This window comes from Myotis davidii, unplaced genomic scaffold (genome assembly GCF_000327345.1).
Source record: "Myotis davidii unplaced genomic scaffold, ASM32734v1 scaffold705, whole genome shotgun sequence".
In the NCBI taxonomy this organism is placed as follows: Eukaryota; Metazoa; Chordata; class Mammalia; order Chiroptera; family Vespertilionidae; genus Myotis; species Myotis davidii.
In genome coordinates this window covers 170,153-232,376 of record NW_006296405.1, presented here as the reverse complement: position 1 = coordinate 232,376, position 62,224 = coordinate 170,153, and the positions used below count along the sequence as shown (strand labels likewise).

Sequence of the window (62,224 nt, the reverse complement as noted above, 5' to 3'; positions counted from 1 at the left end):
CAATTTTGAATATTGATTGTATTCCATAATTTTTAAAATTAACTATAAACTGCCCTGGCTGGTGTGGCTCAGTTGGTTGGAGCATCATCTCATGCACCAAAAAGGTGGCAGGTTCAATTCCTGATCAGCGCACATACCTAGGTTGCCGGTTCAATCCCTGGTTGGGATGTGTATGGGAAGTGACTGATGGATGTTTCTCTTTCTTCTCTCTCTCTCTCTCTCTCTCTCTCACCAATAAAAACGTATCCTCAGGTGTTTATTTAAAAATAAATAAACATGAGACAGATTAACAAGAAAAAAATTTAATTACATGCATATACTAGTATATGGGAACCCCACCTACATGAGAGGTTCAATGACAGAAAGGGAAAATAAGGTATACTAGTATATATATGGTCAGAATAATAAGAATAGATCTTCAGTAAATTTGCCCTGTCCTATAGATAGGTAATAAAATAAAATAAAATGATTTCTGATAATCTTTAATTATGGGTAAGGCCCCTAATTCAAATTCTTCTAGGTAGTTAGTTTAGAAAGGACAGAAGTTTCTCTCGAGCCCACAGAGTCCTGGTTGCCTATAGCTCAGAACAACCTGCATACCACACAGGCACATCTTGGGGTAACTTGTTCTAAACCCCCCTACACTAGCTTATTGGTGACTTTAAGCAGAGTAGTTTACAAAGGGTGGGGAGAGTAGCTGGAGGAGTACAGGGGTGGGGGAGAGGTGAGACTGGTGAGTAGACTACTCTTTAGGGCAGGGGTGGGGAGGGGTGGGGAGCCTTCTTTCTGCCAAGGACCATTTGGATGTTTTTAACACCATTCGAGGACCATGAAAAATTACCAACTTAAACATTAGCCTGCTTTATTTGGTCAAACATTTAATTAACTCACCCCTAATGCTTTGGCAGAGCCAGACCAAATGATTTCGAGGGCCTTATATGGCCTGTGGGCCGGATGTTCCTCACCTCTGCTTTAGAGGAACCTGGATGTGAAGCGAAAGAGATTCTGGAATCAAGGATTCCTTCTTTTCTTAAAACAAAAACACAAAACACCCTCACCAGAGGATATTTTCTCCATTGATTTCCAGAAAGTGGAAGGGAGGGAGGAGAGACACATTGATTGCCTCCCACAGGAGCCCCTACAGGGTTGGAGAACCTGCAACCAAGGGACATGCCTATGACCAGGAATTGAACCCACAACCCCTCGGTCCAAGATTTGATGCTCTAACCACTTAGCAACCTGCCAGGGTTTGCTATTTTTTTCTTTTTGAGATAAGAGTCTGTGGGGAAGGATTAAGAGAGAGAGAGAAGTGAAAGATACAGGAGAGATCGGAAGTGACCAATGTAATACTGTCCAGAGTTGGGGAGAAGAAGGGCAAGGAGGGGACAAGTGGAGGTGGGTAGATTGAGCTTGAACAAGAGGAGGGAGTCTGCAGACATGCTGGGGGCAAAGACAGCTACATCTGTAGGAGGGTGGTGGCAGAAATCTGTGGGAATGAACACTTGTGAGTCATGGTTTTCTTAATGGGAGTCATTAAAAAGCAAAATTCAACCCAGTAAATTTTAAGTTCTTAATTGGCTTTATTAAGTGATTCATGAATCTGGCAGCATCTCATCTAGCCGCTAGAAGGGCACTCTGGGGGTTGTACAAGATGGAAGATATTTTTTCCAATATGTTATTATTGATTTCAGAGAGGAAGGGAGAGGGAGAGAGAAATAGAAACATCAATGATGAGAATCATTGATCCGCTGCCTCCTGCACACACCTAACTGGGAATTGAGCCTGCAACCTGGGCATGTGCCCTGACCGGGAATCGAACCGTGACCTCCTGGTTCATAGGTCTATGTTTAACCACTGAGCCACACTGGCTGGGTGATGGAAGTTTTTTATAGGACGAAAGAGTTAAGGGTGGATTATTTCAGGCAAGGACACCTTCCTTTAAGGCAGTGGTTCTCAACCTTCTGGCCCTTTAAATACAGTTCCTCATGTTGTGACCCAACCATAACATTATTTTCGTTGCTACTTCATAACTGTAATGTTGCTACTGTTATGAATCGTAATGTAAATATCTGATATGCAGGATGGTCTTAGGCGACCCCTGTGAAAGGGTCGTTTGACTGCCAAAGGGGTCGCGACCCACAGGTTGAGAACCGCTGCTTTAAGGGCAGGCGGTTTGGGGGGTGGGGAAGGGGGGCGGTGTCTTACCAGGCAGATTCCCTCACTAGTGTAGATCAGGAAATTCCAAACTGGTTTGTATAAAATGTCACTCGGGGAGAGGCTGAAACTGCAATTAGATCAGGTATTAAATCTAGGTTTGGTATCATGGGCTTTTAGCACAAGTGATGCCATTTTGGGCCTGTGGGTTTCTCTCTCGCGGAGTCTTGGGGAGCAGAGGAGGAGGAGTTTACTCCTCTTACCTAGAATACTTATGGAAAGTACACAAACTACTGCTCTGGTAATATCTCTGATGGTGAAAGTTCTTTTTTTCCAGATTATGATTTTTTTCTTTTTTCTGTTATGATGCGTTTAAAAACGTCATAAAAAATAATCCAATAACCAGCAGTTTTATTTTGTTTCAATTTCATTGATGATTTTGTCAATGAACACACATATATTTATCTAGTTTGTAGATATAAGAACTACCAAACCTGTAGAGAATTTTTACAATCATTTATGTGAGCCCAACAGAGGATACACCTGGAAACAAGATCTCAACAAACCGAGTGCGCTCTCCCTCTCAGTAGCTCGCCTTCGCCTGTCTTCTCCCTCGCCCCTCACCCCCCCTCCTCATTTACCTCTGCTTTTCTCTCTCCTAAGCAATAAGGGCACATCTACCACCTCTGTAATTTTCTAAATGAACTTTCTCTTATAATGACGAAAAAAAACACAACAGACGGAGAAAAATGATTCAGCAAATAACAGTTTGCAGTTTCTTTTATGCATTAAGGGGGGAGATAAGGAAGATTGCATGAAGATGAGGGAAAGCAAGGTGCAATCAGATGAGAGGATAATTAACATTATGGGCTCTCTTGAGGGTGGTCACGCTTTTAGAAGGAGGGGTTTGAAAAGGGCCATTTCAAAATCGAGTTAACCTGGATGCACAGAAATAATGGACATGGCCACCTGAAGGCACTGATAAGCCTTTTATAGGCCTGGGACGTGACTCTCCACCACGACTTGCCCGGTTAGGAATTTATGATCAGATCACGCTGTGAGATTACTTGCCTTATAGCCCCTTTCTGGTCCACAAGCCTTAATCAGCGTCAGGGTTCTGTTTTGTGTCCAGCCTTTTTTTTTTTTAAGGTAACAGTATTGCCTGTGTGATTTTGTTTTTCCACACTAGGTCTCTGTTATTCCATTATAATGCTATAGCCCAGTGACTGGGTCTTTGGACTGTTTCAGCTTTTTGCTAAGCGACGCTACTAGGAACATGTTGGTACAAACTCCTTTTTCTCTTAGAGGTCTTTGGTACGGACTCCCAAGGCAAGGTTTCCAAGTCAAAGGAAATGAACAGCTTTGGAGCTTGTTTCGTGTTTTTTAGGCTGTTCTCTGGAAAATTGATCTGCTTCGAGCGCCCAGACCTTTTTTTTATATTCTTATTGATTTCAGGAGGCTGTTCTCTGGAAAATTGATCTGCTTCGAGCTGCCCAGAACTTTTTTTTATATTCTTATTGATTTCAGAGAGGAAGGGAGACGAGACAGAGAGAGAGAAATATCAATGATGAGAGAGAATCATGGATTGGCTGCCTGCTGTATGCCCCACACTGGGGATGGAGCCTGCAACCTGGGCATGTGCCCTGACTGGGAATTGAACTGTGACCTCCTGGTTCATAGGTCAATGTTCAACCACTGAGCCACGCTGGTCGGGCTGCCCAGACCTTTTCAATCACTTCCATGTGGAATTGTCCTCTCCTTTGGTGGGGGAACCTCCAGGGAGGAGAGCCTTCTGAGTGACAGCAGTAGGGAGGAAGGCATCCTGGCCACTGACAGCTGAGGAATGCATCTTTCTCTGGTTGGCAGCTTGAGTAAAGGCTGGAGTTTGGAATGCCAGCAGAATGGCATCATATGTGCCCAGATTATACAAGGAATCTAGCTTCCCCCCTCCGTAGCTGAGGGATTTACAAGTAAGGCAGACCTTGGAAGACTGAGGTTTAGTATGTTTTTCTTGGTAAGATCACAGATATTGAAGACATTTTTAATGAGCAAATATCAGACAAACATAGGGTTTGCTGTCTGATTTTATTTTTTTTTTGGAACCTGGCCATTAGTGGTCAAGCAAGTTCTGGCTCGATCTGTGCCCAGAGCTGCCCCTGTTATCTTTGATCCTGGCCGCATTCCAGTTTGGACAAGCATTGCCTCTAGGAACTGGTCCCCATTAACTACTTGTTGCTTCCTGCTCCAGAGTGGTATGCAGCTCTGAGTGAGCACCTGCTTCGCTCCACCCAAGAGGTGGCTGGACTCTGTGGGGGGTGAGGCAGTTCCTCGTTCGGAAAGGGCTCTGAGGAGCGCCACTACAATAGGTGTTAGGTCCAGGAGGAGTTGTGACTTGAGTTGTTTCTCAGAAAGGTGTAGGGGGGAAAGCACAGACCTTGGGGACAGGGACCTGGGCTTGAGTTGTAGCGCCAAGTAACCTTGGGTAGGTCACTCATCTTCCCTTGGTTTCTTTTATATTTATTTATTTGTTTGTTTATTTATTGATTTGTGTGTGTGTTAATCCTCACCTGAGGATTTTTTTTTCATTGATTGATTTCAGAAAGAAAGGGAGAGGGATAGAGAGAGATAGAAACATCAATGATGAGAGAGTATCATTGATTGGCTGCCTCCTACATAGCCACCACTAGTGATTGAGCCCACAACCCGGACAAGTGCCCTTGACGGGAATGGAACCCAGGATCCTTCAGTCCACAGACTGACACTCTGTCCACTGAGCCAAACTGGCTAGGGCTCCATGGATTTTTAGAGAGAAAGGAAGGAAGGGGAGGAGGGTGGAGAGAGAGAGAGAGAAAGAAAGAGAAAATCAGTGTGAGAGAGACACATCCAATGGCTGCCTCCCTCTCGAGCTCTGACTGGGGCTGGGGATGGAACCTACAACCCAGGTACATGCTCTTGACTGGGAATCGAACCCGAGACCCTTGGGTGTGTGGGCCAACGCTCTAACCACTGTGAATACTAGCCAGGACCTCCCTTGGTTTCTTCATCTGTAAAATGGATTGTTGAGAGGCTCAAAGGATAAAATATAGATTAAAAGTGTTCACTAATTCTCAGGCACTGTATGAATGTTCCTTGTTAGTTTCCTGGTGAACTACTCTCCTCTGCATACCTCTTCTCCTTAATGTGGCCCAACTTTTAAAATAGGATCCTAATAATTTATTTGTAATCATAGTTATAACAGTAACTAACCTGTATCAAATGTCTACTCTATATACATTATCCCAGCTCCTTCACGTAATCTCTCTGAACCTCAGTTTTCTCATCTGTAAAATGGAAATAATACTAATATCTACTTTGTGACTCAAGTGGTGATTAAATGAACGAATTTAGCATAGTGCCTATCACATTTAGTAAGCACTCAAAAAGTGTTGGAATTATAAACATAATATTATTCCATTTAATTCTCATTGCTCTGTGAAGTAAGTAATACTTTTATCTCCATTTGACGGGTGAAGCATTTTGGATTCAATGAGATAAGTACATGCCTTAGGTCACCCAACTAATGTTTTGCAGAATTAGGATTCCATTTGAAGCAAGAATTGCATTCACTATGGGCTTCTTAGTGGGATTGTGTCATGTAGCTACGCCAAAGGCCTAAGTTAGTGATTCTGGCACCCAGGAAGGTTCAGTTCAAGTCAGAAACCACTTGGTATTTGTTATTTACCAGGTTACATAACTGTTATGAGTGAAGACAAAGACTTTAGTCACAGGAGTTCAGTGTTCATTCGCAATATTAACCATGAGTCCTGTTCTTGGTACAGCCTCCCTGGTCTTCCCCTTTGCCCAGTCCTGTTCTTAGGGACTAGGTGACTTTTTCCATCTCTGCCTCAGCCGTCTCCTTCATCTGACCTCTACTTGCCCTCCCTGGGCCAGGCCTCAGAACCCATCATGACTCAGGTCTTCTGAGTTATGATTGCCCAACTCTTTGTTGGCTAATGCCACTTCCTTCATCATCTGTCGTGTCCGTGGCCACACATTACACAGGTGCACTTCACTCTGCTGGGTGAACCATCACACACAGGTAGTGGGCATGTTATTTTATATCAGAACAAGGCCTGTTCCACCCTTAGCTGAAAATCCCCTGAGGGCAGGGACCAGATTGTTTCGTGTATTTGTAATCCCTCCCCTCTCTCAAGAGAAAAAAAATGTCTACACCTAGCACTTTTCTAAAGAAGGAAGTGGGCGGCCTCCCTACGTTGTAGCAGAGGTGAATTAGGAGAGCAGGCAGGATTCCAAATGGGTGGGTGAGGCCAGAGGCCCTTCAGAACACTAGAGGGAGGCCAAGCAGAGTGCCCATTTACATAACACCGTTTGCTTTTCAAACTAATCTTGTAATTTTTTCGTAAGGGTGACCCCCTACTAAGCTATCCCTGCTCTGAAGGTCCTTGCAGATAGGGGCCTAACTTACCTTTTTAATAATAGTAGAACTTAACTTGGCGGTTACATAGCTGTGAGAGGCCAGTGGGAATAGCATAACCGGACTTATTCTCATTCGCTCTTCAGACCAAGCCAGTGGAGGAAGCATTGACTGGGCCTATGACTCTGGCATCAAGTACTCATTTGCCTTTGAACTGAGAGACACGGGTCGGTACGGCTTCCTGCTGCCCGCCAACCAGATCTTACCCACAGCCGAAGAGACCTGGCTTGGCTTGAAGACAATCATGGAGCACGTGCGAGACCATCCCTATTAGGGCTCTGGGGGAATAAACACCATTAAAAGCTCTCCAGTTTGAAACAAAGTCGGGCGTGATTATTTCTTTTTCGAGTCCTGATTTAGGAGAATTAGTTCTTCAATTTATGCTGTCCTAAAGTAGAGTAAACCACTGAGCTGTACTCCTTCATCTTTAAAAAAATACATATTCTTAGCAAAATGCTCCCAATATCCTTTCAACATTAAAAAATGTGGTAATCGCCGAAACCGGTTTGGCTCGGTGGATGGAGTGTCGGCCTGTGGACTGAAGGGTCCCGGGTTCGATTCCGGTCAAGGGCATGTGCCTGGGTTGCGGGCGCATCCCCAGTGGGAGATGTGCAGGAGGCAGCTGATTGATGTTTCTCTCTCATCGATGTTTCTAACTCTCTATCTCTCTCCCTTCCTCTCTGTAAAAAATCAATAAAATATATATATTTAAAAAAAATGTGGTAACATAGACAAATCATAAAATTTACCATTTTAACCATTTCTAAGTGTACAGTTCAGTGGCGTTGTACAGTGTTGTACAATTATCACCACCATCCATCTCCAGAACTTTTTTTTATCATCCCAAACAGAAACTCTGCACCGGTTGAGCAATAACTCCCTGTCCTTCCTCCCTCCAGCCTCTGGTAACCTCTAGTCCACTTCTGTCTCTATGAATTTGCCTATTCTATGAATTGAACCCAGGACCCTTCAGTATTCTAGGTACCACATATAAATGCAATGACATGGTATTTGTCCTTTTGTGATTGGCGTAGGTCACTTAGCATAATGTTTTCAAGGTTCATGCATACTGTGGTATGTGCCAGCTCCTTCATCATAATAGAGCAGTGTTTTAGAGCTAGAAAGGGACTTTTGAGTTCATGTGTTCAAGAAGTACTAATTAAGCAGCTACATTGTTCCAGGCACTATGGTAGGTACGGTGTCATCTGGTTCCATTATTTGCTTTTCCATTCCTGGGATGCTGCACTATAGGAGCTGGTGGGGACCCAAGCCAACAACACCCCTTTCTGGTTGCCCTATAATTTCCCTTTAGACACTTACTCCCATTAGGGGTTTCGATTTTCTTCATGTGGATGGTTTTCTCTGGAAGAAAAGGGTGGGAAGTGAATTCCAGCTTTCCTGGAATTCTGGGCACTTGATTCTTTAGCTCACATTTCTCACAGGTTCAGGTCTCAGGCTCTCTTTTTGGTAATTTTAAAGCTGAAATTCATCTTGGCGAAGGAGAGTCCCAGTCTTTGTGATGGACCAGGGTGGGAATAGGAGCTCCCTTTCAGTGTGGGAAGGGTAAGAGAGCTCTGATGGGACCCCAGACCCACAGCTCCTGATAAACACCCTCCTTGACCAAACCTTAGATAGACTTCTCTGAGTCCTTTAAAAAATATATATTTTTTAAAAAATTGATTTCAGAGAGGAAGAGAGAGGGGGAGAGAGAGATAGAAACATCAATGATGAGAGAGACACATTGATTGGTTGCCTCCTGCATGTGCCCTGACCAGGGTCAGGGATGCAGCCTGCAACCAAGGTATGTGCCCTTGACCAGAATTGAACCCAGGACCCTTCAGTATGCAGGCTGATACTCTATCCACTGAGCCAAACTGGCTAGGGCTCTGAGTCCTTTTTTTGACTAGGCTTACCCTGGGCCCTAAGTCATTCTTAGCAAAGAAATCTGCTAAGGAAGTCATCCCCCAGTATTTGATATCTGATCAAGTTCCTTATCGTCCACTTGTGACGTCTCAATCCTTGGCCTGCCTTTAGCAAGAATCCTGTTAGGTCGGTTAAGCGAGTATCCCCCCTACCCTTGATGTCTCCTCTTAGCAGTTGTCCATCCACTGACTCCTCACTCTGCTGTCTTTACTGTATTCGGAGTTGAACACAATTACTCTTCTATTTCATGACCCCTACTGCAATAATTTTGAATAAAGTCTTCCTTACAATTTTAACAAACGTGAGAATAATATTTTTTTAATAGTCCTAATCATGACCCTTGGTTGTCTCCACTCCCCTTAGCAAGTGCAGAAAGTGTAGATCATAGGATGGGGGAGGCTTGTGGGATCTGGGGCTCCCAGAACAGACTCAATGGCCTCAGAGCCCAAGAAGAAGTCATGGAGATCACAAGTGTTTTCCGTTTATTCTGCTGTGACGTGGTGGCCAGGACACTAGACTCAGAGTCCAGCAAATGTACGAAAGTTTTATTCTTAATAATACTATTAAGACTTCACTTGAGCTCAGACCCTAAGGAAAACAGATAATTGATTCAGACTAACACATTCTTCCTGTACCCTCTACCTCATATAATTCTACTTTCTTCCTGGAGTCCTAAGGATTATGTGTCAGATTCATAGCAGAGGCCACAAACTGTCATTGTTATGACCTGCTCTGGGGGATTCTCTGACAGGTTGTCAAATCTGTGGTCTTGGAGCTGGCTTGTGATTTCTTTGAAACTCTTCACTTAAAAAAAACAAAACTCTAGAGGTAACTCCGTGCTAGGTTTACAACCTGGCCTCTCCCATGACTCTAAATTTTAGTTGGCACTGTGGGACTTCCTATTTATTAAAAAAACACAATTTAAATACAGCGTTGAGCAATATGGTACCTTGGCACAGAGTTTTCCAGCCCGAGGAGCAGGTTCCTGATTCACGGTGATCGAGGCTCGCCTTTATCACTCAGAAGGAATGGAAGAGTCATGGGTAGGGGCCCACCTGGCTATCATTAGAGTTGAAAGGCTGCTTGGGAATCACACGACATTTTTGAGAACTGAGTTTGCCTCAGACTCCTTATAAATACAGCTTGACTCAGCCCCGGTGTGACAGACACCTTTGGGACATGAAGTGGATACTGTTCTTTGGGGCCCTTATCGGGCCCAGCATCTGTGGTCGAGGGAAGTTTTTTGGGTAAGTTCCCTGTGGACTTATTATTCCTGCTTGGTTAGTTCAGAGATATGGGAGGCAAATGAATTTGGAAATGAATGGCTGATGATACTTCAGGCGGTTTGGCATGGAGAAAAACGCTCTGGGCTCCAGGCCCAGCTCTGCCCTGTGCCATCCTGGCCAAGTTACTTGTCTCTCAGGCTCAATTTTACCTGTGAAATCAGGACTAGGTAGTCTCTGCAGCCCTCCCTAGCTCCCTAGCCTCCTGCCAACTAGTTTTCTTTCTAGTTCTTATTTGTCCAGTCAGTTCCAGGCATCTCCTACTTTCTTACTGCTATGTTATGAATTAACAAGAGTTACCAAAAATTGTTTCTAATTTCTGTCCTGCTTAAGGGAAAGCCTAGGTCTTAGGTGTCTTGGGTTCATCTCTCTGTTAACAGAGAAGGCTTAGTAGAGCTGGTGCTTTCTTGTTAGCAGCTGGGACATGGAGATTTGATAGGTCTTGCCTAGCCACAGCTCTGAAGATTGACACGCCAGGATTCACCTGTACACTGTGTACACGCATGCTCCACTCATAATGCTCTGTGGGTTGCAAAGGAGAGGACATTTGGGAGGTAGGAGAGATGAAAGGATGCCATGGTACCCTGCTGGAAGATTGGATTCTAATAACTCATTACTGCATAAATGCTTTGCCATTTGCAAAAAGCTTTAGCGCGCCTTATCTTTTGGATTACACAACAACTCTGACAGGCAAGGGTGTTATTTTCCTTAATTTAAACATGAAAAAAAACTCAGCTTCAGGAAGATTAAGAAACCCCGCCCAAGGCCACTTAGCTGGTAAGCAGGGGAGCTGGAACTCTGAATGCAAAAACCATACCCTTTGCTGTAACACAAAGTAATCAGATAGAATCCTATATCTCACTGATCTATCTATATCTACCCGCTCACTTTATTATACTATCTGGCTAAAGGGACTTTGGGGTTGTTTGCTGTGGTAATTGCATTAGGCCCCCCCTTATTTGTGAGGGTTGTGTTCTAAGACCCCCCAGTGGATGCCTGAAACCACGGACAGTACAAAATCCTATATATATTCTATGTTTTTTTTTCTTATACATACATACTTACGACACAGTTTAATTTATAAATCAGGCACAATAAGAGATTAACGATAATAACTAACAATAGAATAGAACAATTATAACAATATGCTGTAATAAAAGTTATGAGCCTGTGGTCTCTCCCTCTCAAAAGATTTTATTGTGCTGTACTCACCCTTCATCTTGTGATGATGTGAGATGATGTGAAGAGATGAAGTGAGGTACTCAGAACGGCGTGTAATTGAAAATGTATGAATTGTTTATTTCTGAAGGTTTTCATTTAATCATTTCAGGCGGCATTCTTGGGTAACTGAAACCAGGAAAAGCAAAACCCCGGAAAAAGGGGAACCACTGTACTTACATGAAATTGAGTAATTTTTATAGTGATGACTTCTGCTCACACCTGGTCTGTACTGCCAAATAGCTTCGAGGCGTTAGGCCCAGCAGGTGGCCAGGTAGGGAGACTTTTCCTCAGGCCGTTCCTGTTCCGTGTAATAACTAACTTGCTGTCAAGCGGGCTGACACCTGGAGCTGTTAGGCTCCTGCTGCAGCTATCCAGGTGGCTGAAAAAGCTTTATTTCTCAGGATACAGACTTCTCTTACAATACAGGGCACTGGGTTGAGACAGCTGGGCTGGGCCCTGGAGCCCTCACCACAGGAGTGGGCACAGAGAGTGTGCCTGGGCTCATTGCAGATGGTTTTAATCATTAGTGCCCAGCTCACCCCAAACGTGGTCTCACCCAATAGTACAGAACCCAGCAAAGGTAGTGGAATCCTTCCATAGACATGTCCCAGAAAGGGAACATTTAGATCAAGGATAAAGCTGGCCTCTGAGCATTTATGTGGATAGGAAGCCAGAGCACAGTTTGGCTTAGAGAGGGTACAGTGCTGAGGAGATGAAGATGATGGTCCCCTGCCCCCTTACAGCCTCCACCCTAGGCTCTGTTCTTTCTACTCAATTCCCCGACTTCCCTAGTCTGTCTCTGCTGGCGTCTTTTGTCTTGGTCTTCAGTCATTTTAAGGATGGGAAGGTGGCCAAGATGCCTAGAGATGTGGGGCAGGCAGAGAACAGGAAGTAGTTGTAGAACTAGTTGTAGCATCAACTGTAGCTGGCAGGCATTTAAGAGTTCTGGGCATCCGCCTCTCAGTATTCATGGTAGATGCTAAGCCTGGCTGGGGATGCAGCTAAGAAAGGTACAAAGACCAGGCCACTTGGGGAGGGACAGAAGCTCCACACCAAGGGGACTGTTGACTGTCCAGAACATGGGTCAAGTGTGAAAGAGTGAGAGGGGCTCACCAACCATTGTGTAGGCAACAGTGGGACAGCCCTGGGTATCGGAATGGACCAGAGTTAGCAAGAGCTGCAAGAATACCTGTGTGGAGTAGAGGGGTGAACCTGCATATCCCATCATATCTCCCTTCCCAGGCCAATCTTCCATAGTTAGAATGAGCTGAAGGTCTTCGAATGGATTTCCAGATGGTGGACATAGGTTGTGTCCAGCCACCCACACTGGGAAGGGCATTTTCCCAAGAGAGAGGAGGACAGTGAGGACAAGAAAAAGGCTGCTCTTCACCTGGCGCCCACTTACGCTCCAGATTTTGATGGGATCTTTGTTTTACTATGGTTGCAGATATCAAAAAATTTCTATATGTGACACGGCACCAGAGTTAAGTTAGGGTTTTTCAAAATGCTGACAGGCCGAGCTCAAAAGGTTCGCCATCACTGGTCTAGGCAGAAGGAACAGCATGTGCAAAGGCATAGAAGGGCAAAGTACGTGGTGAATTTAGGATTTAATTGAGGCTGGAGCCAAGAAGGTATAGGACGGAGCAGTGGAGAAGAGATAGATGGGGAAGGACCCTACCAGCCCTTTGTCGATGTAAAAAATGTCCAAACCTGTAGAGAATTTTCATATAAGTTGTTCTGAGTTTATTTGAACCAAACGGATGACATGCCGGGAAGCAAGCTCTCAATTGCTCCAGAAAATGGCAGTTTTTGCAGTTTCTTTTATATATTAGGAATTAAGGAGGAAAGGTAAGGAAGATTACATGAAGTCAGGGATTACAGGATAGTTAACAAGATTATGTGCTCCCTTGAGGGGTCTGAAGCAGAGACATTCAAAGGTGGGTTAACCTGGAGGCAGGAGAACAATGGACAAGGTTTGCTTAAGGTGAAGGTAAACCTGTTAGAGATCCCGACGTGACTATCTTCCAGGACTTGCCCCGTTAGGAATTGCTGATCAGATTACTCTCTGAGGTTCCGTTTGGTTAGATTGCAGAGCCCCCTTTTTTTTGTCCGCGTCTTCCCTGCTGCCTCTCTGAATACTACAGCTGTGTGTCTTTAACCTCTGTAGCTGGGCTGCCTCGGGCGTGATGAAATGGGCTGCGAATTTAATCAGCAGCGCCAGTGAGGTTCGCTGTGACCCGTTGTCATGGACTCCCAGGGTATGGAAGTTCTGTGCTGAAGTAACCACTTTAGAAAAAGTAAAACAAATGCTCTGGGTGAATGCGTAACATGATTTCGATAGTTCTGAGAGCTCTTTATTTTTACGTTCCTCTCTTTCTCTCTTCCTGTACTTTTTCTCTCCCCGTGCTTTGTGATTGCTCTTGTCAGTGCTGTATTTTACAAACGCCTAATTTGCCAGTATCAGCGCACAGGCACTTTCTAGAACACCACTTGTAAGACGTTCTTTTCCTGGAGTGTTGGGGGTGGGTTGTGACAGAGCCTGGGCTGGGCAGATGGGCCCTGGGAATCAGCCAGGAGGAAGGATTTCCCTTCTGTTGTAAACCCTTCCCTTTTGGCGAGGCTGCCTGCCTGTGTCAGGGAAGTGGTGGTTTGACTCCTCATCCTCCCAGGGCTGCAGGCCCATGCCTAGCAAGCCTGTTGGGTTCCCACTGAGACCTGCCCAGCCCATGGCTTCTCCTCTCTGGCCCCAGCAGCACCCAGGGACCCCATTAGCTGCCCACCTCCCAGGACCCTTCGGAGACTGGATGAGTTGGGAGGAAGCGGGCCTTTGGCACTGGCATTTCCTCCAGACCCACCACCTGCAATGGACCATGCCTCCCTGGGCTGGACTAGACCTCCCAGGGATCCTGGAGAACCTCACAGAACAAAGTGACACCCTGAGTCCATCCGGATTGAGCTGGCTTTCTGATGAGGAGATGCCGAGCTGCCACGTGAGGCTGCACGTTTAGCTCCCTGTGACAGAACCATTTTCTCTGTCAACAGGTCCTTCAGCCCACAGCTCTCTCCACCAGCGCTTCCTGCATTCATTCGTGTCAAAGGGATGACGCATGTGACAGCGTTGAGTGCAGATTCATTCGGCCCGTCACCTAGCAACGGCCTAATGGCTCCCCTGGCTACTTGAGCCGGCTGAGAGCACAAAGGCAGCTTTTCAGGCTCGTCCTTCTCCCACCCACACACAGGACTTCGGGGGCCTCTACCCCTGCTGCTGTCGTGGATGCTAAATGGTGTACATGAAACAAGTGCAGGGCAAATGACCGAGGGGGGCTCGGGGCCGGCTGGCTCCCTCTGGGCCCTCTCAGGGCCCCCTTAGGAGGATTGAATCCCAAGTTCAGCCCCAGCACCTTGGCCTTTATCTAATTCAAATTTTTATAGGGTCCTGGAGCTGGACGAGATCAAAAGAGCACCCAGTCTCCCCCCCTTTTGCTAAGAGGAAAGTAGCTAACCCTTCAGGGACGGGAGTTCTGTTCTCTTTTCTGGCTCTTTCCAGCATGGACCTTGGGCCAGAGTTTCTTTCTTAAAAAAAAAAAAAAAGGAATTGAATTAAATTTAATTTTTTTAATTGAATTTATTGGGGAGACATTGGTTCACAAAACCAAACTCAGCAAAACATCCTCTGCACACTGCATCGTGCGTCGGGCCAGTTTCAGTCTTCGCCCCTGACAGTGAAGAACTGCTTCTTTATGTCTTGAGTTAGCTTTGCGTGCAACTCAGGAACATTCCTTTCTGCAAAAATATATATGTTTTTCATTATAAAGTAATATGACCACATTACAGAAAACAGATACAAGGGGGGAAAAAGTCAGTCATCCATAATTCCACGACCCGAACATAAGCACTGTCAGCATTTGCTAGATTTCCGTTGTCTGTTTTTCTTCCAATGCATCTGCTTTTTCCATACTTGTGATCATGGCATACATACAATTCTGTGTCCTGCTCTTTCACTTAATATTTCCCTTAAAGTTATACCATAAGCACTTTTTCATATTAGCCACGTAGTCTTGTTTTTCATGGCTATACATTATAACCAAAGGCTAGACCATTTCCTCTCACTCGGTGCAATTATGTCTGGGATAGGAGGCTGGGGCTTATTTGCCAGCTGAAAGCTCACCATTATCTTTTGCGTCTCTCTCTCTCTCTCTTTTTTTTCTTCAGGGATCAAGTTTTTAGGATTAACGTCAGAAATGGAGACGAGATCAGCAAACTAAACGAGCTAATGAAATCAGACAACTTGAAGGTACCTGATTCTTCCTAATCCTCTTGGGTATCTCCTAATTTTGGTGGGAGAAGACTTGCACCCCGGCATCATTTCTGGCGTTTCCGTCCTGGTCGATGTGCATTTCCAAGATGGCGAGGGTTGAAGGGGGCGAAGTGGTGCACATCATAATGGTGCTCGGAAGTGGGAAGCCTCTGCCGTGGGCTCCATCTTCCCATCTGCCATTGACTTATTATTTCTTGGGCTTTGCCAGGTATTGCCTGCTGGACAGGTCTGACCTGATCCAGTTGTGAAATAGACAAAGTTTGCTTTCTTGGGCAGAACCCAGCTCCTCAGGGATCACCCTGTCTTTTGGCAGTTGTTCTAGAAGAAGGAGCTAACTCATTATGCTGTTTACCCGAACTGTCCTTTAACCTGGTTTCTCTCTGTTACCTTCAGCTCAACCTCTGGAAGTCTTCCTGTTCCTTGGGTCATCCTGTGGATGTCCTGGTCCCGGCTGTCAGTCTGCAACCAGTCGAATTCTTCCTCAAGTCCCAAGGCTTAGATTACTCAGTGACAATTGAAGACCTGCAGGTGGGTAGACCAAGGCTCCTGACTTGTCTTGCATAAGACAAAGCAGCCAGAGTGGACCTGAGGCACATTTCCAAGTTCTGGTCTTATTTTTCTCCATTTTACAGATGAAGACATTGAGGTTTATGGCCGTAAAGTGCACTGACTTGTTAGAGGCGCATGTTGTGGTAGGAGGGGCATGGTAGAGTGGGGAATCAGACAGATCTGGATCCAAATCCTGATTTTGCCAGCTACTATTTTTGTGACTTTGGACAAGTTTTTAACCTCTTGAGCCTATTTCTTCATTGGTAAAATGTTAATAGTGGTAACTACTTCGTAAGATTTATTGAGAAAAGTGATTAAGTGTATGTAAAATGTCGAACAGCGCCTGGTATGTCAGAAATGTCCACAAGTATTAAGTCTCTCTCCCTTTCCTTATTTGAAGCCAGGAGGGAAGAACAGAGTAGGGTGGGTGTTGGAGACCAGTCATAAAAAGCATCCTTTGAGAAGGGGGGACTGTCACCAACAGCCCCCAGCAGAGGGAACACCACCACCCTAGCCAGGCACCCGTCTCACGACCTGTATTTAAACAGCAGGACGGTGTCTGGCTCGTGTTCTCCCCTTCACCGAGGTAGGTTATGGACTAATTGGTGATTTGGCCCGGGAGTTTCCTGATGGCGAGAGCAGCTGTGAGCTTATTAATCATCTTCACATGTCATAGACATCTGCCAGGAGCCTTCAAAGTATGAGTGGTTATAAGAATTTCTTTGTTTCTGAATGGTTTCCCAAGCTGTGTATTTCAGAGGCACTGGATACCAGATGCGGGCTCATGTCTAGAGAATTCATAGTATAGAGTAACAAAATAGCATATATATTGCTCCCAGGGCGTGAGTGAGTTTTGAATGGGGTGATGTACAATGGGCCCAAGGAGTAAGGTTTTATAGATACGTGGAAGATATCCGACCTCCTTTACATCTTGGCTTTGGGGTTGCTTGATCTTTGTGCCAAAGGTGCCGCCATCTTGGCGGGCTCATGGTCCACGACATGGCAGAAACAACGTGCATCTCCATCTCCAACAGACCACTTCACCGTGTTGCCATCTCTGTTTTAGGCCCTTTTAGATAAAGAAGATGAAGAAATGCAATACAACCAAGAGCAAGAACGGAGCAGTAATAACTTCAACTACGGGGCCTATCATTCCCTGGAAGCTGTAAGTGTTTCAGAGGAGGTTAAGATCAAGGTTATCGCTCTCCTGGGTTTTGTGACCCCTTTCCTCACTTCCAGGAGGGACTCATCCTCAGCATGGCATCCCTTCACTGTGGGGCTAAAATGTGTGCACTTGGATTCCTTCCTGATTCTTGGGTTGTTTAACGCTCACCAGCACCTAAGGGCACAGTGAAAAGACAAACCACATTTTCTCCCACATGCATCCTTCTTCTCTTAACAGCCCCTTAAAGAAAGCAACCCCTTAATGAAATAATGGCAATCACTTCCAGTGCTTGTAAATTAATCTTCTTGTACCCCATCATAATCCTTGTATTTTATTCACCTATGTTAAAATGTTACTTATTCTAGGCAAATAGGTAAAGTGATGATTCCAAGGTTAACCAAGTATTTCCACTCATTTATCATGACTACTGAGAATATGTATTTGTTCCATAATGTATTTTGGTGCTGTGTTTATTTAGAAATCGCTTTATATAGATGACTGACTTTCAAGGTAAGCCAACCTTTCAGATGCAAAACTTGGAGCAGAATAATTTAATACGATTAATTGGAACTAGGAATCAAGAAGAACTAATAGAATGGAATTGCATCACATACAATACCGTTCTCTTATGTGCCTCAGTGTCTTCTTCCTTAATCTGGAAACTACTAGCTTCGGATCACACGCCAATTTAAATTGGTATTTGCCTTCCTATACCTCAATGGACGTTGCTCTTTATATCCAAAGATGGTGCCCCTGGCATGCTGGTCATGGGGCGTATACTCTGAGTTGTTTTTCTTCTAGTGAGGGATTATTTCAGGGCTGACCAACTGTTTGCACTTCCTTCCCAGGATTATCAGTAGCTTTGTTTATTGTGTACCCTTCCAACTGCATCGCCCCTTGATCCTTCTTGTGACCAATGACATACATCTGCACAACAGCTGGACTAAGTTAGGAGTTCAGACCAGGGCCACAAGCGAAAGCAGAGCTCAGGTCCAAACAGGGATTAAGCCCATGATGTCAGCTTCAGCAACACGGGGCACTCCCTAGCTGAGCTAACCGGTTGCAAATGTCACCAAGACCCTGGGAACGTCATCGCCCGCTTGCCTGCTGCCGGAGCCTCACTTCCTCATTCGCTGGCTTTTGGGTTTTGTTCCCTGGAGTTAGGTGCCATCGTTACCCGTTTTACAGATGTCTCTTGTTCCCTGAGAGGCCTTTTACTGTGTATTGGTGTACCATCATCTCCTCCTGGCTTGATTAGATTCAGTTTTTTTTTTTTCTTCTAAAAACAGCTTTTAAGAGCTCATCTCCTACAACCACTTAGGTCTTAGGTCTCTAGCGGGGATTTCATGTTTGTTTCTGCCAGGGTTTCTAGTTTCAGGCCATTTGTGTGTGTTGGGGTTGCTGTTATTTTCGTTAGTTTCTCAGGCGAGTTTTCCCCCTCCAGTCTGGACCCATGAGGCGGTTTGACTTTTCCGGGGTGACTCTCTTTCCTCTCGTGGCTCAGGGTAGGCATCCTGCTTTGGCTCCACTTTCTAGGGTCAGTGGATAGAGTTTCCAGGCCCTTTTCATGGCCCAGTTGCCATTTCCCAGCTCTCAGGTTCTAGCTCCTTGCCGCACACCACACGTCCTGTGCCCTCTATTCCCACTCCTGCTTTGCTGTAAACCCTCAGCGGCTGAGGCAGATGTGTGGGCTTCATCCTCTGCCCCCCACTCTGTCAGCTTGTTCCCTCTTCATTCCTGGCACCTGCAGTTTCCCCCTTTTCTGGCGTTTTAACTTGGCTGTGAGTAATTTTCATTGTATTTTATCTGGCTTGCCTATGTATTTGAGGGATGGTTTCTTGCTTCAGTTTGCCACGGTGAATGCAACTCTTGGTAAATCCTTTAAGCTTGATTTTATTCTCTGTGTTGATTGCCCATTTTCCTCCTCTGTAAAGTCCTTCTTCCAGTTTTAAGGTCTAAATATGAATTTGTTTATTTCCTTTTTTTTTGACCCTCAAAAGGTTTGAGCAACTAAGGTGGATGAAGGCTATTTAACTCATTCCTAGCCACGATCAACAACTTGTTCTCTTAAAGCCTTCCGAGGAATCACCTCCAAACTGAGTGCCTGTCCACTGGAAGCAGGAAGAAACGATTACCACTTCTACTTATATCTCTACATATGTATAGTGCATGCTAATATATATATTTCTTAAGTATATTTTTATTGATTTCAGAGAGGAAAGGAGAGGGAGAGAGAGATAGAAACATCAGTGATGAGAGAGAATCATTGATTGGCTGCCTCCTGCACACCCCTTACTGGGGATTGAGCTTGCAAACCGAGCATGTGCCCTTGACTGGAATCGAATCCAGGACCTTTCAGTTCGTGGGCCGACACTCTATTCACTCAGCTAAACCAGCTAGGGCCATGCTAATATTTTTTTTTTTACTAATGGAGAAAGTGATCAAAAAAGTTTGGAGATTTCAAGAACCTGGGCTACCCTGGGCCACGCTGTTGATCCAGTCCAGTATGGTCCAATATTGGAGCAGTGGACTAGTTTAGTGGACTATAATTTTGTGGATGGACACAAATGTACTATTTTCTAGAAAATTGTAGAAAAGGACTCTTTAGGCAGTTCTTTAAGAATAAGCATTCCGTGCCAATTGTATTGTCAACCCCATGGTTAGAAGGCTGGAAGAGATCGTTAAGATCATCAACATAAAGTTCACAGATACCTACCCAGAGCAGAACAAATTTTTTAAATGCCTCTCGGTTCACTTTCTCACGCTTCAGATTTACCAGGAGATGGACAGCATTGCTGGAGACTTTCCTGACTTGGCGAGCAGGGTGAAGATTGGGCATTCGTTTGAAGACCGGCCAATGTATGTACTGAAGGTAAGGCCCATGTTCTTTGAAGGGCCGAGCTAGACACGGGCTCCTGGTTCCTTGTGCCCAGGACCCAACCATCAGGCCTCTGCCAGGGCAGCTTCTTAGGACCTCCATGACTTTAGGGAGGAAGGTGAGGTTAGAAGACATCAATATGGGTTCAAATTTGGTCAGGCAGGCAGTCTCCTACTTGCGCATTCTCATTCCAGGTTTCGGCTAAAAGGCAAGATTAAGGGGATGTCTTGGGGCGGGCGGAGGTTGTGGTGTGGGTGTGGGGCTGGAGGAGGTTAGTATTCTAGAAAGCTCTCACTACACACAGTCTTCTTCCTTCAGTCCCACCTTCTGTAAATAGCAAGACAAATTGGGATAGTTCTACAAATTCCATCCTGCTTCGAGGAGTACTTATTTGAAAAGCAATCTAGGAAGCTAATTTTAGGGCTGATGTAATTTTAAGCCCAGCCTCTGATCCTTGGCTGCACAAAGCCGAATTTCTAGGTATTTCCAACAGATTCAGGTCTATTTTGGCAGAGGAGGTAGATAATTTATGGCAGTAACACAAATTACATAAATAATCCAGCCGAATGAATAAAAAAGAATTTGGAGATGTGAATGACTGAGGATGCTAAGAATGTGTCAACCTCTAGCTACATATCAGCCCCGAAGAACCGAGCTTATAGCAATGGGTAAATTACCAGCAGGAGGAGACCTGCGCTGAGCTGTTTGCTAAAATAACCTTCACAAATTTAGAATCTTTGCCCATCTGATGGAGACCCTGGCTTCATTAGCACCGAGCTCTGTCAGGTAGGGGAGGGGGCATGAAAAGGCAAGACCCAGAATTCATTTAGTGCCATTTACAGAGAGCTAGAGTGAACCCCCTCTTCCTTTTTTTAAAGCTGAATTCATTTATTGCATCAACCAGAACGGGCTGGTTCAGGCACTCTCGTCTCTCTCTGTTGGGATACCATTTGAGGTTTTTCAGGAGACACAATATTATCTCTAATCATACCCGCATTAGTTCACAATAGCAATTGTTTCCCTTCCCCATTTGCTTCCAACCCTGGAGCTGCAGCTGGGCCCGCCAGCCAGCCAGCCAATTAAGTTCCCTAGTCACTGATAAACTGATAAATAAATGGTGACCTCAGGAACATTTGGTCTCTGAATTGTCTTAAATTGATTCAGTGACTAGGAGCAAGCTGGAGAGAGGCGAGGTGGGCTGAGAACGGGGTCAGGAGGGTCATTTTCTGGTCTCTTTTTCCTTCCACAGTTCAGCACTGGAAAAGGCAGTCAGCGGCCGGCCATTTGGCTGAACGCAGGCATTCATTCCCGGGAGTGGATCTCACAGGCCACGGCCATGTGGACTGCGAGGAAGGTCATGTGCCCTGGTATTAGGCGAGAATTCTGGTGGGCCCGGGGTGCCCCTGCAGCCTCCCATGAAGCTGGGCCCAGGGGATAAGGTGGGAAGGCACAGTAGGCCGGGGGGCCATTTCATTTCAGAGAAGCAAAAGGGCAGAGCCCCTTGGTCAAGACTCTGTGGCTAAAGAGTGCATTCGTGGCAGAGGGCAAGCTAATGAGCTGCAGAGGTGGCCCTGAAACACTGACCCATAGTCAGCCCCGCAGAAAGGGAGCAGGGCCTTGCCAGCAGCAGCACTCAGATGAGCTTTGCCTTTAGCCCTTTGCCAGCCCCCCAGGCCCTCAGGGACCTCACGTTGTCTCCATGTCCCACTGGGAAGCCCTCTTTGAGCCAGCACTGAGAGGAGGGGGCGGTGGGTGGGGAGGATCCATCTGCCCTACCCCTAGCATGCGGGCTCAGATTCCTAATAACTGTCATGATGTGTGGCTCTCTGCTCCCCTGTCCCACCCCCTGGAAAGAGAGGATAAACCAGGCAGCCCAGGATCCTGCAGGTGATGGCATCATGCAGCCAGGCTCCCCCAGGCTTTCAAGTGCTCTGAGAGCCGCGTCTTCGATGGTGACAGGGAGGCTGCGGAGGGTGGATGCTGTTTTAGGAGCTGGGCATCTGGGGAAGATACACAGGCTCAGACCTAACAATCCAGCCTTCGAGGGACTCGCTGACACATTTATTATCTCTGCTTAGATTGTCTCTGATTACGGGAAGGATCCAGCCATCACCTCCATCTTGGAGAAAATGGATATTTTCTTGTTGCCTGTGGCCAATCCTGATGGATATGTACACACGCACACTGAAGTGAGTAATACCAAGTGGGCTGTTTGGAGTTAAGACTTGTTTGCTGAATTCCTTGCTTTGCCACTAAATAGTTGTATGGCCTTGGAGAAAACTTCCACCATGTGCATGTTATACGCTCCCTTGGGGTCTCATTTTCTAGTCATTCTCTGAGCTGAGACTCACCAGGGAATATTTTTTTCTTAGAGAGAACAGTCTAATGAACTTCCTACATAGATCTTGGAACAATTATTAACACCTTACCAATCTCTTTTTCATTTCTTTCCCTCCCACACATTTTTTTTTTCCTGATGTATTTTAAAGCAAATCCTAGACATCAGGTTATTTTACCCAAAACTTCTTTAGTACACATCTCTAGCTAATGTAGTTAAAACAAAGAAAGCACACCTGCCACTATCACCTTTAAAAAAGCAATGGAGCCCTAGCTGGTTTGGCTCAGTGGATAGTTCCCAGGTTCGATTCCGGTCAAGGGCTCATACCGCGGTTGCAGACTCCTCCGCGGCCCAGGCTCTTGTCAGGGCTCATGCAGGAGGCAACCGATCAATGTGTTTCTTTCACCTCGATATTTCTCTCTGTCTTTCCCTCTCTCTTCTGCTTTCCCTAAAAATCAATGGAAAAATATCCTTGTGTGAGGATTAACAACAACAACAAAAAAGTAATGGAAATTATTTAAGCCAATTTGTTGCAATTAGGATCTAAATGAGATTTGATCCTGCATTTAAAAAAATATATTTTTTATTGATTTCAAAGAGGAAGGGAGAGGAAAGAGAGATAGAAACATCAATGATGAGAGAGGATCATTGATTGGCTGCCTCCTGCATGCTCCCTACTGGGGCTTGAGCCCACAAACCAGGCATGTGCCCTTGACCGGAAACCGAACCCGGGACCCTTCCGTGCGTAGGCTGACGCTCTATCCACTGAGCCAAACCAGCTAGGGCTGATCTTTCATTGTAAAAAAAGATTTTTAAAATTGATTTTTAGAGAGAGGGAGAGGGAGAAAGAGAGAGAGACATCAAAGTGAACAATATTGATCTGCTGCTTCCTGCCCCTCAACTTCCTGCCCCCTACTGGGGATGGAGCCTGCAGCCCTGCAGGAATCAGGAATTGAACTGGCAACCTTTTGGTGCATGGGATGGTGCCCAACCAACTGAGCCACACTGGCCAAGGGCCTATACCTGCACTTGGTTGTTATGGCTCTGCAGACTTTTTAATTCCATAACAAGTAGCACTACTCCCCACCTTCCCACCCCTGCAACGCACACATACTTATCTTTCAAAAAATATCATTATTTTTTAGAGAAACCAAGTAAATTGTCCGGTAGAATGTTTCACATTCTGAATCTGCCTGATGTCTTCTTGTGTGCCATTTAATTTGTTCTCTTATTTCCGCATTCCCTGTTTTCTGGTAGTCAGAGCTAGAGGCTTGGTTGGATTCAGATTAAGTTTTTTGGCAAGAATGCAATAGTTGTGCACTTCCTATCATACTAGTGATCATTCAGGTGCAGAATGTTCATTTGTCCCAGTTTTACAGCAGCCAAAAGTTATTCAGTGGGTTCAGGTGCTGTCAGCCTGGGTCTTGCGTTATAAAATTCTCACGAGGGCATTTTGGGGGAGTCTTTCTTTCAGAACCAGAAGGGCTCAGCCTCCTCTTTTTGGGGCAAGAGGACAGGAGCCCTGATGATTCTCCAGAGAGAACTGTAAGCAGCTCGCGCCATCCATGGCGCCCGTTTCCATCTTTGGTCCCCAAAGAAAACCTTCACCTTGCTTGTGCTCTGGCTTATCTCTGGATGTTTGTTCCTTCCTTGGTGGATTTTTCAGAACCGACTTTGGAGGAAGACACGGTCCCTACGTCCTGGAAGCCCCTGCATTGGTGTTGATCCAAATAGAAATTGGAACGCCAGCTTTGCCGGTAGGTTGGGGAGCTGGTGTTCAAATCCTGCTCCCCCTGGGTAGCCTGGTCCACAGGGCTCCAAGCTGGCAGAGCGGGAGCCGGGTTCCAGGCTGGCTCCATTGCTGATTCACCGAGAGACGGGCGAATCCCTTCCGCCCTCCCCTCTGTGTCTCATTTTTCGGTTGTGTTTAAAAAGGAATTTTTTGTGTGTGTGATTTTGAAAGGCAATAACTTAGCAATTCCTGTCCTCCTGAGAGAACACTAATATTTAAAAACCATCACAGTCTGAGACATACATATCCATGCCTCTTCCTCGTACCCTGGCTGCCCCAGCTTGTCCTGGGCAAGTTACTGGGTGGGTGGAGGGGTCCTGGAGGCGACTCAAAAGAGAGCAGTTAGCACTTTTATTTTGGGTTTTGCTTTGTTTTTTAATCCTCACCCGAGGATATGTTGTTTTTTAAAAATCAGTATTACTGATTTTAGAGAGACAGAGAAGCATGGATCGGTTGCCTCCCATATGGGTCTGACCATAAACCTGGGATGTGCCCTGACCTGAATTGAACCCGCCACCTTTCAGTGTGTGGGATGATCTCCAACCAGCTGAGCCACACTGACCAGAGCAAGCATGTTTCTGTAACAGACAAGATCTTTTTAAAAAAATATATTTTATTGATTTTTTATAGAGAGGAAGGGAGAGGGATAGAGAGAAACATCAATGAGAGAGAAGCATCGATCAGCTGACTCCTGTACACCCCCCACTGGGGATGTGCCCACAACCAAGGTAATGCCCTTGGCCGGAATCGAACCCGGGACCCTCCAGTCCCCATACCAACACTCTGTCCAGTGAGCCAAACCAGCCAGGGCACAGACAAGATCTTGTGGTCTATCCTTAGATATATACATATGGGATGGAGAGAGAATAAGAATTAGGACACTTGGGTTGTAAGTTCCTACTGTTTAAAACCACTCTCACAATCTTGCCAACTGTGTGCCACGTACTTTCCCCAAGATTATTTTATTTACAATTCTTCCGACCTAGTGAGTGAATTTTCTTATCCGAAATGAGATAGTGGACAATCTTGAGTTTATGGTTGAGTTAGGATCTAAACTCACCGTACAATTCCAAATCCAAATAGTTCTCTTTCACTCTCCCACAGATGTTTTGCTCTTTTAATATAGTTCTTTTACTTGCCTAGAAATACCACACCAACCAGGGGGAGGGGGGAATAATGGCACTGGGAAAGGAGCCGATAAAAAGTTAGGTCAGAGAGTCCACAGCTGGAGGGTTTTACACACCGGATACCTCAGGGAACTATATTGTGAAGTAATATTGAAGACAGTGTTTCCAACACCTGACAAATAATCAAGAGATTTTAGCCACAACAATAGATTATTTTGGCAGTGCGTTGCCATTAAGATCTGAACCAAGAGAACAAGTTGACACCAGAATAAATGGAGTCATTTTCATTATTAATTGGTATTCATATTAATTATCTAGAATACTTATTAATTACATCTCATTGTCAAGTGTGATATTAATTATTCATGACAGTTGTTAATGATACAACACAAGGTCAACTACCCTTTTAAAGGAGCCCTGCCAGTTTTCTCTCTCAGCTGTGGCAGACCTAACACCCCGACATTCCACTCCTGCACACCATGGGCTAGGGGCATCTAACAGTGACCTGTCTATTGCCAGTACCTTCCGTCCATCCTTTGGATTGTGGATCCTTCATTTCTGTCTTTTTGGCCTATGGGGTTAATGTTTCTGCGTGGGCTGCCCCCAACAGGTAAGGGAGCCAGTGCCAATCCTTGCTCCGAAGTGTACCATGGACCCCATGCCAACTCAGAAGTAGAGGTGAAATCGGTGGTAGATTTCATTCAACAGCACGGGGGTTTCAAATGCTTCATCGACCTGCACAGCTACTCGCAGCTGCTGATGTATCCGTATGCGTACACCGCCAACGAGGCCGCGGATGCCGATGAGCTGGTGAGTAACGGGCTGCCTTCCGCCCAGCCCCAGGCCTGCTTTACCTTCAGCTGCTGCCAGGGTGGTTGCTCTACAGCTTTATAGGGAAAGTCTGGGGGCCTGGGCTTATTTCTTTAAGGGCCCAGGCTTCTTTCCCTGCCCATCAGACTTACTGGGGACAGGAAGCAGATGGTGCCCTTATTTCTGTGTTTGCTGTGACTTCCACGAACCACACCTGATCCATGTCTTTCCTTCTCACTTGTTGTTCTGACCAAAACTTATGCAGACCCACTGCTTGCCAAGAGCTGGGGTGGCATTGTGTTGGGCGAAGGGGAGGTGCTCCTCACTCCAGTTAAGGTGGAATTTAAGTAGGGTGTAGGCCACAGCGTAGGGGTGCTCTGTGTCTCATACAGTGACTCACCCTAGGATGTGACCAGGCATGGAGGGTGGACTGATGGAGTTGGGCTGGCATCTGCAGAATGACTGCAGGCCTCTCCCCCTGTGCTGGTCAGCTTCCACATGCCCCTCTGCCCAGGCCATAGCTGGCCCATAACCTCCCAGCAGACACAGGGCTCCTGGCTTGGTGTGGCAGATTCTCGTCTCAAGTAGGCACTCTGCATAGAACACATTGACACTGAGTGACCAGATTATTATGACCACCCCATCAGTACAATGAAGTGAATTAGTTATGCAAATAATAATAATAATAAAACCTTGAGAGTATTTGCTTAGGAAGTTTTCAATATTCAGTATTTTTGGAAGTGTCAATGAAGTACTGATGGGGTGGTCATAATAATCTGGCCACTCAGTGTATATATGGCAGCTCCACCTCTACCTTCAATCTGGAATACCCAACTCTTAGAAGGTTTTCTCTTGAACATACTTGGCCTTACCTCACGTTCATGAACTTGACATTCCCTTCCCTTAGGATAGGTGAAGATGGTGGTGCCTGTACTAGATTCCCAATGGGCTGGTGAGCAGCCCTCCAGGTCTTTGGAGAGCTGGAGGGTATAATACACATGCTTTCAGAATGCATATGCGTCTTATTTCACCTCCTTTACCCGCTCCCCCAACCTAGTAGTAAAGAACTGGGGTGTGATGGGAGATGGAATTCCCCTCATTTTGTAATCAGCCTTATCTTGAGTTGATTGGGAAAGAAGAGGAGACCAGAAGGGGAAATTGGGGGAGCAACTGAGAATCTTCCAGACCATTACCGTGCGGAACAGCTGAGGAACGTCCGACTGCGGGATCCACTCTTTCTCACTCCGCTGACTCCCCTTCCTAGGACGAGGTGGCAAGGCGTGCGGCTACAGCTCTGGCTTCCCTGTCTGGCACTCAGTACCGCGTGGGTCCCAGCGCTACCACTGTCTGTAAGTATTTATTCTTTATTTAGAAAAGGCTTTGAGAGGAAACTTGAGATGGAGCAGGAGAAGAGCAGCAAGTTAGACTTCCTCCACTGAATCTGATTGTCTTTGTTGTTAGTAATAGACTGAAGTTATGTCAAACCTGTGTGGTAATAGCTGTTGCAGGCAGTCATCTCCATCAACATCATCCCTACTGTCTCATGCCATTTATCATGTGCCCATGATGACTTGCCTGCCGGGGTGGCGTGGTCTACATTCCTTATCTTCCATTACAGATCCTGACATGGTTTATCAAAAATTCATCAAGCCCATCATTCCGTTTTCTTTTTTTCCTCCCCATCATTCCATTTTCAGTGGAAACCCACATTTGAATGGGCAGACTCCGGTGGTAGTAGTCGGTGGATGAGACTCCTTCACTTTGCTATCAGAAATGAACACGTGTTGGAGCATGGCAGGGTGGGAACTGGGTTAGGCTGTCCTCCCAACCGTGGTTAGCATCAAGCCAGAAAAAGAGAAAAAAACCACACCAAGACCCCAAATCTGAAGATGGTCTTGAGGCTCCACACCTACAACCTCAACCTCATTTTGAGGAAATACCTTTGTTTTGGTTTCTCACTGGAGTGTTTCATCTGAACAATTCACTCTATTCCTCTATTGCTTCCAGTCCCTATGTTTTGTGAGCCTGATTTCTAAATTAAAAATATTAAAGAAAACGATCATTCTCCAAGACACCAGCTATAAATGGGAAGAAATAAACATACAAATGTGGGGAGCTCAGCTCTGACCCCTTTTAAGTTAGTGTCCTTTTCCCCGCTAATGCCTCCTCTGTAGTTTCCAACAGTTGATCTACCCTCAGAGCCCCTGAAGACTTGTTGAAACTGGATTTGTTTCCTCCTCTGTACTGTAACCCACTCTCCCATTCTACCTGCTTTATTTTCCACTAGCTGTTCCCTTCAGTCTTCCTCTTCCGGGAAGATTCTTTTGATTGATTGATTGATTGATTTGAGAGAGGAAGGAAGAGGGAGAGAGATAGAAACATCAATGATGAGAGAGAATCATTGATTGGCTGCCTCCTGCAAGCCCCTTACTGGGATTGAGCCCGCAACCCAGGCATGTGCCCTTGACTGAATCAAACCCGGGACGCTTCAGTCTGCAGGCTGACGCTCTATCCACTGAGCGAAACCAGCTAGAGTTATGGGAAGATTCTTCATCTCACCTCCAAGGTCCTCTGATCTCAGCCCTCGTCTGTGTTTCATAAGTCACAGTGCTGCATAAGGCAGTTAGCATGATGTTGGTGTTTGTGTTGCTAATTGCAGCAACAATTCATTAATTATTCATGCTTTATTATTATTAGTGTTGTTAAATGGGAACTCCTCGGAGAATAAACACATCAGGGAGTTTCTCCATCCTCTGCTTAATTAGTCAGAATCGAGCCCTGGACCAAAGAGAGCTAAACAAACTGGGCAGGAACTCTCTGAGGAGGACCTCTCAAAAGATGTTTGTGGGTCATTGGGATCCTGACTTCTGGGTCAAATACCAGGTTAAAGAGTGGCCTTGTCCGCTCACATCAAACGCATTCTTCTCCCCAGCTTAGCTGGGCCAAAATCACGAGATACTCATCAGATGCCTCCAACAGAAGAGGAGGAAGGCTCCTTTGAGTGTTGTCCAGGAGACATATTATTTCCTACCTCTTTCAAGAGCCCATTTTCTGTATTCGTTATGGGCTTTGTCTGCCCTCTTTGCTTTCCAAAAATGTAATCAATTTTTGTATAATAACACTTGAACTCCGAGGGTTATGGAATATGCTATGCAAATGGTTGACGTTTGCCCTTTGAGAGCTGGACTTTTTCTTGGGTTTACCATTTTAGATGAAAATCATTCTAAAATCTATGAAAATCATTCTAAAACAGAATTCACATTTTCTTGCCTTTTAAAACAGATCATGTAGAAGAGACTTAAGTTCCTTTCTTTTTCTTTTTTCTTCTTCTTCTTCTTCTTCTTTTTTTTAAATTGATCTCAGAGAGAGGAAGGAAAGGAGAGAAAGATAGAGTAACATGGATTGACTGCTTCCCACATGCACCCCAACCGGAAATTGAAGCCACAACCTGGGTATGCGCTCTAACCCAGAACCAAACCTTTTGGTGTCTAGGACGATGCTAACACCAGCAGAGCCACACCAGCCAGGGCTAAACTCCTTTCTTTATGACTCAGTGGCCTCCTGAATATCAATTGTTATATCCTGAAGGCCTACTGTGCCCTTTTGGACTAGTTAATCCCTGTGTTAAACGGCCCGGCCTGTTTTGCCTCTTTAATTCTGTGTCTGCTTTTTAGAGTTTTCTTCCTCTGTCTCCTTCCTCTGGTCAGACTGTCCTGCTTTCAGGCCAACTGCCTCCAGCAACCCTTTCCTTTCCTCTTACTGATTTTGATCTACTAAGGGCTTGGAAACAAGTTCCCTGGGCTGGTTTGGCTCATTAGATTGTGGGTATTAAGGACGGCCATTACAGCATTGTTTATCGTCACAGAAGACTGGTAACCCACGAAAGACTGCTAAGCATTTACCTGTCCATCAGTTGAGTGCTGGGAAAAAAAAGCACATTTGGTGCATTCATCAGTGAAACAGTCCTGGAGTGAATGAGGTGGGCCTATATGTGCTAATAGGGAATAACCTTCAAATGTTAGTTAAGAAATACAGTGCACGGGACAGTGTAAATAGTATGATCCCATTTGTGTTTAAAGAAAAAAAAAGAGTAGATAGACTTTGAACAGGGACCCAAATAAAGTGAAGTTCATGAACTCGATCGCTTTGCTCAGTAGAGGCCTTCTTGCCCACTTCCTGAATTTTGAATGCTCTGAAATAGTTGAGCTTGCTGTGTATGTAACCTCTAGACACCTCTGGGGCCACGGCCTGTCTTTTTATTCAGCATTTTCTCAGGATGGAGAAAGGCTATGGAAACCGCACAAGGATTTCAGAGGGTGTAGGAGAGCGTGTCCCATCCTCTCAGGGAGCAGGTACTCAGTGGAACCAGCATCTCTAGAACAATCACAAATGGCATCATGAAAAACAACCCTCAGGAACAATGGAAAAACGAAAGCACCCATGTATTTATTTACCTGACATGTAACATACCACATGGACTAGAAGTAGGTTGAAGAAAGCATAGGCTCGATCACTAGATGGACTTGGATTTAAATTCTACCCTTGCCATTTTCCACCTCTATGTCCCTGTCCATTACCCATTCTAAGCCTGGGTTTCCACATCTGAAAAACAAGGACAATAATACCGACTCTCATTGGGGTTTTAAAGGTTGAATGAGATCATAAACATACACTTTCCAGTATAATGACTGGCTCCTGGTGGCTATGCAATAAGTGATCGCTGCTATTGGCATACTTAGTTTATTCAATGCTGTCTACACTTTTGCACTCTTACCCAATTTTTGCTCTGGTGGAGTTTGAGAAGCAGCAGGAAAACGGGTCTCTTGCTTTTGGCAGAGGGATGTTCCAAGGGCCGTGCTTTCTCCCTGGGTTTCAGATATCTCTTGCTATGTAAAAAGTTATCCCAAAACTTAGCAGCTTAGAGCAAGACACACTTATTTTTTTAAACTGTTTCTGTGGGTCAGGAACTCAAGAGTGGAGTAACTAGGTGGGTCTGGCTCGAGGTCTCTCATGGGGTTGTGGTCAAGATGTCTTCCAAGGCTACAGTCATCTAAAGGCTGGAGGGTGCTTCCTCTGTGGCTCCCTCAGGTGCCTGATTATTGGGAGGCCTCAGTTCTTCACCACATGAACCTCTTTTTAGGGCAGCTTGTGTGTCCTTCCTTACAGCATGACAGCTGGCTTTCCTCAGAGCAAGTGGTCCAAGAGCGAGCGAGGTGAAAGCCACAGTAGCTTTTATGGCCTAGCCTCGATGGCCCCACACCTTCATTTCTGTAGTCTTTTGTTAGTTACACAGGTCAGGTAAGCCCTAATCAGTGTAGGGGGCACTATATAAGGCAGTGATGGCAAACCTTTTGAGCTCGGCGTGTCAGCATTTTGAAAAACCCTACCTTAACTCTGGTGCCGTGTCACATATAGAAATTTTTTGATATTTGCAACCATAGTAAAACAAAGACTTATATTTTTGATATTTATTTTATATATTTAAATGCCATTTAACAAAGAAAAATCAACTAAAAACATGAGTTCGCGTGTCACCTCTGACACGTGTGTCATAGGTTCGCCATCACTGATATAAGGATGTGACTATTGGGGGACAAGGATCATTGGGGCTGTCTTGGAGGTTGTCTACTATACTCGGTCTCGGTAGAGATTGGTTTTGCGTGACCTGCAGGAGTCTATGGAATTAGTGACAAGTGGGAGATGAGGATTTAAAATCTCTTCATTTGAGACTAGTGAAGACCCTCATGCTGCAGACAGCCTGAGACATATGGATCAGGCCAGTGTCTGTGTCATAGGCCTAACGGTTTGCAGAAAGAACTCTGGGTCCCTGAAGAACCACAGGTAGGCAGAACTCCCGGCCCCTTCTCACTTAACCCTGAAAGAAACTGCGCTTCAAAGGTGTTTTCTCTTCTGATCTGCAGATCAAGCTAGTGGGAGCAGCGTTGACTGGGCGTATGATAATGGCATCAAGTATGCATTCACTTTTGAGTTAAGAGATACTGGGCACTATGGCTTCCTCCTGCCAGCCGACCAGATCATTCCCACTGCAGAGGAGACCTGGCTGGGGCTGAAGACCATCATGGAGCATGTGCGAGACCACCTCTACTAGATGAGGAGCCCGCTCTGTCTGCACTTATATATCCCCCATGTAGGTGCGCATGCTGAAGCCATATTAAAGGGAGATTATTCCTTCACATGTGCCAGAGCCCTCTGGCTTTGGAGAGGACAGAGGCCAGCCCCTCTCCAGTGCCCCTCCCTGAAGGTCCTACATTACGGTGGCACCTGAGAGAAGGGCTTCTGTCACTTGCCGTATTTTTGTCCTGTTGTTTCTCTGAACCCTTTGTATACCTTTCCTTGGGTCACTCTTAGGATCACCCCTTACTGGTGGCATGTCTCTACCTCATTTTTAGAACAAAAGGGTGTCTGAGATGGCTCTCTAACCTCATTCAATCTAGCCAAACCTGTGACCTTGCTCTGGTGGGGCCCCCAGGCAGGTGCTGTGGGAAACAGTGCGATTGGTCTCAAAGATGATACAGAACGAACTTCCTTTAATTTATCTCACTTCTTGAACGTGTTTTTCTTTGAAAAACAAATCCTGCATGGTCATCAGTATAGGTCATCTTTGCACCCCCCCCCACCCCCCCCCACACACACACTTTTTGTTTTTAAGTTTTTGGTCTGAATATAAAGTAGGTTGTCACTACTCATCACTGGGCCCCAAATTCCCAGATACTACAGTTCTGATAAAATCCTTTTTATTATGCAGTGTCACTGGGATCCCAGAAGGGCATCTGTGTCACTATAGGTACTGCTCACCCAGACACTCTGAATAAAGTGATGATCTAATAGCACTATTGCTAAATTATCCCCATCTGTCCTATGGGCTCACCTCCACTTCGCCTTTGAACTTACTTCAAAGATCTTGCCCTCACCCTACAAGTCCTAAATCACTCCCCTGGCCTGGGTAATCTCCCTTCTTGTGCTCTGGTACCTCGTGTTTCTTTCTTTTTGTGTGTGTGTCTTCTATTTTGCACCGTGGCCCAGGAGCACCACGGTGGAGCCAGGCTTCATCAGTCAGGCTCCACTTGCTCCATGCTGCCTTAGCGTGTTCCATCTGCACCTCCCCCACTTTTTTTTCTTTTTTCAAACATGTCTGTAAATCTTCTCCTTCTGCCTAGGATTTGTGCAGCATCTGGCGTGTGCTCATAAGCCAATAAATATTCAATATGAGTCCTATGATTGTCTCCTATTCTTCACCTTTACCTGAATAGAAGCAAGCCACGGTTTTGAATATGCAGCTCTTTATAACGTCAAAAGTTCATTTTAATCTCTGTTCTTATCACATGACGTGTAGGAAGACCTTCTCCATCAGGTCGAGGGGCCCCCAGGGCAGCGTTGCCTTGGTGATTTCGTTCTGGTGGCGAGTCTAGTTCTTCGTTTTTCAGCTCAGAAGCTTGATATTCTGTGTCCGTGTTGATTAGACTCAGGGATGCTGACTCACGCCTACAGAGCTCAGATGAGGCATGTGATAAAACCGGCATACGAATTTATTAATTTACATTACGGCATCTAACTATTTAGTGAATTGGAGCCTCACGTCAGCCTGAACAGTACATTCTCTCCCTGTAGGCAACATACATGGGAAGCCAAATTATAATCAGAAGGTTGTTTAGTGAGCGGGCCATCAGAGCGAGGAAAGTTAATTACAGTCTATGATTAGAATTTTTAATGGCATCCAGCTCTAATACACAATATATCCAATTCTGTAACCAGAACACACCTGCCAGCCAGCTAGCTGGTGCTTGTGCTGGCTGGTCAGGGCTGCTTGCGACCGGGCAGTGCCTCCTTAGGCATGACAGTACTTGCCTCTGTGACTCACCTGTAACCCGGCTGCATTTGTGCCCACCCACCCCCACCCCAAGAGGGAGATTGTCCTTTAGATTCCTTAAACAAAGTGTAGAAATCCATAAAAAGAATACCTGCAACTATAATAATATTGAGAACATCTGTTTATTAAAAGACACCGTACAGAAAGTTACAAAGTAGGGGAAGATATTCACAATATTCAAAATACACACAACAGATAAAGGCCAGATAAAGGATTCCTACAGATTAATAACATTATAAATAATCCGATAGAAGAATGGCCAAAATATAGGAGCAAGCATGTTACATAAGAGGAAACAGGTATATCTGATAAACATACGAAGAGATGATTATTGATAGAGGACATATAAATCAAGACCATGATGAGATTGCCATTTTATGCTCCTTTAATTTACAAAAGTAAAAAATGTGGGAGAGGGTGTGGATGATAGCGCTCATATATGCATTGTTGGTGAGCATGTGAATTAGTAGAAGCACTATGGAAAACAGTTTGGCATTACTTTCCAGAGTCCATACCTTCTGATCCAGTTATTCTATCCCAGGCACCGCCCCCCCCCCCATTCTTGCACATATATGACAGGAACACATATGGGAATGTTCATAGGAACACTGTTCCTAATAGCAGCAACCCCAAAATGACTCAAAAGTCCACCAGTAGGAGAATGGGTGAATAAAGTATGGTATTTTCACATACTGAAATATTACACAACAGTCAAAATTTAGTGTGATTTTCTTTCTAGAAAGTTCCAAATAACTGAAAAATGTATATCTTTTTAAGGAAGGTATACAAAATTTGATAAAACAGCATAAAGAGGGAAGCAAGGTGTAGGAAAAGTGCCCAGAGCCCCTTTTCCCGGTCAAGTGCACTGATCCCTAGTTGCTATGAGTGTTGGCTGCCAACAGCTCAAGGCTCTTCCCCCCTCTGGAGAATCGCCCTTAGCCAACTGGGGCTGCCTCACCCAGGAGGCTGTGCACCTGCTTTCCCTATATCACCTCCCCAACGGTCAGTCAATGACTGACTGACTTGGAGCTACAAAGAGCTAGTCTTTTGCCTCAAGGTGGGTCAATGCTATAGGGCAACGTGTGCTCCCACGCTCTGAATCCAGTCTCCAGCTGTTGCTACACCCTTGCCTGGCTTTCCCCCTGCACCACCCTGCTTCCCGAACTCCTCTTCTTCTGAGCACTCCTTCAATAAGTCACCTAAGTAAGAATCCCATCATCTCAGGCTCTGCTTCTAGGGAAGTTTCTTAGGACAATAAGAAACAAAGAACATGGGATTCTGAATATGATGACCTCAGATGAGGATAGGCAGGGGGATGAGATGGAGATCAGGGCCCTATGGTTAGATGAAGGACCCTAGATTTTGTTTCAGGTTCTGTTTTTTAAAACCCCTAGTTAAGTAGCAAAATAAGTAACAAAAGAGGGCTATACAGGGATCACCGATGAGCGTGCCATGAACCAAGGATTATGATTAATCTATTTCTGTGGACCTGAAATCCAATTTTAAGAATGTTTGTAAAAATGCAGATTTTCACACAAAAAGGTGTTATTATTCAACATGCCTTTATTGAGTGTTTAGTGTGTGTCAAGAACAATTTTAGATGCTGGCAATGCAATGGTAAAAAAAAAAAAAGACAAAATTTCTTCTTGCATGGAATTTTATTGAAGTTGGAGAGACAGGAAATACTCAAGTAAACAAATTTAAAAATTTAATTTGGGTAATGAGGGCTGCTTTAAATAAAAAGAAAAGTGGCAGCTGAAAGAAGAGTGCTGGGGGGTGGTCGGGCCTCTAGGTTGGGAAACTTATTGAGACGATGGTGTTTGGACTTACATTACAATATTGTTCTGAACTTTCTTCTTTGTATTGTTCTTATACTCCCCCAAACCACACGAGAAAGGTGGGCTAGATGTTATTGTCCACACTTTGTTGGTGGAGCATTTCAAGAGCAATACATTTCTTGCCCAAGACAAAAAATAGGTTCTATTTTCTAAGCAAAAGCCCCACTGAAAAAGAGAAACCCTGAGCCATAAACCTTCATGAGCATGACTTAAATTTCTGAAATACATTTAAGTTCAAGAGGCTTTGTATGAAATCAGCCTCTATGGAATTTCCCACTATTAAGAGCACAGTGAGCACTGATGATTGAAAAGAGCATTTTGAGTTCTTTTTTGTAGTCCTGGGGAGGGGGGGTGCTGAGCCGTCTCCAGCCCTCACACTCAAAAGAAGACCTTTGTGAAGTAGCAGACAGGGGGAAGGAGACGGGCCATGGCTATGGATGGGATTGGGTGTTGTCCATGTGCTGCCACTTAAAAAGGGAGCCATTCATTGAACTGTCAGCCTCCTGGAAGGCAGACCACATCCACTTCTGTCTTCTGGGTTACAGATGGTGAGGAGAGGGAAGCAGCCCAATTCCTTTACTTAGCCATGTGACCTTGGACTATAATGTAACCTTTGGGAGCCCCAGGTTCCATATATATATATATAAATATATATAATATATTTTGTTAATGCTTACCCAAGGATATTTTTTTCCCCATTGATTTTTAGAGAGAGTGAAGGAGAGCGAGAAGGGGGAGAGAGAGAAACATTGATGTGAGAGAGACACATCAATTGATTGTCTCCCACACGTGTGCGACCCGGGGGCCAGGGATAGAGCCTGCAATTGAACCTGAGACCCTTTGGTCCTTGGGCTGACACTCTAATCCTGGGGTCCCCAAACTTTTTAAACAGGGCGACAGTTCACTGTCCCTCAGACCGTTGGAGGGCCGGACTATAGTTTAAAAAAAAAACTATGAACAAATTCCTATGCACACTGCACATATCTTATTATGAAGTAAAAAAACAAACAAAATGGGAACAAATACAATATTTGTATTTGCATGTGGCCCGCGGGCCGTAGTTTGAGGACCCCTGCTCTAACCACTGAGAAAAACTGGGCAGGGCTGGTTCCTCATTTTTTTTAAAAAAAATATATTTTGTTGATTTTTTACAGAGAGGAAGGGAGAGAGATAGAGAGGTAGAAACATCGATGAGAGAGTAACATCGATCAGCTGCCTCCTGCACATCTCCCACTGGGGATGGTCCTGCAACCCAGGTACAAGCCCTTGACCGGAATCGAACCTGGGACCCTTCAGTCCACAGGCCGACGCTCCATCCACTGAGCCAAACTGGCTTCGGCTGGTTCCTCATTTTTAAAATGAGAATAATGACGTTGTTTACAATGGCTTATCAGGAGAATGTAGTAAGCTACTCTGCTCAGTACCATACCTGGCAGTAAAAGCACTGTGTTTGCCGGAGTTCTTATTCTCACCAAATGGTGGAAATTCATTTACGGATTAGGTCATTGGCATTTCCCCGAATTGGAAGACTTTTTTTTTTTTTTTTTGAACTTTTCATGAGGCCTAATGTCAAAGATCTCAACAGTTCACAGAAAATCAGGAGTTGGATTTTAAATCATCTTTACTATTTGGGTTTGGAATACAGGGGTTCTTTCTCTGGAAGCTTTCCCACGTTAAGTAGAAATGGATGCCTGAAACCCTCCCAGGCCCAACTTCCCAGCACAACAGTGTCAGGCATGTGGGGTCATCTTTGATTTTTACAGGTGGTGGGAAGGCCCTGCTGTAAGTCTGTTTTGGGTGAACGTGAGGGTATGTTCCAGCTCTGGAATGTCCTATGTAGATAACATTCCTTTTGTATCCCTGTATTAAGACCAACTATGAGGAATCACTTTTATCATCCTCCTCCTTATCTTTCTGTTTGATGAATTCTGGAATTTCGCCAAACCAGACAGCTTGTAAAAGAAATTCTTTCTACCATTAGTACTGAGCCTTAAATCATGGACGCCAGCTGTTTCTGATATTTGAAGTAAAGCTCCAGGTGTACTGGGGGCATCCAGAGAGCACAGGCAGCGTTTTTCTCCCCTAGAACACACCCCGTGTTGTGGTGCAGCTGGGCAATTTGCTCCTTTAATGCAGAAAGTGAATCTCATCATGTGCTGTATTTCCTACAAGGCCAGGCCCAGCAGCTAGTAAATATTTGTTGATTCGATTTGCTGCAGGGCAGCAAATTAACAGTTGCATAAGCCATACACTCAACAAGTTAGGGCAGCAGGAAAAGAGTACTTTTTTTCCCCAACAAATATTATCAGGGGATTTCTGGAAAACAGATGGGCCCGTATGTCCCTCAGTTCTAAGAGAGACAGAGCATAAATTAAACCTTCAGAGATAAGGAAGACTTGATATTTGTTAAATTACTTGCATTTTTGTAATGATTTATAGTCTGAAAATGCTTTTATAGATAATGGATAATTAAATTATCACAACCACCCGGTGATATATGCGCGGCTGGTATTCGTATCCCTACTGAGCTGACGAGGCACCGAAGTCGTAAAGAGAAGGAACACGCCAGCCCACGTGCACATGGGTGGGAACGGTGCAGCGGGGTCTCAAGGCCGCTCTACAGAGTGTTGGTGAGAAAGCAAAGAGGCCACCATTGGGGGCGAGAATGCCTTTAAAACGCGCCAGTTCCTCCGGGTTCGCAGCCCTGCGTTGTTTGTCTGGCTTCTGAAGCCCCCGAGCTTCCAGTTTTCATTGAGGAGAGGGAGGTTAGGCAGGAAACAGCAGCCAGGTCACCCTTTGGCTGCCAGCGCTGGCTGATGTCCACTGCCAACGGAGAGAGAGGCGTTGTGTGATTCTGATGGGCCCAGCCCCTCCTGGCCTGTGCTGGAGATGGTCACCCAGGGATAATTTGGGAGAGTGTTTTAATTATTTCGAAACATTCAGAATGGACCCCAGGCACTGTTTCTATCCTTTGGGGACCGTATGCCCTTTCATGGGGATTAGATAACCCACAGAACCACAAACCCCCACCGTTAACTATTAGCCTCTGGGAACCTTGGATGACAAAATGTCCACTTCTCTCAACAAACAAATAGATATATTCTGTTTGCGTATTTAAACAGCTTGGCCTAACCTTAGAAAACCATTAACCCAGGGTTTGAGTTTGTAATTCCCTCAAGGGCAAAGCCAAGGTTTTGTTTATTTTGGATCCCAGCACTGAAGCACATAATGATGCATCATGATGGTGCAGCAGGCAGGCCCTGATTGAATAGCTGCAGTGGCGCCTTTTCATACCTGATCCCAAAGGAGCCCAGTGTCTTCTTTCCACTTAGCTAACTGGCCGAGGCAGTCTCCCTCCTCGGCTCCCAGTACCTTGCCCTGGCACTGTTCTTTTCTAATGGACGTGGGAAGCACAGAGGTCTGGGAAAGCAATGACCTTCTGCTCCAGTGTCAGCAAATCTGGATTAGAAAGTTCAAGATGCAAGGCCCTTTGATGACCTATCTCATCAGTGAGAGGTATTTCTAAAATGCTTCCAGATGCAGCTGGTGGTAGACAGGTATTAACTTGTTTAGGAGGCATGTCAAAGAAGGCATCCGATCTTCCTCTCCCATCTATCCCCCCTAAGGACATCAAGAGGATTAATATTTAACAGGCACGTTTCTCAATGTCCTCCAGGCTCCCTGGTGCCTGGCGGGAGGTCTAGGAGCCTTCCCAATGACTCTGGAAAACAAACACAGGACTTGTGGAGCCAGAAAGATATTCATGCAAACTGGAAAGTGGACAGATCGCTACGCTGGGGAAGATCTGGCAATGAACAGCCCTGGCCCTGGGAGGGGGTGCTCCTCTCCAACTCGGGCCAGGGCTGCAGGGTGGTGGGAGGCTGTAGGTGCCAACTCTGCAGTCTCACAGGCCAACGTATCATGACCTTTGGGAATTATGCCAGGTCCAGAGATGACTTCCCTTAGTTCCAATAGAAGGAGAGAGAAATCATAACAAGTTGAAGGCTGTTTTCCTGAGTTTCTCAAATTCGATGGAGCTTTTGCTCCAGCAATACAGTATCAGGATTTTACTTTTTAAAAAAATATATATATTTTAATTTATTTCAGAGAGGAAAGGAGAGGAGAGAGAGATAGAAACATCAATGATGAGAGAATCATTGATTGGCTGCCCCCTGCATGCCCCCTACTGGGGATCGAGCCTGAAACCTGCGCGTGTGCCCTTGACCAGAATCAAACCTGGGACTCCTCAGTCTGCAGGCTGACGCTCTAGCCACTGAGCCAAAATGGTTAGGGCAGGATTTTACTTCCCTGACACTTGGATCCAAATTTGTGGACACTCCTCCAACTGCTACTATCATCAATATTTGAGCCAGAGTAAAGTTGTTGCTTAGGACTTAATGGCCCTGAGTTCCAAGTCTGTTCTTCAACACCATGCCGTGTCTCTCACATTTCTCATGCTCTCAAAACCCAGGGTCCCGGGAAAGGATGGGCTACACTCTTATCCCAAGAACTGTCTTCCAGAGTCAGGCTGCCTTCTCCTTTCATACATGATACATGCCTGAACATGTATGTGTATAAAGCCTGAAGGGCGAAGCCTAGCAGTGGACACAGATTATAAAGAGACGTATATTCCCAGTGAGCAAAACCGTTCCACTTAAAGTCGAATGAAAACATCAGGCTATACCAGGGAGCTTGTCAGAAACAGAATCTCTGGCCTCGCTCTAGCCAGCGGCCGCCAACCTTTCGGACCTCACGGACCACAGGTTGGCGACTGCTATTTTAAACCCATGGAATCAGAGTCTGTGTTGAACACAATTCCCAGGTAATTCAAAGTTTGTGAAGCAATGAGCTAAACTATATATATTACTAATTACACTCTACCTCATTATCTTTAAGACAGGTTCCCTACCCTGGCTATACACTGGAATCACCTGGGGACTTTTGCAAACTAATGATGCTTGATTTCCATCCCAGATCAATTAAAACAGAATCTCTGGACATTGGTTTTGCAAAGATCTGCTCAGGTGATGCTAATGGACAGCGAAGGCTGAGGACCATTGTTTTAAACCTAATTTCTAGTGCTTTCTCTCCCCTCCCCCCCCGTTTTATACATCAGCTGGAGACAAGGCTCCATAGACCTCTTACTTACATTTCTGCACAACCAGATTACTCTAGATTATCTTTTCAAGAATGTTAGACCAACAGACAGCCTGAGCAGACAGAGATAATGTTTCCCTCTGGCGTGAAGGGCAGATTTGTTTACTGCCCAGTATAATAAATATAGTCGTTACATTCAAACTGCAGAAAAGTAAAGAGAAAATCTTGAAAGAAGCCAGAGGTGGGGAAAGACCACCTTACCTATGGAAAAAACAAGAATAAGAATTATAGAGGACTTCTTGTTGAAACCATGCAAGCAGGAAGAGAGTGGAGTGAAATTTGAAAGAACTGGAAGGAAAAAAATCACCAACCTGGAATTCTTATCCAGTGAGATTATTCTTCAAGAGTAAAGGAGAAAAACTTTCTCAGATGAACAAAAACTGAGGGAATTCATCACCAGCAGTAAAAAAAAGTTCTTTAGAGAGTAGGAAAATGATATAGGTCAGAAATGTGTTTCTACATAAAGAAAGGGAAGAAGAAGAAATAAATGAAAGTAAAGGAAAATATTTTTCTTATTAATTGCTCTAAAAGATAACTTTAAAGTAACAATGTATTATATTACTATAGCTTATAAATAAATGAAATATATTTCAAGCAATGTCAGAAGGGATAGGCAGAAAGAATTGGAAATACTCTGGTATAAAATTACATGTGAAGTAGTATAGTGTTATTTGAAGGTGGACATAGTTAAAAGTGTCCATGGCAAACTCTCGGGCAATTACTAAAATAATTTTTTAAAAGTTATACTTGATATTCCAGTAGAGAAGATAAATTATAATTGTAGGAAATGTTCAAATAAAACCAGAGAAGTCAGGAAAAGAGGAGCAACCAAAGAAATAATGAATAAGTATAATAAATACAAAACAGTTACAAACATAGTAGATATTACTCCAAGAATATCAGTGATACATTTAAATGTGAATGCTCTAAATCAGCGGTTCTCAACCTTCTGTCCCTTTAAATACAGTTCCTCATGTTGTGACCCCCAACCATAAAATTATTTTCGTTGCTACTTCATAACTGTAATGTTGCTACTGTTATGAATCGTAATGTAAATATCTGATATGCAGGATGGTCTTAGGCCACCCCTGTGAAAGGGTCGTTCGACCGCCAAAGGGGTTTCAACCCACAGGTTGAGAACCGCTGCTCTAAATACACAAGAGTAAGACAGAGATTGTCAGACCAGATAAAGAAACAAGAGCCAACTATTAAGTTGTTTACAAGAAACCCAGTTTAAATATAAAGATTCAGATGTGTTAAAAGAGAAGGGATAGAGAAAGCTATTCCATGCTAACACTAATCAAAAATAAAATTGTAGTAGCTATCTTAATTTTAGACAAAACAGAAGAAAAATGATTAGGGAGAAAGAGGACCATTATATAATAATGAGGGATTTTATTCTCCAAGAAGACGTAACAATTCTTAACATGTACACACTTAACAACAGTGTCACAATACACAAGGAAAAAAATGACAGAAATGCAAGGAGAAATAGATAAATCTACTACCTGGCTGGAGACTTTAACACCTTTCTTCCAGTAACTTATAGGTCAAGCAGTCAGAAAATCAGTAAGAATATAGTTGACCTGAACAGCGCCATCAATCAACTTGATCTAATTGACATTTATGCAACACTCCACCCAATGACAGTAGGAATACATGTTTTTCTCAAGCTCTCATGGACCTTTCACTAAGAAAGACCACATTCTGGGCCGTAAAAACAAACAAACACACACAAAAAAACAAATTTAAAAGGATGGAAATCATAAAAGGTTTCAGGTTCCCCGCACTCAGCATTCCTCTCCTATAAGTTAACCTACGGCCTGTGCAGGTGCTGTCGGGCCTTCTCTGTGGACAATGGGGCTCCAAGAACTGGCACCAAAGCCATGAGGAATAAACTCCTTCATCTGTGACCCGCGAGTTTTGAGTCTTCTGCTGGCATCCATGACACTGTAGCAAGCTGATTTGTTAGCTTGAAGTCAGGGTAACATCTCCGACCTTTCGGAGTTCTTCACAACATCTTTTATAGTTTTATTCTTCTCCAGACTAGATCAATACCTAGTTACCTGGATTAATCCAATGAATGTCCAAGTGAGGCTATTTGCTTCCAGAATGTTTATTGCCAGCTCTACCTCAGTTGCATCAACTTTATCTCACTTGTTTAATCATGGGCACTAGTAATTTCAGTTTTCCATAGTTACAAAGTGTGGGGGAAATGCACAAACACCGCTGCTTAGGTGAAATCAAGTAAGGTCAAAAGCTTTCACTTTTGCACAAAGTCTGCTGTTGTACGGAGACTGAGTTCAGCACGTACAGGCAGTGTGACTGTGTGATTGATGCACGCCAAGGAGGACCTGGGGTAAACATGGATTCAGCAATGCATAGTCTCAAAGTTCTTACCCCAAAGGCCTGCCCTTGGGGAGGATGGTTCTGAGTCTATGTGACAAAAGGAGCAGCAAAGTTTTCAAATCCCAAGGAGACATCAGCGTCCTCAGGCAGAACCTTGCTCATAGCAGCGCTCAAGTAGCTTTTTTTTATGTTTCTCATAATACATTGTTTTCAAGGTTGGTAACATTCTCCAATAGCTGTCAACATTGGTTTAAATAAATTTTAATTTAAGAAGTCAGATGTTGTTACCCAACACTGTTTAAGAGAAGAGGCACCAGTATAGACAAAGGCATGACGGCGTACAGCTTTCCAAAACCAATCAGTGGCAGATCATGAGGCCAGCATTCTTCACATTTTTTCATACTGCACCCCTACAATGAGAAAATTTAGCATGTCACACCTGACACATGTAATTATATATTTATAAATTCTGTATAAATACCATTGTACTCATAGTGGCTATTTTATAAAACACAAACAAAAATGGAAATATAAAAGGATGAGATAAAAATAGATAGCAGCAGTCTTAAGAATTTCTTCCTTTATCCCTAATAGGAGTGAATGCCTCCTTCCCTGCTCATTCTGGAGATCTCGGGATTTGATTGAAGCGTGCTGCTAACCGGTCTCTGCCTTACCTTGAGCTCTCTAGTAGATTCTAATAGTTTCATTCACCTGCCTCTTCAACTAGACAGGGGTAGGCAAACTACAGCCTACAGGCCAAATCTAGTCTCCACCTATTTTTGTACAGCCTGAAAGCTAAGAATGATTTTTCTATTTTTCCCTGTAAGAAAGACTATTCGGTGAGAATGCTTGCTCTATCTTACCTTATGTGCCTCCCAGCCTAAACTAGCTACTGTTTGGCCCTTTCCAGAAAGAATTTGCTGGCCCTTGGGTCATCTTTGTGTCTGGGTCACCTTTGCCTCTCCTCCAATAGGGCTTCACAGGAGCCTCCCAGAGCTGGGCAGGTGGCTCTCCCATCCACAGGGCTGGCCCTGGCTGCAGCTCCATCATTTAGCCTATAGCAGGGGTGGGCAACTCCTGGCATGTGTGCCAAACATGGCACGCCAGTAACTTTTGCTGGCACTCCAAACCCTCTCTTATAATATTCCATAAGTCTTGTAATAGGAGTAGCCTGACGGATGAAAGTAGTAGCTCGTGCATATCTCTGAAGGTCACGAAATATAAACCTGATGTAAAATCTCTGTCATCAGTGATGCAGTAGCAAGAGTCCCACTGATAATATCAAACGGAGTCATAAAGTTTTCTATTGGACTATCAGTGTACCTGTATACATTAAAAAATAAATGTATTTTTCATCATCATATGCTGTGTTTTTGTCGCTCGAATGAATGTTATTATTTCTTCAAGGTTCTTCACATACGTACACCTTAAGAGATATCAGGTAGGCGTAACATGTTCTCAAAAAATTAGGGTTGGCACGCAGAAGAATTTTGAGTCAGAGATTTTGCTGGTTTTGGCACGCAGTCACAAAAAGGTTGCCCACCCCTCGCCTAGAGGCACCCTCCCTTCAAAGAGTAGGAAGTGGCCTCTTTGGTGGTGGCTGCCAGCCCTTTGCCTCTTGGACTGTGGTTGGGGCACTTCACCGAGTGGTGGTCCTGGGTAGCCAGATCCTCCGCCACAGGGTAGTGAGAGCTATCGGCTGAGGGCCAGGGCATGTCAGTGGGCAAACCGTCTTCTCCTCAGAGCCTGGGTGGAGGTGGGCTGGAGCTGGGGCTCCCTTAGGAGGTGGCTAGCCAAGCGGGTCGGGGGGTGGTGTATTGCAATTGGAAGGAGGCTGGTTGGGTGCCCAGGGGGAGGTAGCCGTGTGGCAGAGGCTGGCCTAACAGCCTGTCATCAATTGTTAGGACGAGGCTTGGGATTGGACACCTGTCCGTGGGAAGGGGAGGCAAGACCCTGGTGTTGGAGGACTGCACTTAAAGACGACACTACGTGAGAGCTCTGGCTGTGGGTGGTGAGAATGAGGTCCCGTAACTAAAACTGAGGAGAGGACAGAGCAAAGGTTCAGGGGCTCTGAGCTGACGGATGCAGGGCTGGTGAAGCGGACAAGGGTCAAGGCCTCGGAAGCAAGGATTTGGTCCCTAAGCTTTAGGCAGTCGTTCGAATGAGTGGGTCAGTCACTAAGTAGGTCCGGGGCAGTGCCCTGGGCTGTACGCAGGGTTTATGGGGCCACACGGGTGAATATACCATAGCCCCAGGCCCCGAGGAGTTGATTTCGTGTCAGACTGATGCTTGTGCAGACTTAAAATCTATATAATGTGTGTTGCTACGTAGAGGGAGGCACCAATTGTGACTAGTTGAGATGTGGCTAGTAGAGCTTCTTGCGGGGATGGGGGTCGAGGGGAGGCTTTTGAATGATGATTTTAAATGATGAAGAACATCTGAAACTCTAGTCCAGAGCATCATTAGCCCACCTTCAGTTTTCATTACTTAATTTCCTCTGCAAGAACCTGTTTGGCATATTTCTGGAAGGTGGGATGGCCTGCATCTTTGTTAATTAAATCACATTTTGAATGGACTGTGGGCACTGGCTATGTTAAGAGACCGGTAAGTCTCCGTTAATCAAGGAATCCTTCAGCGCCGTGAGTGATGACACTCCTGTTTCTCTCAGTGTGTGCTTTATTTAAGATTACACTTGATATATTTATTTCCATGAGCACCCAAAGGGGCCTTTTGGAAATTAAACGTAATTTAGTTTGGGAGTTTTATTTGCAAATATTGGAGCGCCTCATGCAATCTCTGGAGACCCTCGGGGTGTTTCCCCGGCAGCAGTGGGAATGAATCCCTTTAATAAAGAAGGAACGCGGGGCCAGAATCGGGTTTCCTGTCACCTCCTCACCCCGCGCCAGCTAATTCACCGCTTCCTACTTCACTTCACTCAGCTCAGACGCCACTCTCTTTTTTGGAGCTTTAATTTTTTTTGTATATATGACATCAACTTGACCACTTCGATCATTTTAAGGGCACCGTTTAGTGACGTTAATCACATTCACATTATTGTACAGCCACCAGCACCGTTCATTTCCAGAACCTTTTCGTTTTCCCCGACTGAAACGCTGGCCCTGTTGAACACTCATCCTCTTCTGTGAAATGGCCTTTCATGGTTTCCCTGCCACCCCCCAGCCCCTGGCCACCACCCAGGTACCAAAGGTCACTTTTTAAACTTCGCTTTTATTTTAACCAGTCAGTTAAATGGTTTAAAGGGCCAACTATTTCTGCAAGGCATTGTAGAAATCAGCAGCCCTGCTCCCCTTCCTTCTTCCTGAGTCTTGCTCTCCAGCAATAATCATATTGAGTTCTTTTAGCCTTGACATTCACATCCATAAACCTAGATAAGGTGTCTCCATTGCTACTTCTTGATTTTTCCGGTTTCAAATCTATTGATTTTTCACTATGAAAAAGCAAGAATTTAGCTTTCTCATATTTCCTTTAACATGTTTTATTATGACATGCATCAAATACACAAGAGCCAGTATAAGACTTCTATCCCTGCTAAAAATAAAATGAACACTATCCACCGTTCAGCTTATGAACAAGAACACAACACAACCTTAGACGCCTGGCCCTCAATTGCACCTCCTTCCCTTCCCTTCCCCAGATGAAACCACTGATGTGTGCTAATAATTTCCTTCCTTGTCCTCATATTTATCATATTCCTAAACAATATATTGTTTCATTTTAGCTGTCTTTGCACACATATCAATGGAAACATACAATGTGTGTCCTGATTTTGTTTCCTTCTCTCAACATCATGGTCTTGAGGTTCATCTACTGGATGCATGTAGCTGCGGTGGATTCATTTTCTCTACTCTGCTGTATTTGGTATGAATACAACCCCAGCTCCATTAATCCAGACTTGTTCATGTATCTTAGTGCACATGCGCAAGAGTCCCAGTCCAGAACACATAGGTGGGAGTGGGATTGTCGGGAGTGGAATTGTCAGGGTATAGGCTGTGCGGTCCATTTTTATCCTGACTAGGTCACAACTGTTTTCCAAAGTGATTTCATCAATTTATCAAGTTCCACCAGGGGGGATGAGAAATTCTATTGCCCCCTGTTTTTGCCAACACTGGGTGTAGACTGACTTTTTAACTTTTGCCAATTTGGTGGTGTGATGTGGTAATTTCATTGTGGTTTTCATTTGTTTTTTCCCCCCCTTGATTATTAATTACTAATTTGCATATGTTTATAGATCATTTGTGAGTCCTCTTCTGTGAAACGGCCTTTCATGTTTGTTGCCCATTAAAAAAAAATGAATCCACAGATGTTCTTTGTATGTCATGCAAATTAATTGTTGACTGGTTTTATGTGTTGTAAATATGTCCTCTCAGCTTGAGGTTTGCTTTCTTCTCCCTGTCAAGGGTCTTAAGAACAGAAGTTCTTAATTTTAGTGTATTTGATTTCATCCATTTTTCCCTTTATGGGAAACTTCATGTTTTTTTCTTTTGTGTCTTATTTAGAAAAATGATTCCCTATCCCAATGTCATGGAACTATTCTCTATTGTCTTCTAAGTGTGTTATAAATCTTTGCATTTTATATTTAAATATTTTAATCTACCCAGAATAAAATTTGGTATGTGGTGTGATATGATCTAATTCCATTTTTTCCATATAGATCTACAACTGTCCCAGCAACATTTATTGAATGAACTGCTCCATAACGATCTGCTGTGTCAAGTCTGCACAAAACAAAATTTCCAGTGTGCTTGGGTTTGTTTCTGTGCTATGTTCTATTTATCTGTGCCAGTCCTCTGCTGTCTAAATTACTATTACTGCTCTAGCCAGTGGTGCTAAGTGGTTAGAGAATTGGTGTGGGCACTGAAAGTCTTGGGTTCTATTTCCAACATGAGCATCTACCTGGTTGGGGTGTGTGCAGGAGGCAACCAATAGATGTGTGTCTCTCATATGAGTGTTTCTCTCTCTCTCTCTTCCCCTTCCTCCCTCACTTCCACTCTCTCTAAAAATCAATGGAAAAAACATCCTTAGGTAAGGATTAACAAAAAACAAGACAAAATAAAAATGTCTTGCCCGAGTTAGTGTGGTTCAGTAGGTAGAGCGACAGCCTGTGGACTGATGGGTCCCAGGTTCGATTCTGGTCAAGGGCACATGGCTGGGTTTCGGGTTTGATCGCCAGTAGGGAGCATGCAGGAGGCAGCCAATCAATGATTCTCTGTCATCATTGGTGCTTTTATCTCTCTTTTTCTCCCTTCCTCTCTGAGATCAATAAAAACATATTAAAAAATATTACTGTCTGGTATAAGAAGCTCTCCCACTTAATTATTCTTCAGGATTGTCTTGACTCTTCTTAGGATCTTTATGTTTGCAGATATGTTTTTTATCAACTTGTGAAGTTTTGTGGGATTGTTGGGCTTTTGAACTGGAATCACATTGAATCTCTAGATCTATTTGGGGAGAATGTATAATTTTATGATATTGAGTTTTCTTATCCAAAAATATAGTATATCTTTGGATTTGTTTAGAACCTTAGCATTTCTCAATAAAGTTTTATAATTGTCTTCTGGAAGGATTGCACATTATCTGTCAGAATTATTCTCGAACATTTTCCTATGTTAAATATTCTTGGGAAGTTGAAAGCAGTATCATTATGTAGTGACTCCCTTATTTTTTCTGATAATGCCTTTGCCTTAAAGTTCATTTTATATTAAAAAACCGACACCTGCTTTCTTTTGGTTAGCATTTACCTAGACTATCCATTTTCCATCTTTGACTTTAAGTTTATCTTTGTTCTTATTCTTTAGGCATATCTCTTGTGAATACATATAGGTAGGTTTTATAAAACAAAATCTATTCTGATATTTTTTTGTCTTTCACCGGAGAGCTAAGCTCTTTTACATTTAGTACGATTGGAAATAGATGTAGGCGAGTTCCTTTTAAAAAAAATGTCCTTTCTACTTGTCTACTCTTAAAAATTCCTTCTTAAACCTTTCTTTTTCATTTTCATTTCCTTTATCCCCCCACCGCTTTTCTTATTTCATCTTTATCCGTTCTACCTGTTTGAAGTCTTTTAGTTCTTATTCTAGCAAATTTGAACATAGCAAACTAATCAAAGTCTAGAAAATTATCAGTATCTGCCTTTTCTCCTAACAATTCCAGGACCTTAAAACACTAACTCTGATTACCCACTTGCCAATAATATGCTACCATTGTCCAGGATTTAAAATCTTGGTGTTAGGTGAGCGGGAAGAAAATATCCCCTGAGACTTTACAATAACAAGTAGCCCGCCCCACCCCATGAGTTTGTGATCTAAATTTGCGCTAACTATGTAGTAAAAAAAAAAAACCCCAAACTCGAGCAAATAATTTAATTTAGGCTGGTCTCAGGTTGGCAGTGCCTCCCAGGCAACTCACAAAAGTAAATGCAAATCCTCCCTGAAGAATTCCACTTCGATCCAGGCCTCAAGGCTTCCTATAGATAAAGGTCCAAAGAAAATGACTGGCTCACAGATGAATGGCGCAAGGAAACAATGCAGCACGAGTAAGAACCAGCAGAAACAATATACCGCAGAAATAGACTTGCAAAGTCTTCAGATTTTGCAATTATCTGGCATAGAATATAAAATAATTATCTTTTATAAATTTAAGGCAACAAACAAGGAGCTCTAAAATAGATAAGAAATTTAAGTCATTTGGACTTGAAAAAAATCAAATAGAACTTGTGAAAATGAATACCATATTGTGTTGACTATAAAACACAATTGACTGTAAGATGCACCAGAATGTTATGTGCCATCAGAAACACTGCCAATTATTACTGCAAGATGCCACTCATTATAAGACACACCCTGATTTCAGAGGTATTACAATGTGTGTTGGGGGGGGGAGGAATTGTTTCAGAATTGATGAACTGAAGAAATTGGAATTTAAAATTCAGCAGATTGATTCAATTATAGATTAAACTCAGCTGATGGGAGAACCAGTTAACTGGAATAAAGAAACAGATATTTGAATAATAATAATAATAATGAAACAGATATTTGATACAAAGAAATTATCCAGGAAGTAGCCCAGAGACACAATAAAGTGGAAATATAGCAGAATGATTGAGAGATTTGGATAGGATGAGAAGACCTAACATAGCTAATAAAGTGTTCCAGAAGGTGATAGAATGAAAAAGAGGCAAAGTTTAAAATTATGACTGAGAAATTTGTGAAAATAGTGGAAAGAGAGCCATCCCCAGATACAGGAGTCCAGATGAACCTCAAGCAGAATAAACTCAAGAAATCTATACCTGTATACACGGTGGTGTAGCTGAAGAATACACAAAAATAAAACTGCGTAACATCAATGACGAAGAGATCGTCACAACAACCAGGGATAAGAAAAGGTCACCTACTAAAGAGCAGTAAATAGACCAATGATGACCATTTGACAGCAAAACATGGGAGCCAGAAGACAGTGGGATGTTTTCAACATGCCGAGAGAAAAATAATAATCAACCTAGAATTGAAACCCAGCAAAATAAAGGATTTTCAGACAAATAAAAAGAGAGAACTTCACTCAAGGAATGTTTTAAAAGGTATCCTTCAAGCAGAAGGCAAATGATTCTAAATCCGAAGTATATTCTTCTAGAAGGAAAGGATTCAGGGAACTCTTTTTTATATTTTCTCCTGCAGGTGGGTGGATTTTCCTGTTATATTTATTTTAAATTAATTTTCTACTTACCCCATTAGAAATCTAAGGGCCAGGTCTATACGACTATTTCATTCCCAGATTTTAGCAAGTGCCTGGCACAGAGTACGTAGACATTCATTGAATAAATGACTAGATGAGTAATTAATTTTGAGGGAGACACCAATATTAGGTATTAGATCAAACACAGCTGGGTGTTTCTGCTTCAAATCCAGTCATTGGAGGCAGTGTTTTAGGGCTGTGAATGCGGCAGCCATTGCCACTTGTGGCTATTAAAATGAATTAAAATTAAAAATTCAGTTCTTCAGCTGCTAGTGGCTAGTGACTATCCTATTGGACAGCGAAGACAGAGAACAGTTCCATTATCACAGAAAGTTCTATTGGAAGTGCTGTCACAGAATTCTGGCGAATTCTTAACGGCTCCTCTCCCTCTCTTTCTCTCTTGCTCTTGATCTCTCTCTCTCCAGCCCCAAAGCAAGCACAGAGATAGATGTCTTGTTTTTAGTGTCTTAAAGGGATGCGTTTGAACAAGAAGATGCTGGGTACTTTTGGTGACTAGCGCCATCCCCACTTTTTCTTTTAAATCCCTGAGCTGTTGTTTACGAAGACATCCTTTTATTCCGGTTTTCACTAACGCCGAGTGTTACTTGGGTGGAAAGCGTAATTGCTCTCTTTTTTAGGCCCGTAAACCCTTTGCTAATGTGTCTGTCTGAGAGTTCCCAAAGCCAGGGCTCTAGGAGAGCCTGGCATGTCTGAGCAGCTGACCCACGAAATAATGGCGTAGGTCCAGCGGGGTGTGAGAGCAGGGCATTCTGTCAGGAAAAGAGCTCCCCTCTCTGCACACATGGCCAGTTAATTGGCCATTTGGGGAAGGGACAGATGGGGAGGGGGGCTGCTGAGAATGGCTGGTGACAGTTAAGTGGCCTTTTGTTGACATCCTCCGCTGAACAACTTTGTTGGATTTCGTCCGTCTCTGCCTCTCCTCTGCCTCCTGTGGCTTTTCTGTTAGATTCATCGTTTACCGTTCAGGCATCATCTTTCAGGCTCTGCTTCCAATATGACTGCTGTGTGTGCTGGCCTCTGCTTTATTCCTGCTATTGCCAGACCATAAAGGGGGCTGTGCGGGGCTTTGGCAGGACCGAGAAATTGACTCTGCTGTCTGTTGAGAACTATAATGATGACTGCAGGGACCTTCCTGTCCAGCAGAAAACTCACTGCCTACCCCGGCATAATGGGGACCACCTGAAGGCAGAGAAAAGGGACTCTTCGCTGAATTCCTTCTCATGCAATACGTTTCCTCGGTTCCCCTCTCCATTCTCTTCTCTTCCCCTTCTCCGTTGCAATTGGAGCACTGACCTAAGATGCAGTTGTGACTAAGAGTTAACGTCTTTGAAATAATAATACATTCCATTTTGAGGGCTTTGCCCAGCCAATTCACCCAAGTTGTCTCTGCTAATACGCCCCTCCCCCCCTGCCAACCCACCCCCAGAACCCCTGTGAGGTAGGGAAGGGAGGTGTTATTAACCCCATTTGACTGATGAGTGAACGGAGATTTAGAGAGATGAAGTCAATTACCCCAGCTCTTTTAGACAGGAAGTGAGCACCGGTCTTTGCCTCTAAACCCAGAGTTCTCTCAATGGCGCCCACACCCTTATGTGTGAGGAGGATATGGCCCAGGGAAAGTGTGAGTGGATGGGGAGGGAGGAGAGCAAAAAGGAAAGAATTAAGTGAAGAGGGAGGAAAGGAGTGATTTCCTTGGGTCTCTAGTTACTCTTATCTTTCTTTCAAGATGGTGGATTTGACGTTCACAACATGCTGGCCCAGTAAACCTCCAGGGAAGAAAGAAAGCCAAGGGCCTTGTCTTCCTCGTTCCCTCTTTCCTCCCCCGTTTCCAGGAGAGGATTTGCCCAGAAGTGGGAAGGGGCGGCCTTAGCTCTCCCAACGCCAGTGTGTGGCTGGGCCTCCCCAGAGAGAGCCTCACGCCCATCCTCAGGCCGGGGCTGCCGGCCTCTAGGTGCTGCCGGGCCTGAGGCCTGGGCCATGTCCTCAGGCCAGGCAACCTCCTGACGCTCCCCTGGAGGAGGGAGCATGCAGGGCGCCCGGGCAGGAGGCTGGGGCCCTGGGCTGCCCGCGGTGGACAGACGGACGCTCCTGGTCTGCAGCTTTATCCTGGCAGCAGCTTTGGGCCAAATGAATTTCACAGGGTGAGTGGCTGCTCCGTAGCAGAAGGAAGGACTAACAGGCGCCCGGGGGCCGGGTGTCCCAGTGGGGAGGTGGCTGTCCGCTGGGACTTGGTCAAGGCACCCAGAGTCAGGACTTCGGTTCTCACCCTGAACCCACTTCCAACTCCGCAGTCTCCCACTCCCGTGATCAAGGGTAGGGCACACGGCTGGGTTATTGTCCCCCCCAAACCCAGAATTCTCAATCTGGGGCTCTTGGGTTAAGCTTTTAGGGCTCTAAGAACCCATGAAATCATACATAATTTTGGGGGTATGTATTTTTTTTCTGGGGGAGGGTGCATAGCTTTTCTCAGATTCTTAAAGAAGTTAGTAACCCCCAAAAGACTATACCCCCTACCAAAGATGGATGTAGGATTATACTCCTTTAAATAACACAAGCACCAGTGTTCTACACCAGGCCAGTAAGGACACAATTTCCCAGCCTCCCAATGACCCCGCACTAGAGAGGAAGATACAAGCTTAGAGAGCAGGTACATTGTCCACGGTCTCAGAGCCAGTCAGGGATGGAGCCAACGCCATCCCAGGCCTCAGACCCTAGAGGTCACGCTGCAGGCTGCTCAGTTCCACCGCCTCCCACTCCCCGCAGGAAGACAGGAGGGAGCTCAGTTTTCCCAGAAGGCAGAGTGAGGCCGACCTCCTCTTCCATGTCCCCAAGCTCTTGGGAGAAAGAAGTTTGGACACCAGGTGTAGACAGACCATGGCCTTGGGACAGCTGTATGCAGAGCACTTGGGCCATCGTTTGTCCCTGTAACCCCAGTATCCTATAACCCCACTCCTTTCTCCCTCAGGCCTCTTGTTCTTGCACCTTCCTCCACTCCCCTCATTCCTTCCCCATCTTTCTTTCCCTGTCTGGTCCTTGGGTTCATTAGTAGCACAGACGGGTTTATTTGGTCCACTGGGTGGTCTGTTCTTGGCGGAGATTGCTGGCCCCAGGATGAAGGACTTGCAGGCTTCCCAGAGCTACAAGCCCTTCTGCTCAGTCCTTCAGCCTTCACATGGCCAAGTGCCCCCCAGCCTGCCTACCAGGCCCCCTCAGCCCAGTGTCTTCTCCACGCTGGCTCCTGTAAGCAGCACAGCCTTCCAGGAACCCCTCTCAGCCGCTCCCTCTGCCCCTCCCATGTCTTTCCAGGGACCAGGTTCTTCGAATCCTGGCTCAAAATGAGATGCAGCTTTCCCTTCTCAGGGACCTGGAGGGCCTGACGCCCCAGAAGGTGAGGACTGCTCAGGGCTCAGGGACATGCTCTCCCTTCTCTCACAGTGGTTTGCACCTTTGGCTCCCTGGTTCCCCTCCCCAGCCCCCCGCATCCCCCAGTCCCCTGCCCCAAACCTGCTCTCTGATGGCTCTGCCAAACATCACAGAACTATGGAAAAATCAACGGTGGCTCCTCTTCAGGAAAGGCTGGGAGCACTTGCCCAGAAGGCTGGGCAGCTCTTGTTGGCTTTCCCCTCTGTCCTGGATGGGCCACTGAGGGGACCCTGTGCGGGCCGCTCTGGATCCAGCTAAAATGTCCTGAAGCCACACGGGGTGGGGGGCACATCTGTCTCTGGGTGGGATGCCATGCAGCACGCAGACTGGGCACATCTGTTTGCCAATTGAAAGAATTGGAAGGGCTTCGCTTGGCAAACCTGTGTTTTATTTGGGCTCGTCCCTGTCAGATGAGCATTGGTTTCCAAGAACATTTGTCCTCTGTGAGTATTCCACAATGGAAAACATTTCCGTCAACGACTGTAATAGAAGGACTCTGTTTGAGGGCTGTTGAAACAACCAGCTATTTCTGGATGTGGCCCAGAGCCCTCGTTCCGATTTGTATGAGTGCCCTTACCAGCCCACTCTCGTAACGCCTGATAGTCACTCCGTCCATTTTAGAAACTGAAAAATGGACGGAGCATTCGAATGACCTGGGACTCCGGGTGAGGCCTCTCCTACTTTTTTAGGTTTGGGGGCAGCGAGGCCTCTGTCTTCTGACCATGTTCTTGTCCATGTTCATGTTCCAGAGGAGGAGCTGTCTCTTTTGTAGCAACTGCTTTGGGCTCTGGGACTGGGGCAACATTGCAGTGTGAGCCTGGGTGATGAAAGGGCCCCGACTTTAGGGGCAGAAACTCAGTGACCTGGGGATCTTTTATGGTTGCACATCTTCCTGCTCGGCCTTAGGGTTTCATCAGGGAACGGGGCCCTTTCCTCTCTGTAGGAGATCACCTGGTTTTCCAGGGCGCTACAGGGTCGTGTGTAAGGACAGGGGACACAGGCTCCCGTTTTTCTTTCGTTTGTGAACAAGGTGGACTTCTGGCGTGGCCCAGCCAGGCCCAGCCTCCCTGTGGACATGAGAGTTCCTTTCTCTGAACTGAAAGACGTCAAAGATTATCTGGAGTCTCACGGCCTCGCTTACAGCGTCATGATCAAGGACATCCAGGTGAGGGCCCGCCCAGCGCTGCCTTTCTGGTTCTGGCTCAACATGGAGAAAAAAGACCCAGGGCTCAGGTGGAGAAGGGAGCTGGAGGAAGTAGCTCTGGCTTCTGTGCGGCAGCTCTGGAGGCCCCCCTTGCTTCCTGACTGCCCCTCCGGGTCCCCGTGGTGTCCCAGCCATCCCCAGGGAGTCCCTTCATGCCAGAGGAGTCCCGTGTGAGCCCTGCTGTGGCTTCCCTGCCCCCCTCCACCGCAGGGCTCTCCGTCCGAGGCCCCTCTCCCGGGCAGGATTCTCCCAGGGCCATGGTCGGCAAACCGTCGCTCATGAGCCACATGCGGCTCTTTGGCCCCTTGAGTGTGGCTCTTCCACAAAATACCACGTGCGGGCGCGCACGTACAGTGCGATTGAAACTTCGTGGCCCATGCGCAGAAGTCGGTTTTCGGCCTGGGAGTCTATTTTGAAGTGGAGTTAGAAGAAGTGGGGGGTGTCAGTTGGTCCCGCTAGGGCAGATGTGGTGCAGGCAGGCCGCAGGATTCCAACTCTCCCAGCCACACTTGTCTATCTGAAACAAGTATACAAGACGAGTGGATGAGAGAGTTGGAAGGGGTCGACCTCATCGAACATACCTCAGATTGAGGACATTTTTAGCAAAGGCCAACTTAGGAGTGCCCGAACTAAGTTAATAACAATGTACCTACCTATATAATTTAAGTTTAGAAAATTTGGCTCTCAAAAGAAATTTCAATCGTCATCCTGTTGGTATTTGGCTCTGTTGACTAATGAGTTTGCCGACCACTGCCCCAGGGGAACAGCTCTGGGAGAAGTGGCTGCAGACCGGCCCTTGGGTAGGGCAAAGGGAGACTTCATCTTGGGAACCCCTTCTCCCCAGGCCCCCCTGGTGGCTGCCCCTTCCAGCATCTTTTCTGAACACTATGGAATTCTATTTCAATTGTTTTGTCTTCGAGGATGTTCCCAGGGGCCCCCTTCCTCTAGCAATTGGGCACCCTCCTCAGAGGCTGTGGGGTACCTGTAGCACTGTGTCCCCGGGGTTCGTTCCCAACACGCAGAGCTGCAGCTAATCTCCTCTCCCCCGAGTGTGGGAACACAGAGTCTCCTGCGGCGCACACACTTGACACCACATGCCAGGGGATAAACGCATTAGGCGGCATTACTTTCCCAGGCGAGCACAGGGCCGGGGCACTTAGGTCCATTCAAAGACTTTTATCCTCATCAGGCACATCTGTTTCCCGCTCCACATGTGGGGGGTGGGCTATTTCTCTAATTAAATCCCCACAAACAAAAATGGGGAAACTCCCACAGACAAGAGAGGCCACCACATCAAAAGAAAGCGCGCTCCGTTCTCATTGTAGCCCATGCCTGCGTTTTGAAGTTTGCATTTCCCTGCTCCCTCTCCATCCTGGAAACCCCGCAGCATTTGGCAAACAGATATGAAAAGGTCTCTAAAAAGTTCCTGTTGGTTTCTGCACATCAGGAATAGCTCCAGAGGCACCTCTGAGCCCTGCCTCCCTCCCCCTTCCCCCTTTCCCCTCCCCCAGTTCCTTTGAAGCTGGTCCATCCTCTCTCTGTCAGCCTGTAACCTCCTCCCGCCGACCCCCCTCCCCTCACTGTGGTCCCCAGCTCTGGAGTCCCTGGAGGTGGGGGGTTGGGGGGAATTTTTACTCATTTTTCAGTAAAATGCCCTGGACTCTCAGCCCTAACCCAGCCAGGCAGGATTTTCACCAACTCGCTCTGTCTGCAACACATCAAGCTCCGATTGTCAGATGTGAGATCCAGTTTTGGCTTAGAGGGAGCTGGGGTGGGGGAGGCTGCTGAGCCGCGCTGATTTGTGGCGATGAAGGGAAAAGGTGTCCAGGAGGACGAAAGCTCAGAGGCGCGAACAGGAGGGGAAGGGCTTCGCACCACTCAGGTTTCTGGCCTCCGGCCTGCTGTTCCGGCGATGAACCCAGAGGCCTGATTTCTTCTGTCTTCTGGATCTTCTCAGCCCCGGTCTTTGGCACAGTGTTTCCTGCGTGGTGGGCCCTCAACAACTGTCTGCTGAATTGTTCTATTGGTAGGTTCTGGAGGAGCATGCCCAGAGGGACACACACCTCTTCCCCTGAGCCCCACAAGGCCCAGGACCGTGCTCCGCATCCATCTTTATGCCCCAGAGCCTACGCTAGGACCTGCCGCCTAGCTGGGGGTTAATAAATGCTGGCTGAATGAGTTGATGGGAGAAGGAAAGGAAAGAGGGCGAGCTTGCTTGATAGAACTAGGCCTTCACTTTGGCCAGAGGCACTGGAGAGATTTGAAGAGGGACATGTCCCCCCCCCCCCCCCCCCCCCCCCCCCCCCACTCCACATCCCCATGGTCAGAGGGATGCTTGAGACAGAAGAGTTGGGTTCATTCATTCGGGTTTATTCATTCCACACACAGATATGGCGGTGTGTACTCTGTGCTGGGTATCGGGCAAGGTGCTGGAAATACAAAGATGAGAACTGGTCTGTATCCAGGGAGCTGAGTGAGGTGGGGGCGGGGAGCGGAGGGAGTGAAGCAGTGATTACAATGGAGTGGATGAGTGCACGGAGGGAGTGGAGCAGGTTGCTATGGGAGCGACTACAAGAGGCCCTGCAAGTTGCTCTGAAAAGGCGGTAATTACGGTGTGGCTGAAGAGCAGAGAGGGGGGACTGGGAGGGGAAGGGGGCCCCAGATTGGCGATGAGGCCGGTCCAGATCACAAAGGGCATCCTCCGCGGGGTGAAGAGGTCAAGATTTTATCCCCCAAACGGCAAGGGAGCCCGTGGAGGTCTCTGACATGGTCAGATTTGCATTGAAGAAAAATCCCTCTGACGGTGACAATGTTGAGTTGGGGACAGGAGCAGGGAGGGGGGAAGGGTGGTGAGGAAATTGCAGTGGGCCAGGCAAGAAATTATCTGATGCTGAGTGAGCTCTATTTGCATTTAATTTTTCTTCACCTCCTCGTTCTTGTCAGCCCTTTGGTGGTGGTTGTTGTTTCCTGTAGATGAGTCACCGTGGAAAAGCTTCACCTGAGCAATCAGCTCTGTGGATTTTAATGGCTTTTTTTCTGATTACAAAATTAATAAATATTCATGTTAGGTAATTTGGAAAATAGGGAAAAGCATACAGGAGACAACAAAAATCACCCATCCTCTGAGCATCTAGAGCAAAACACAATTTAGTGTAAATATTGCTTCACCAATTCCCCCTCTCAACTGAATCGCTCCCATCAGCTTACAAATACAGAGTTATTTATCCCACCTTAAAAAAAAATCCTCCCTTGATCCGTTTCCCCCACCTCCAGCTACCACCCAGTCTCTCCTCGTCCTTAGGGCAAGCCTGGAAGTCTGCACCCGCCTGGGTCGCCTGGGTCGGGTCGCCCATCTTACCGGCTGCTCCTTTGTAGGGTGGTTTCCTGTTTCCCAGCTTTGTCCTTTGACCTCTTCTCTGTCCCCTCGAGGCCAAGGATCATGGCATTGAATACCATCAGCCTCCTGAACACTCCCATATTCACAGCTCCAGCCAGACTCACGTACCTCCCCTGAGCTCCAGACTCACGTACCTCCCCTGAGCTCCAGACTCACGTACCTCCCCTGAACTCCAGACTCACTACCTTGCTGGCATCTCAAACTTCACTGTCCCAACCGAGCTTCCAAGGCCCCCCAGAGAGCTCTCTGCGGCCTTCCTCATCTCAGGAAATTCTACTTCAATTGTTGGAGTCACGCTTGACTCCTTTCTCGCATCCCATAGCCAATCCATCAGGAAATCGCTGTTACCGCCTGGGCCAACACTCCTTCAGCTGCCTCCCGGATAGTTTTCTAACTGGCCTCCCTGACCCCTCCCTTATCTCCTTACCGCCTAGTCTTTGTTTGTTTGTTTGTTTTGTTAATTTTCACCTGAGAATATTTTCTTCATTGATCTTTTTAGAGAGAGTGGAAGGGAGAGATAGAAAGAGAGAAATATCAATGTCAGAGAGACATATCGATTGGTTGCCTCTCCCACTGATCTGGACCGGGGCCGGCGATGGAGCCTGCAACTGAGGTATGTGCCCTTGTCTGGAATTGAACCCTTGACCCTTCAATCTGAGGGCTGACGCTCTAACCACTGAGCAAACGGGCTAGCTAGGGCTTTATTGCCTGGTCTTAAAACAGCAACCACACGGGTCCTTTAAAAATATTCAAGTCTGATTATATCACTCCTCTGTTTAAAACCCTCAATGCCATTCCAATGCAGAGTAAAAGCCAAAGTCCTTAAAATGGCTGTAAGGCTCGATCAGGGGTGGGGAACCTTTTTTGTGCCGTGCCGAGGGCTATTTGGATATTTATAACATCATTCGAGAGCCAAACGAAATTATCAACTTAAAAATTAGCCGGCTTGCCTGGCCAGCATGGCTCAACGGTTGAGCATCGGCCTATGAACCAGGAGGTCATGGTTCGATTCCTGGTCAGAGCACATGCCCTGGTTGTGGGCTTGATTCCTAGTGCGGGGCCTGCCAGAGGCAGCCAATCAGTGATTCTCTCTCATCATTGATGTTTCTATCTCTCTCTCCCTCTCCCTTCCTCTCTGAAATCAATAAAAATATATTTTTTAAAAATTAGCCTGCTAGATTTGGTCAAACATTTAATTAATTCACCCCTAATGCCTTGGTAGGACCAGACCACATGATTTCTCTGCCTTATATGGCTCACGGGCCAGGTGTTCCCCCCACCCCCACCCCCTGTTCTTCATGATCTGAGTCCCACACTCTTCACTATTTCCCCCTTGCTCACTCTGCTTCAGACACTCGGACCTCCTTGCTGTACCTCAAACTTGCCTGACCCTTTCCTGACTAGATTCACACCTCAGGGCCTTTGCACATGCTGGTCCTTACAATTGGAATGCTGTTTCTACAGTTATCTGCCTGGCTTATTCCCTCACTGCTTTCAGAATCTTATTCACATGCCACCCTTTCACCTTATTTTAAAGTGCACCCTTCTTCTCCATACTTCCCCAATTCCCTCCTTCCTGCCTCTGAATTATTTCTCTCCTTGGCAGTTACCGCCTTTTATTATCCTGTGTAATTGACTTATTTATCCTGTTTATTGTTTGTATCCCCTACTAGACTATCGTATCTTTAGTGTTCAGTGTGCTCCATAAACACTTGTTTGGAAGAGATTCAAAAGTAGAAATGCTGTTGACTGGGGTGGGGTGGGGGAGGGGGCAGCTCTAAAGAGGAGAGGAGGGCCCTAGCTGGTTTGGCTCAGTGGATAGAGCATCGGCCTGTGGACTGAAGGGTCCAAGTTCGATTCCAGTCAAGGGCATGTACCTTGGTTGCAGGCTCTGCCCCTGGTTCGGGGTGCCTGCAGGAGGCAACCAAGCGAAGTGTTTCTCTCACATTGATGTTTCTCTCTGTCTTTCCCTCTCTCTAAAAATCAATGGGAAAATATCCTCAGGTGAGGCTTTAAAAAATTGATTAAAAAATAATAATTAAATAAAGAGAAGAGGAGGACAGGTAGGGATGAGTGCAGGAGAAGGCGAGGGAAGGAGGAGGCCCTCAGGGGTAAGGCCCTGAGGGAGAGGCAGAGGCGGGGACATGGACTGAAGGACTAATCCTTGGCGGGAGCAGGTGCTCACGGACTCACACAAGCGACCATTCATGAGAGTGCTCTGCCTCCCCAAGTCCTACACACACCGCTCCCCGCGGGAGGAATCCAGACTTCCTGGTTGTGCCTCCCATTGATCGCTCCATCACAGAGTCCTGGAGTCACCCCAAGAGCTCCTCTTGTTGTCCTGTCGTTGTCACGGTCATTAGCACAGCTAGGATTTTCTACATGTTAGGCGATGTGCTAAGCATTTTAGGCGTATTAACCCTTCTAATGTTCATGAGAACATCTGCTAAAGTATGTGGTAACATGACCCCCATTTAATGGCGACACAGAGAAATTAGCCACTTGCCCAAGTCAGTGAGACCGTCGGGATTTCATCCGAGACAGCTGCTCCAGGCCCAGCACCCTTCGCCCTTGTGCCAGCTGCCTCCTCAGAGGTTGTCGTTGTTGTTTGTGTGGTGTTTTCAGCTGCCTTTTGGGCAGTGATGCCATAGTTTAGCCTTGATCTGTCAGGGGGTCCATTCTAACACCCCCACTCTATTACCTTCTCCCCAACCCCCATAGGCATGGACTGTAGTTACCACCCGCCGTGTAGCTGCTATTGCAAACGTTAGGCCTGGAAGAGCAGGGCAGGGCCCTTGAGGAGAGGGACTGCTGTGGTCACAGAGCGGGGTCAGCGCCCCTCTCCCCTCGCCACCCCCCACCCCGCCCCACTGATTCTCTGAGCTGTGTCCATTTCCTGTCTGTGGTCCGAGCCCCGCTGCGCTGCCCAGTGAGTTCCCTCCGCTGTCAACTTCACTTTTGGGGGCCCTCCGTCTCCTCCCCTCCCTCTTCCTGGAGGTGCTGTTCTCTGCTTAATGCCCCCCGTCCTTCCTCACTCCTGTCGTAAATTAATTCACACGGAGGTATTACTTTCCCTGTCAGGTTTTGGCGTCCAGGGAGGCAAATGGCTGCCTTCTGAGGTTTCTCTCTCTCCCCCTTTCCTCTCAGAGCAGCCTGAGGGCTGTAA

The 62,224-nt window shown here is 45.7% G+C and overlaps 3 protein-coding genes and 1 long non-coding RNA gene across 5 annotated transcripts in view; 3 read left to right on the top strand and 1 right to left on the bottom strand.

Moving 5' to 3' along the window:
* The window catches only part of LOC107184328, a 20,711-nt gene extending 17,994 nt beyond the window's left edge, over positions 1-2,717 (bottom strand). The window contains exon 1 of the long non-coding RNA XR_001515139.1: positions 2,687-2,717. This is a non-coding gene — a long non-coding RNA (uncharacterized LOC107184328). The remainder of the gene's footprint in view (positions 1-2,686) is intronic.
* CPA2 (carboxypeptidase A2) overlaps positions 1-6,950 on the top strand; it is a 26,146-nt gene extending 19,196 nt beyond the window's left edge. Inside the window, exon 11 of the mRNA XM_006771370.2 lies at positions 6,715-6,950. Within this exon, the coding sequence (XP_006771433.1) occupies positions 6,715-6,902 (188 nt within the window). The 3' untranslated portion in view covers positions 6,903-6,950. The remainder of the gene's footprint in view (positions 1-6,714) is intronic.
* Positions 6,951-9,708: 2,758 nt separating this feature from the next.
* On the top strand, positions 9,709-32,190 carry CPA4 (carboxypeptidase A4). Its single transcript, XM_006771371.2, has 11 exons — positions 9,709-9,798; positions 15,268-15,349; positions 15,767-15,901; positions 16,989-17,087; positions 19,858-19,959; positions 21,215-21,319; positions 22,044-22,154; positions 23,970-24,060; positions 25,833-26,032; positions 27,297-27,381; positions 31,954-32,190. The coding sequence occupies exons 1-11, from the start codon at positions 9,731-9,733 to the stop codon at positions 32,139-32,141; spliced, it is 1,266 nt and encodes a 421-aa protein (XP_006771434.1). The 5' UTR covers positions 9,709-9,730; the 3' UTR covers positions 32,142-32,190.
* A 20,869-nt stretch (positions 32,191-53,059) lies between these two features.
* The window catches only part of CPA5 (carboxypeptidase A5), a 20,452-nt gene continuing 11,287 nt past the window's right edge, over positions 53,060-62,224 (top strand). The window contains exons 1-3 of one of the 2 annotated variants that reach the window (XM_006771369.2): positions 53,060-53,175; positions 54,341-54,422; positions 55,488-55,622. In XM_006771369.2, the coding sequence (XP_006771432.1) occupies positions 53,060-53,175; positions 54,341-54,422; positions 55,488-55,622 (333 nt within the window). The remainder of the gene's footprint in view (positions 53,176-54,340; positions 54,423-55,487; positions 55,623-62,224) is intronic. The other variant, XM_015568872.1, reaches the window with a different exon arrangement.

Coding starts and splice junctions, on each gene's coding strand:
- CPA4 (XM_006771371.2), top strand. CDS start 9,731: ATGAAGTGGATACTGTTCTTTGGGGCCCTTATCGGGCCCAGCATCTGT. Junction 15,350..15,766: donor TGAAATCAGACAACTTGAAG/GTACCTGATTCT, acceptor TGTTACCTTCAG/CTCAACCTCTGGAAGTCTTC. Junction 26,033..27,296: donor CCGCGGATGCCGATGAGCTG/GTGAGTAACGGG, acceptor TCCCCTTCCTAG/GACGAGGTGGCAAGGCGTGC.